The sequence below is a fragment of the Myotis daubentonii genome, chromosome 4 (genome assembly GCF_963259705.1).
Source record: "Myotis daubentonii chromosome 4, mMyoDau2.1, whole genome shotgun sequence".
Lineage (NCBI taxonomy): Eukaryota > Metazoa > Chordata > Mammalia > Chiroptera > Vespertilionidae > Myotis > Myotis daubentonii.
The window spans coordinates 84,426,769-84,498,857 of record NC_081843.1 but is presented as its reverse complement, the minus strand read 5'-3'; positions in this window follow the sequence as shown (position 1 = coordinate 84,498,857).

The following is a 72,089-nucleotide window of genomic DNA, read 5'->3' as shown; positions in this document are numbered from 1 at the left end:
TGGCTCTTCCACAAAATACTGGCTATTCCACAAAATACCGACTTCTGCGCATGGGCCACGAAGTTTCAAGCGCACTGTACGTGAGTGCCCGCATGTGGTATTTTGTGGAAGAGCCACACTCAAGGGGCCAAAGAGCCGCATGTGGCTCACGAGCCGCGGTTTGCATACCACGGCCCTAGGTGCTCTCATCAACCCCAGTGTTTAATTCCATGAATATTCTAATGAGTGACAAATTTACAACTATAGTACTTGCTTCTCAGAGATCCATATTTACATATCCAACCACCTATTTGATGTTCTTCTATTGAGTGTATCAGAAACATCTCAACATGTTTAACATTTTCAAAACAGAAACTTGGTCCCCAAACTTGCCTTGCCACCTCCCATGTACATACCTAGTACACCTGAAGCCAAAATCATAGGGTCATTCTCGATTCTCTACTTTCCTGCATTCTCAACATCCAGCCTATTTGCAAGTCCTACAGAGTCAACCTGAAAACTGTCATGAATCCTTCACCTCCACCACCAGGCCAGACCACCAACATCTCTCACCTGATCCACTTTAATATCTCCCAACTGGTCTCTCCACTTCCACTTTTGTTCCCCCTCAATTCAGTTCATTCTCCCCACAGTAGAAAAGTAAGTTATAATGTAAATCAGATCAACATTAAGCATAAATCAGATCATGTCATTCCCCCACATAAAACTTCTAGTGGCTTTCTATTGCAGCTGGAATGATATCTAGTTTCTGTACGCTGGACTATTGAGCCCGGCATAGCCTGGTCTCTGTCCATTCTCCCACCTCTTCTCAGGCCAGGCTCTCCCCTTGCTTGGTGATTTCTAACCACACTGATCTTCTTAGTTTCCCAAGCACACCCAACTCTTTCCCGATTCAGGTTCTTCGAATGTAGTGATTTTTCCTATACACTGTAGCGCTTCTCTCTTTTATTCTTTTGCATTTAAGTTTCAATGACATATGCTCTAGAGTTCTCTAATAATCCTACCTAAAGACAGTTTCTCCCATCCACTTCCATTACTTCCTACCTTAGCTCTTTCTTTTCTCCTTTATTAAACTTGCCATAATATTTAATTTTTTCATTTTCTGTTGAAAATTTTCTGATGAAACTTCTATTTCATCTGTGTCCTTCAGTAAAATGTGAGCATGAAGGCAAGAATGGACAATTAGGTTGTTCCCATTGCATTCTCACTGCTTAGCAGAATGGGAATGAATGAATAAATGAAAAACTGGATCTCAATACTACTTCAAGGGTTTGCATAATCCTTTCCCTCAAATTATAGTTCCAGTTTGATTTGAAGACTTCGGACACCCTTGAGACATCTATTCTTGTGGAAACTTCTAAATGCGGTCTTTGATATTTAGGCCACACTCCCGTACAGGCCATGCTCATAGGCACAAAAGTTAGATGCTCCAGGAAATACTGCAGTTGAAATGATGTATGTTTAATTTGACTTCTCCTTCCCAAATAGCACGCTGTAGCGATAACCATCAACCCAATATTTAATTAGGCCCAGGTCTCAGCTTCTTCAGAGCCCATCTTTTCACGATTGTTTGCTTCTAAAACAATTTGTATTCCTGACTTCCTTTTCTTGTTGCCATTTAGATAGCAGATTCAGCTCCTGTCCAGGTGGGTTGCTCTTCTTCCAACTGGCAGGGTGTTCTGTCTGTGCTGTGATGAAGCACCTTCAGGGAGAGGGCTGCCTGTCTTGTACCTGCCTGAGGAAATGAACCAAACACTGTGGTAGCTGAAAAGGATCTTGGAAATTCTCTTTGTTTTATAATGAGAAAATCAGAGAAGTGAATTGACTTGCCCAAAGTCACACAGCCTTGTAGTCAAAAGCCAGAATCAGAACTCAGGCCTCCAGAAACCCTGTCCAGTATACAGTGATGTAGAAATAATATTCAGCATATAGTATCTTTAGAAAAATGTTTCCATGTAAATATCATATAGACTGTAGAGTAAATAACCTATTTTGAAGAACAATGTAAATATTTTATAGGCTGTGGTTCAGCTGTCAAGTTTGAAATTAGATCTATGGTTCCTAAGCAATGCCGCACACATGTGGTATGATACAATACGCTGGGGACTGGGCAGCCATCCCTAAATTGTGCCTGCAGTTTCCTAGAGTGGCAGAATTCAGACACAGCCAGCTGCTTCCTACCCCTCATATTCCCACTGCACAGCTGCCAGGGGCGTGCAGCCGCAGGAAAGGGGGTTGAGCAAAGAAACTGCCATCCCTAGGGGGTTTGCAGCTTCCCCTGGGGAGTGGAGCTCTGGCCTCCTAAAAGACTCAGCCTAGAAAAAAATCAAAGATGGCCAGACCTGCCAGGCCACTCTGGGGTGCTGTGAGCACACTGCTGACCAGCCGAGCCACTTCCTCCGCTCAGTGTGAAGGTGAACGGAACCACACTGAGACACTAGGGAACAGGACCGTGTGCTTCGCCCTGTGGCTTAGAACTGCTTAGAAAGTTCTTACTCCACAATACATTTATTTTCCTATTCTTTCCCTAAGATCTTTCTTCCCCACTCCCACTGCACTGGCCATCTCTCTGTTAGTTATAATGTTGAGTGGCAGTGGCCAGTAGGCACAGAGAAGTTGACCTCCAAAAAAGAAACAGTACTTTATTGCCCTTAATAATTCTGTCCTCTAAAGGTAAAATCCTATATAATAAAAGCCTAATATGCTAAGTGTCCAGTCATCCATTCAACCAATCAAAGCATAATATACTAATGATATGGTAAGGCCACTCAACTGATTGCTATGATGTGCACTGACCACCAGGGGGAAGATGCTCCAACTTGTAGGTTAGCTTGCTGCTAGGGTCCGGCCAATTGGGACTGAGTGAGATGGGCCGACATGCCCTGGAGCCCTCCCATGGTCCCTCTCTGGCTGGCCATACTCCCATGTCCCTCCCCGGCCCTGATTGTGCACTGGTGAGGTCCCTCGACCTAGCCTGTGCCCTCTCGCAATCCGGGATCCCTTGCGGGATGTTGGAGAGCCAGTTTCAGCCTGATCCCGCAGGCATAAAAGGCTAATATGCAAATTTACCGAACAGTGGAACGACTGGTTGTTATGACATGCACTGACCACCAGCAAGCAGACACTCAATGCAGGAGCTGTCCCCTGGTGGTCAGTGCACTCCCACAGGGGGTGCGCCACTCAGCCAGAAGCCAGGCTCATGGCTGGCAAGCACAGTGGTGTGGCAAGAGCCTCTCATGCCTCCACGGCAGCGCTAAGGATGTCTAACTGCCAGCTTAGGCCCGCTCCCCAGGGTGAGTGGGCCTAAACCATCAGTCAGACATCCCCCGAGGGCTCCCAGACTGTGAGAGGGTGCAGGCCAGGCTGAGGGACCCCCTCCCCAAGTGCATAAATTTTGTGCACCAGGCCTCTAGTAAATATATAAAAGTAATAAGAAAAATTTCTAATAACTGACAACCAGGTGAGCCCTCCCCAAGTATTTAACACACTTCCCTCCTTGCACCCTCACATTAGCGCCTCATCTTTTTACCATCAAAAGGATGCTGCTGGGACCAGGGCCCTGCCCAGCTCCTGGCTCCATATCTCCTACTCTCAGCTAAATGTCTGGCTGTTCCATCAAGAAAGAGCAGCCCAGCCCTGGCTGTGAAACCAGCTGCTCCCTTCTCAGACTGCGAACTCCAGAGCAATAATCACTGAGCTTGGTGATACATTAGCCCATCTTGCTCTAACCGCAGGGAGTTGGCTCCTGCCCTATTGCTGAGACCAAGGTCCCCTCTGCTACCCCCACTCCAGAAACCAGGGCCCTGTCTTCATCTTCTCAGTCTGGGTTTTTCTTGATAACCAACCATCAGGAATAGACTTGGGAAATTTTAGAGGAATTTTAGAATCTTAAGCACTCAAATGTTACATAATTTCTTTACTTCTGAATTAGTCAGGTTTTCCAGAGAAATGGAACCAATAGGATTACATATAGACATATAAAAGGAGATTTATTCTAGAAATTGGTTCCTGTGATTATGAAGGCCAAGAAGTCCCACAATCTGCTGTCTGCAAGCTGGAGACCCAGGAGAGCTGGTGGTGTAATTCAGTTTGAGTCTAAAAGCCTGAGAACCAGGGAAGTCAACAGTGTGTCCCAGTCTGAGGCCAAAGGCCTGAGAACCAGGAGTGTCAATGCTGGAGGGCAGGAGAAGATTGATGACTCTGGTCAAGCAGGAGAGCAAACTCACCCTCCCTCTACCTATTTGTGCTACTCGGGCCCTTGATGGATTGGGTGCTGCCTACCTACATTATTAAGGGTGATCTTCTTTAACCAATTTATTGATTCAAATGCTAATTTGTTCCAAAAACATCCTTACAGACTGTTTCACCAGCTATGTGGACATCCCTTAGCCCAGTGAGACTGAAAAAATATCTTACCTAATAATAGACAAACATGTAAATTAACCATTCCTCCGCTATGCTCACCAGCCAATCAGGAGAGTATGCAAATTAACCCAACAAAGATGGTGGTTAATTTGCATACATATGGGATGAAGCGGCAGAGTGAAGACTGAAGGCTCCAGCCGGAGCAAAGGCCTGGGTCCCGGGTGCCAAAGGAAAATCGGCGCTGGCAGCCAAGGGAAGGGAAGGCCTATTGCATGAATCTCTTCATGCAATGGGCCTCTAGTAAATAAATAAACCATCACAGCTTCCTTCTCTTATTCCCCACCAAACGCAAAATTCAAAATTAAAAAATACTATGTCATAAAATAAACTTCTGGAAATGACAAAAAATCTATACCCATATTGATGTTAAAGTATCTTCTTCTTATACTAGTATTTTTTATCTTCCTTTGTTTTGCTGAGGCCAAGATTGGAGTCTAGCCTAATCAGTCCCCACTCCTTAATCTTCAGTATTATGCCTAAGCCCCTGAAACAAGGTCAATATGACAGTGATAGTATACACACATCCTGGCCTTCCCACCTATGATAGAGATGCAGCTATTCAAAAAGAATGCTTCTCTTCTGTAGTACACAATTGTAACTAGAAGGTGGCTTCTAGCCAAGGACCATATTTCTCATCTACCCTGGTGTCTAGCTGTGAACATGTAACTAGTTGTCCAAATAGAATATGTACAAACCCCCCACATACCCCTTACAGACAAAGGGTTTTCAAAAACAGGTGCACTTTCTCTGTTCTTTCTTCCTTTTTCCACTGGCTAGATGAAGATATGCTTGGGGAGTAGTGGATCTACATATGGAAGGAGTCCTGATCCCCCAATCTCCACATGTAGGAGAGCTGTCAGGTGATGACAAATACCCAGCTTGTTCTGTGATATGTATGATATGAACTTCTATTGTGTTGGAGTTTTTACATACTCAAAGGTGCATTTGTTACAGCATGCTAGCCTAGCCTCACACTGCCCAAACCTTCTCCTATTACTGGCCCTAGAACTCCCCTCCATTGCTTTGCTCCAAAGCAGTTGTTTCTCAGGGTGATGTGGAAGCAGTACCTGCCAGTTGTAAACTCATATTAGTGTATAGCTCCTTTCTTTTGCATAAGGAGTTCTCGAGTCTCTCTGCTCCTCACATTTTATGTTCTTTAATCTGAGATTCGAGAGAAAGAGGAGAGCTGTGCTCTTGCTGAGCAAAACTTGAATCTTGTTGCAAAAACTCAGAACCTGGAGCTTTAATTTAGTGTGGGAACATTGAGGGACCAAACTTGCAATGTCTTTCCCCTTCTCCCACCCCAAAGTGAGTGGGGAGGAAAAGACACTTCTCTTAAGGTGAGTAATTTACCTTCAGAGTTGTATGGCTCAACTGTGATGCATGGGATCTAGGCTGTGAGACACTGAGCAATGACACATGGTGAGGTCGCCTGAGCGGAGAGGCACTGAATGATTGCAGCCGTGTTGGGTAGAGGCTGCTAGCAAAAACAAGATCAAGCTAGTGCTGCATTTTGTTACCTAGACCATCTTCTGGACAACTTAGGAAGCAGAGGACCATTTGCTAAGGGACAAACTGATGTCACTTTATTCTAATGTTCAATAAAAGAAGAACTCCACCAAGAAGCAGACAATGAACAGACTATTTTGCCACTTTTCATCAAGCAATTTGGGTGATGTTTACAGCCCCTTAAGTATCATTCTTGCATTATGTTTATACTGTGGTAGCATCTGTAGAACCGGAAATGTGTTTCTAAATGTTAGATGCCATTTTAAGTAAAGTGTTGTTCATTAAATCTATTGTAGACAAAGTTTTGCCTGAACTTGTCTAGTTGTTATTGGGAGTTATCCATAATGTCCTCTACCTCTCCTGCTCTCAGCCTTTCATGCACATTACCTCATACACCTGACAGCTGGTAGTAGATGGGTGCATTTCATGATGGTGCCCAGACTTGGACTGTACGGCAGAGCTAGGCCACCTGGAGCTCCAAACAGGTGAGCTGCAGACTTCAAAATAGAAGCAAAATCTTTAGAATTTCCACAGGCCCCATACCTGCTTTTATCTCTGTCTTCGGGTGTATATGCCTGCTCTGCTATAAATGATGAATATTGCTTCTGGGGCGGCTGGTTTTCCTCAGTGTTCTGATCAATAGCTGTTGATCTCACACACACACTCACAAATCATAATTCCTTATGCAGAATGCTTTGTCTCAATCTCCTTCACATTTTACCATTGTCTTTGTCACCATGTCATCTATGCATAGCTTATATTACCAGATTTATAAGTGATTTGAGGATAAATGTTTGTGTTTAAAATGTGCAAGTCCTACTTCTTTACCAGACCAAATGCATGAAGTTTGTATTAAGCAGTGAGATATATGAATAACAATTGTGAAGAGCAAGAAGGAGAGACACAGTGGTTTAGGCCTCTAAATGTCTTTTGGGCGAGTCAGAAGTGCTGGTGAAGGGCTTCTCTATGAATATCATTTGCACAATGATTCCACAGTTGTCAAAACTTCCCATATTCCAATTTGGAAACAATAGCAATCACTAATATCCTATATTAGCCCTTTCTACATGCCAGACACCAGGCTAGGCTTTGACTGTATGTCACTAATCCCCAGAGAATCCCTAGAAGGGAGAGACTGCTACTGTTTTTGCTTTATAAATGGGGGTTTGGGGAACAGAGTGGTTAAGTAACAAGCCCGGTGTTGCACAGCTAGCAAGTGGCTGAGCTGGAATTCAAATTTAGGGACTTTGACTCCAGTACCTGTGTGCTCAACATCACTAAGACAACCTGCTATGCTGCCCTGTACCATTCTGAAAAACTCTAGTAATGTCTGCACCAGGCTTTTTAATTCATTTACAAAATTTACATTATTGAGTGATGAGTTGTAAGGCTGATAAAAAGATGAATTCCAATCATTTCAGATATTCAAAATGGCAGCTTTAGGAATAAGCAGGAAGTGGGAAGACGTGACCATGGTAAGTCCTACAGACTGCCCTCAGTGGGACCTGTCTACCCAGCCCCTCTCTCTCTCTGCTCCTGTTTACTTTAGGAGAAGCCTCTCAGCTTGAGAACCGCAGGTATCGGGGGACAAATATAAACTCTTTCAAGTTAGCCACAGAGTGGGTCTGTTTGAGGGCCAAGATCAGGTCTGTATCAGTTGCAGGCCAGTAACCCTGGAGAGTGGATTTACCCAACTGTGGTCACTTGGCTTTGAACAGGTATCCCATTCTCAGACCTAGATATTTAACCAAGGGGAGCAGATTCTCAACAAGATCATTCCTTATTGCACAGGCCAGAAAACTTTTCTATAAAGGGCCATCGTAGAGCAAAATCAGCCATAGACAACATGTAAAATATTAGCCTGGCTGGGTTCCAATAAAAATTTATTGATGGATACTATAATTTGAATATCATAGAATTTTCAGGTGTCCTGAGTTCTTCTTATACTTCTGATTTCTTTTCAACCATTTAAAAATGTAAAAACCCTTCTTAGCATGCTAGCCATACAAAACCATCCCAAGCTACCAGAATACCAGCAACTGATTGGGACACCCAGGAGTCTTGCTACGCAAACACTACACAGCTCTCTTAAGGGCCATCTCACTCACCCTGGGGCACAACACTTGGCACAGGAGGCTTGCTGGAGGAGCGGGGGGGGGGGGGGGGGGGGGGGAGTTTGCTGGCCACTCTTAGTGTGCTGCAGTGAGCGTCTCAATCAAGAGGGGACATACTGGAGTGAGGTGAGCAGGTTAGAGCTCCTGGTAAGAAGAAATACCCTTCCCCTCCAATTCTTATAGTCAGTATCCCTGACAGTAAGAATCACAGGGTTGCTCTTCCATCAGATTAGGTTTCCATGAATTGAAGATGATGTTAATGAGCATCTTAGCAAACACTCCCTGCACTGTTTGCCAAGAAATAATCCTCACCCTGACAATAATAATTAGCCAAAAAATGTTCTCTCTCTTTCCTTTTAAAAGACTGGTGTTTGAAACTGATGTGTGTTTTATGATTAGTTATCTTTTGCAAAAAAACAAAAAACAAAAAACAAAAAAAAAACAAAAAAACAAAAAAAGGTGGATGCCGGGGATCTACATGTTGATCTCAAGTTTTCGCTTATTGCCTCTGAGAATTTCAGCCCAAGTTTTCTCATGGAAAAGGGGGAGGCTTCCTGCTTCTCCTCTCTTAGTAAGTAGTGAGGAGATAAGATTCAAAAGCAATAAAGAGAGGCTAGTAACTCTGTTGGTGCCTGCTCATAGTCCCACCCTTACCAATTCAGGGCACGAAACTGTCTGACTTTCAACATCTCTTTGCCGGAGGGTTTTCCCTGGCAACCTGGCACTGAGCCATTTTGTCTGCCCATGTAGCCCACTGGAAATGCTGGAAAATCAAGGTCCCCTCCTCCCCCCACCCAGCAGTAGCCATCTCACTGACTAGCAGGGACTGATGTATAAATACCCCACTTCCTCGCCCCTTCAGTAAAATAATCCTCAGGCTTCATTGTAGAATAGTTATCAACATGATAACTATGTTCTTCGTTGGCTCCCAGGGTTATGTTTCCCTTGGGTGGTGGCTGGTTTGGAAACACCCTTTACTGGCTGCCTCCTTACTCCCTTCTTGGTGCCTCCTTATGACCCAATAAATTCCTTGTACTCAAATCCTTGAATCAATGTCTGTTTCTGGGAGGCCCAGTCTTAGACTCTAACAAACAAAAAAAAAAAATCCAGTCTACTTGGTGGGTGTGGCCAAGGGCAGTGGTTTCCTCGGTGCACTTCATAACATCTTGACATACCTGGGGAAGGAGGATCAAGCAAATTCCAAATGCATAGAAGACTTGCTCTGTGTTTTCCAGAGAAAAATGTATGTTCTTTGCAGAAACCATAAAGCCCGACACAGTCTGGGCCTCCGTTACCTCCTGACTTCACCTCCTACTGCTCTCCAGTGGACGGCCGCATTCCAGCCATTCTGTCGCTTTGCCATTCCTAGAAGATGCCTGGCACACGCCGGCTCAGGGCCTTTGCTCTTGCTGTTCTGCCTAGAACCTCTTCCCAGATATTATATGTCTAACCCCCTCACTCCTTCCAAAGGGCTTTGTGACCTTCCTGGAGTACCCATGTAACATTGCCACTGTCCTACCCCACTCCGAACACTTCCCAACCCCTGCTCTGCTTTATCATTTTCCGTAGTACTTACCACCTTCCAGCATGGCCTGCCTCAGGCCTTGTCTTGTGAAACTTCGTTGGTCAGTGAGAAAAGCTTGGATTCAGTGAGGTGACATTTGGTCCTTTTTTTATTTTTTTATTTTCACTAGTAATTCTATATTATTTTGGCTTCAGAATTTTGTTGGTCTGTTTAACTCAATATTTTTATATATAGAGAAATTACCTTGAAATTTTCCTGGGTCGGGGAGGGGAGCAGCTTTTACAGTAAAGTTTAGGCTCTAGTAGAACTATCAATTTTGATAACTGTGTTTAAGTCCCAGGCACTGACTAATGTGTACCCTTGAGCAAGTTACTGACTCTCAGTTTCTGCATCTGGGAAACGGAGGCATGGGTGTCCACTTTGTTATTGTAAAGATTAAATGAGCTAAGTTAGAGAAAGTGTGCCTAGCAAGTTGGCACATGGCAGGCACTCACTAAATAGTCGTTACTTTTATTGTTGTCCAGAATCATTTGTAGAGGTGGCCCTGGTCCTTGAAGCTTAACTATCTCTTTGAGGTTATCATGGGTTTCAGCAAAGAGTTCAAATCTCTTCTCAAATCCTAAAGGTCCTTGGCAAGGACCTTTGGGCATTCTTTTATTCTATAAAAGACTATATATTAATCAACAGTGGTTTCTCCCTATATAGCACAGTTCTTTTGTCCCAAAACTTTAGGAGGTTTTACAAGATCTTACCCAACGACAAGGAGAGAAGATCTCCCAGATACTCCTCTTCAAATGGAGAGAGTTGGTTCTCCCTAGTTAAAGCTACAGATAGAGAGTTTGCTTGGGCAATACCCTCACCTACAGCGGGCAGGGTGGGCCGCAGCACTTAGCAATACAAAGTAAAAGTGTAGATCAATGTCTTTGAAGAGGATACTCGAGAGAAGCTGGAAAGCCAACATGTGATCAATAACTCTTTAGCCAAGCTATGCATATAACATCTCAACTATCTCACAGCGTGAAGGTCATGACATCAGATACCATCTCTTTTTGCCCACTAGCTGGCTTACCTGCACTGAGGAGCTGCCCATTGTTTATAAACGCTGCAGTCGCTATGCCTGCCTGCTCCTTGGCTTTCTCAGGAGCCCACAGCTGTTCTGCTCGGCATGGGGTCGGGCCTTAGGCATCATTAAGGCATGTCTTCTCCCACACTGCTTATGCATTTCCCACTTAGCAGCAGCTCCAGAATTCTTGTTACCTACTGTCTGCACTTATATAACTTGCATGTATGTTGCGGCAGACCCTGCTTGAAACTATTAGACTGTGGCTACTTTCCAAATTGTGGTCATTTGTGACTTCCAGAGGTGAGCTGAAACTGTTTAATCAGCCAGCCATTACAAAGAGTGCAGCAGATGGAAAACTAAAGTCAGAAAACCTGTTTCAATCTCAATTGCCACTAACTCTGTGTGACTTCACCTTGTCATTACACATTCCTGATTCTAACATTCCACCTATGGATAGACCATTTTTCAATACTTGGTGCTACGGGAGATGTAGAAGAATAAGACAAGATACCTGTCCTCAAAAGCTTAAGATCTGGTTGAAGATACAAGATCAATATGCTTGTGATGAAAGGAATCGTGCAAAATCCAGTGTTAAAGTGTGTGGTATAGATACTCGTAGGCCTTCAGGTCCCAGCAGTGAAGTTCAAAGATCTTCCCTGGAGCTGCCAGGGAAGGTCCCCAAGAGGAGGACGGGCTGGATTTAGGTCTTAAAGATGCACCAGACTCTACATGACAAAGAACAGTAGGGTTGACATTCCAACTAAGGCACTCAGGACAAACTATGTGAGGACTAAGTATTTAGGGAACCCTAAGCACTGTGGAGAGCATTGAAAGCCAGAGAAAAGAGTTTATGTGACCAACTTAGAGGTCATATGAGGTCACAAAGCATTTACATAATGAGGAGTCAAACAGCTAGAAGGTAATTTATAGGCCATTAAATCAAGTAATTTCTGGCCTTTCACATCCACTCTTTCCTTACCAGCTCCTCCTCCAACCCCTCCCCCCACCCTCCCATAGAGCCAATGATTTGAAATAATGTATATTTACTTTGTAAAAATTCATTATTTTCATTCATGAGAAACAGAGTTGTCTACTAAGACTTCTGATAAACATGAGCTGACCCTGGATTTTTGCACCAAGCTATATAATTACAGCCAAAAATAAATCAACAGCATGCTTTAATGAGCCTATGTTCACTGAAGAATTATACAGCTTATGTTTCTGAAATACAATCAATGGTCCCAGATTGGGAATCAAGGATTTAAATGAAACTACTTATTTTGTAGATAAGAGAAGTGAAGACCAGATCCAGCCTCCCCCAAGACCTTTAAGAGATTTAGAACAAACCCAAGGATACAGGAACATGGGTGCCAGACCTGGTCCAAGGACTGTTGGCCCTAGTGGATGAAAGGGTGAGACTGCAGAGATACTGGGAAACCAAAGAAAAGCACTCATTAAGACAAAAGCAAGCATCTGCATCGGGATATGGTGAGGAACAAATGGATCCCAGGCATTTTGAAGAAAGAATCGAAAAGGACTTGATAACTAGAATTGTGAGATATATAGGAAGTTGTATTTGTTACAGTTCTTTGAAAACCACACAAACTAATGTTGGCTGTCAAAAGACAAAAAGCAAAAACAAACAAAACAAAACACCACCACAATAATGAAAGAGTATGGGCAGCTCAGAGAGCCTAAGAAAAAGCTGAAAAACCATGGGGATCCAAAGATCTAGATTGCAAAAATTGTGAGTTTCTTCAGGACCCTGTCACCAGGGAGACTCCAGGTGGCTGTTTCAATAATTTGTTGCTGTGCTCGAGATTCAAATTCCGGGTTTTCAGGCAGAGTAACTGAAACAATGATGGTGGTATTGGTCAAAGTCAGAGACCTGAGACAAATACAAGGTCTTTGACGAATCACTTTCCTTCCTAAGCCTGAAAATTCTAAAACTTCCAATTCTCAAGTGCTATGAGTTAATAAACTGGAGTTCTGTTCTTTAATATTTCCTGTCTCTCAATTAACCTAGTGTTTTAGGTTAGATTCTCCCAGAATCACCCTCTAAGACAAGGATTTGAGTGCAAGCGATTTGTTTGAGAGGTGATCCAGGAGGTACCAGTAAGAGAAGAAGGGAGATGAGTAAGTCAAGGCAACTGTGTCATGAACAAGTTGTCATTGTGATCATCAGGGGCTCAGCCCCACTGGGAATCTCTGGGAGACTGTAGAGAACCCGCCTCAGGGTAAGGAGGCTGAGCTATTAATCTACCAGCTTTCTTTGGTCACCAGTCAGGGTTGCTTCCAGGGGCAATAACTTATGGCCTGTTCCAGGTGAGCTGAGCGAGCTCCCAATCTGACAAGAATTGTAGGAGCTGGCAGTAGAAAGCCATTGGCATAAGGGGAGCAGTGGATGCCAAAGCTCTATGAGCAGAGCATCAATAGCAGCTACTATTCAAGTGTCCGCCTTGGCATCACAGCATGTTCACCTTGGAGCCATAATAATGTTCCTTCAGAAGAGCCAATCGGGACCTCAGTGAGAAGTTCACAAGCAATACTGCAGAGCTCAGAAAGAACTTAAGTCTGCGCCTGCCTTTCCTACCGAGTTCCTGCTCCACTTCATGGTCTCTCCATTGCTTCACTTCTGTGGCTTCTTGTTTGTTTCACTCCTGAAGCCACTGCTCCTTTTCTAAATGGCATTTTAACACCACTGCCCCAAGATAGCCAGGATGCTCCTCTCCCCTCTCTGCTGGAACGTGCAGAGTAGATGGGGGGGGGGGGAGGACAGTGTTAACAATTTAAATTAGAAGTATGAAAACAACACTGGGAAACTCCTTCTGAGGCTGTGCCTCTTGCTCAGTAGAAACATCACCCTCAGGAGAATCAATGCTCCTTTTGGTGAACAAGTGGTGGCAAAGGTTTCGCTCTGGTTTTGCATTCACTGCCTTTGGAAGGTCTCAGGTGGCATCCTGCCTCTGCTCTATGAATCTCAAACCAAAAGTGTGATAAGAATGTCATAATTGTGTCATGGCAGCTCCATGGGCTCATGGTTAACCCATTACCTGTCCTGAGGGGCCCACCAGTTCATATGTTCCACTGTCCCAGCCAGGCCCTGCCCTGCTACTCCTAAGATAGTTACTTGAGTTGCCATTTCAGTTCAGATTGTAATGGGGACACTATTACAGAATATTCTCTGGATGTGCCATATGTCTTAGGTATTGTTACTTAGTCACATTATTATGCATATTTTTACAATCCACTTATCTAGCTCAAATTGGGGAAGGTTGTCAGGTACATCCCTAAAGTTATTTCCCTCCTCATCTGTCTGTCTGTCTTTGCCTCGGTAAGTGACCTTTGATATGTAATTTATATCATTACATACATGAGACAAATCAAAACAAAATAGAACCAATATTTATATCTTCCATTTATTTAATACTCAACAAACAAGAATTTTAAAAGTGATGGAAACCATAGCGTAAAACATAATACGTACAGAACACAAAGGTGTTCTGATGTTTCCCCCTTGGCATCAAATCAAAGTCCTACTCATTAAATCATCAATATAAATAAAAAATAAACATCATAAAATATGTGCTCCCCTGGTCATCATGCTACCTGAGAGATCTGTATACTTCATGCTAAAGAACATCAGTTCTCAAAAGCAAATACCGGTGTACCTGGTGACCTTGTGCCTTCTTCTTTACTCACTCCAGAAATCCCACTAAATTGATGGGTAAGGGATTAAAAGTTGCAAAATTTACAAGGATTATATATGCTTCTACTAGACACAGCTAGTCTAGACCATAAGAGTCTGAGCATCTGCGAGCAATATTATCAACACCTGGGCAAGCCAGGATGCTCATTAGGCAGAGCAATGGAGGAAGAGACTTGTTTGCTTTGGAAACTCTTGCTTCCCAAGGACCCACCAAGCCAAGGGGAAGCTCCCCACAGCTGGGGGTGGCATTACCATGGTAATAAACATAGCCTTTGACACTGACCCCAATCTGTGGAAGAGCTGAGGTCATGAGCCCCTCTGGGTTCCTTTTTCCCTCTGGACGGGTTTTTCTTGGAGACTACTCAGAGCAGCCATGGCACTGCTTGTCACTATTCCTCATGGTGGCCCTAATCCATAGTCAGAGATACAACCACCACCATTTATTGAGGCCTTATTGAGCACCACAAGTTGGGCAGGTAAAATTGTGGTTCTCATCATTTTCACATCATCGCCTATACGGGAATTGATAATATCTTCACAGCACATTAGTATAAATGGGTGAGGCTGCCTGGGCTGGAGGTGACTAGCTTAGAGCTCCAGCTGCTCTAGGAAGAAACCCTGAGGGCTGAGGGGACATATCTCAACTCACCTTTATCCCTTTTACGGTATAAAAGTTAGTCCCGGCCCTGACAGATTGTTTCATTTACTCGCACAATAATACTTGGAGGTAAATATTATCTATTAGTTGTTTCACAAGTTCATATACTTAGTAAATGGTAAAGCCAGGATTTGAATCTGGTCTGTTTGATCCTATGCTATCTTTATTCTATCATGAATCAACCTGCTTCTCTGGCTGCTGACGCTGACTCTAGCAGCTCTGGAGATGTGGTTGGGGGATCTTGCTAAAATGGGAGAAGGCCAGGGTTTTGACGACCTGGCTGGCACCTGGGCCAGGCATCAACAAGGGACGTCCCTATGTGTTTTCACATATGGATATGAAATGATTAATCTTAGGGTCCTACCAGGAAGTCCGCAGAGAAAGGTAGGTTGACCATTTATAGGTGGCATCTGTCCAAAAGGGCTAGACATCAAGGTATAGGTAACAGGTCACCAAGGAAAGGCAAAGAAACCAGAATGAAGTGAGTGTCAAAGCAGCAGGTGAGAGGTGGGTACTGACATATCCCTGTGCCAGGGAATCTCAAACTTGAAGACAGAATCATTTGGATGGTTTGTTCAAACACAGAATTTCAGATTCGATAGAGTTGAGGCAAGGCTGATCATTTGTATTTCTAAGAAGTTTCCTAGAGATTCTGATGCCATTGGTCAGGGACCAATTGCCTTAGCCAAAAAGTAAATGTGGCTGCTTGTTATGGAGGGCTACAGTCTTGTCAGGGGCAGAGAGGGAACATATTAAAGGACAGAGATCTAAAGTGTTACAATTCTTTGTCCCCAGCCATTTACACTGCCCTCACAATGTACCTGAGTTAAGTTTAGAAGTCATTAGAGTGACTTTACTGAATTCAATGACTTCACTGAATACATTTAAGCAACATCTGCTGTCAGATGTCAACCAGTATCCCAGTGCCCCAGCACCCCACGCCTAGCTAAGGGGACTGAAAAAAAGTGTGTATTAATACAGCCACTGTACTGGTATGTTTAACCTTTGATGTTTTTGCCAATAATCCAGCATTCTTCTAGTTCCATCATTTTTTTAAAACCCAAAGCATAGAAATACAGTTTTCATTATAAACAAACAAACAAACAAACAAAAAATTGGTCTCTCCTCCATTCTTCCCCAATCAGCTAAGAAAGAATACTAGATAGTAAATCCTTTCATTTGAGTTCTGGGATTATTCATGTGATGACAACATTACAATGATGTAGGATCTTGAGTCTTTTAAGGGCACCTCTCCCTTAGCCATGATTTCTTTCTTTCTTGTATCCCAGGCACAGCTAACACAATTAACTGTGTGCCGATTGGTGGCCCCTGAGCTGTTTCAATCCCCATCTGGCTTCATTCCCTGTTGGATAGCTTGTCAAGGCAATCCGCCTCTGAATTGGAGTGCGCCTCTCTTCACTTACAGTCCTTCAGGGGGAAATTGAATTTCTTCCGGAACAGGTGTGTTGGTTGTTTAGAAGGATGCAGGTAAGGCACAGGCAATTGCACCTTTATCCCTGAACTTTAAAGAAGCCATAGATTTCAAAAGAAAATAAATCCTTTAATCCTTCTACAGCTATCCTCCCATTTACTAAATAACTGGCATTTAAAAGAAACCATTATTGAACATGCCTCCTGAGCCCTTCCATAAGTGTTAACAAGAACTTCTCCTAAGAGACAAGGGCTCCTGTCTTTCCAGAGTTAGGTCTCACTGTATTTAAGAAAAAGTCCTATTTAGTCAAAATAGGCAATTATTTTTATTACTTTTATATATCTGTTGACCAGAAGCAACTTTAAAATAATACCAAATTGCATCATAGGCAATTTCAGGCTCTTGCTAGAATACACGTTCCAAGGAAAGTGGTCCATGTGTATCTTGGAGAGACCACCTGGCAGCATCTGCCAGTTCCAGTGCGTAGCAGAGTGATGATGTGCAAGGGTCCCAATACCTGCCTCTGCCATAACCAGTTAGTAGGTACCAAGGGGAAAATTATATAATTAGCAAAAGTGACCAAAAGAAAAATACTTATGAGGAACCTAAAAAGAAAAGAGACCTACATCAAGAAAATTCAAAAAGTTTACTAAGAAATATAAGTGAAGGTTTTTATACAAGGATAAATATACATATAATGTTTCTAAGAGAAAAGACTAAACAGAATAAAAACACCTGGTATTTCCTCTTTAATATTGTGATTTATAATAAGAAATAAGTATTTGATCTTGTCCAGTTCCTGGCACAAAGCTCCTAAAACCCCTGAAATTTCCCAAGTGATAAGAGCAATAAAGGTGTCTTTTGTTAATCATAACAAGCCCCTTTCAACTATACCTGAGTTTATGCTAATGAGGTGATTTTTGGAAAGCCCCTAAGAATGGGGACTGGTATGCCAGGGGCACCAACCCTGTGATTAAAGGGTTAGAACTTTCAGTTCCACACCCCATACTCCAGGGAGGGGAGAAGAGCTAGACGTTGAGTTAATCACTAATAGTCAATGATCAAATCAATCATGCCTTTTAAAATGAAGCCTCCACAAAACCTCAAAAGGATGGGGTTCAGAGAGCTTCCAGGTTGGTGAACATAGGGAGGTGCTGAAAGGGTGGGGGACCCATGGAGGGTGGAAATTCTGCTCCCCTTTCCAACACAACTTGCTCTGTGTCTCTCCTCTATCTAGCTCAGTGGTTCTCAACCTTCCTAATGCCGCGACCCTTTCATATAGTTCCTCATGTTGTGGTGACCCCCAATTTCATTGTTACAAACTGAACATAATTAAAGCATAGTGATTAATCACAAAAACAATATGTAATTATATATGTGTTTTCCGATGATCTTAGGCGACCCCTATGAAAGGGTTGTTCGACCCCCAAAGGGGTCACAACCCACAGCTTGAGAACCGCTGAGCTGTTCCTGAGTGGCATCATTTTATAATAAATTGGTCATCTAGTAAGCAAACTATTTTCCTGAGTTCTGTGAGCCACTCTGCCAAATTAATCAAATCTGAGGAGGGAGTTATGGGAGCCTCGGGAGCCTCTGATTTATAGCCACTTGGTCAGAAACACAGGTGACAATCTAGACTTGTGATTAGCATCTGAAGTAGGAAAGGGAGGCAGTTTTGTGAACTGAGCCTTTAATCTGTGGGATCTGAAACTATCTCCAGGTACATAGTGTCAGAATTGAGTTCAATTGTAGGACATCCAGAATTGTTTGGTAGAGTGGAAAAACAAACAAACACCTGCACATTTAATGATCAGAGTACAGTATTAAGACTGGAGGAGAAAGACACAGAAGTATTTTTCCAAAACAAATGTATACATTTAATGCCATTCTAATAAAAATTGCAATGAGATTGATGAGTTCATTATTCAGAGTTCTCCAGAGAAACAGAACCAATAGCATAAATGAGAGAGAGAGAGAGAGAGAGAGAGAGAGAGAGAGAGAGAGAGAGAGAGAGATACATCTGAGGAGATTTATTATAGGAATTGGCTCACATGATTATGGAGGCCAAAAAGTATTGCAATCTGCCACCTACATACAGGCTGAAGACCCAAGAAAGCTGGTGGTATAATTCAGACTGAGTTTGAAGGCCTGAGAACCAGGGGCACTGATGTCCAAGAGCAAGAGAAAATAATTGTCTCAGCTCAAGCAAAAAGAACTAATTCTCCCTTCCTCTGTTTTTGATCCTACTGAGGCCCTCAGTGTACTGGAGGATGCCCACCCACACTGATGAAGTCAACCTTCTTTACCCAGTCTACAGATTCAAATGCTAGTCTCTTCTGGAAACACCCTCAGCAACACACTCAGAAATAGCATTTTCCAGCTATCTTGGCAACTATAGCTTAATCAAGTTGACACATAAAATTGGCCATCATAGTGGGGTTTGTGGGTTAGAGGATGTTGATAAAACCACACAAAAGTTCATTTAGAAAAATTGCTGAGAAAATTTGAGAGTGATACCTCTACCACATGTAATATCAAAGTTGTTAATGAAGCCATAAAAATAAAAACTCTGGGTGTCTTGATGTAAGAAACAACAGACAGAAGAATGAAATTGATTAAACAGCCCTAAAACTGAAGCCAATGTAGGTAGATTTTTTTGAACAAATGGTGTTATAAGAATTGGCTATTAAAAAAAATTTTCAAATGCTATCCTTAGTGATAGAAATGATACCCCCCCCAATCAATAAGAACAGTAATTTAGCTATAAACAAATTTAAAAATTTTACAAATCAAAAGTCACTCCTTACTACTGTGCCATGGTGCTCAAAATTTGCATGGAGAATCTAGAAGTCTTGCGTCGGAATGCAAAACCCGCAAGAGTCAAAGATGATATTCAGCAAATATGCGCCACATGGCACTTCTCATTCATAAATAGCAACTGCCAGAGACCCCTCCAGTGCCTGCCTTCCCTTTACCACCCACTCACCCACAGGATTCATCCTGACTCCCCCAAGAGGCAGCAACTAGAGGAGCGGCACCTGGCTGGAAAGAGCCACGAGGCTGTGAAGCCTCCACCTGTGTCCCTTCTGATCAGTGCCTGTGTCAAGTCAACTGTTACTGCTCCTGATAAAACATATGACAAGTTGAGCCATTATTAAGGTTTAGTTGATGTAGTAACTTCCCTGTTGGGCAGAAAGTAGGACCCTGAGAGCATAGGTGAAAAGCCAGATCCATTTTGATGGATGCATGGAGAAAAAAAACAAGGTCAGCCAGGAGACGACCAGCAGTAACTCAGACATCCAAAGGGCAACTAGTTTCTTATTTGTAGAGAAAGCCTGCAGAAAAGAAAAAGGAAGGGGGAAAGGAATATTGAAGATTCCTAAGACTAGACTTCAATTGTATAATTTTGCCAATGACTGACCAGGTACCTGGGTCAACTTTTCTCTTGCCTATTCTACCACTTCATGTTGGGTAAATTAAAGTTGCACCAAGCCAGGAAACCAAAGCCCTCCTGCAGGGTGTGAGTGAAACAGACAAGCACAAAGCGTGGAGTCTTCGTTGGCCACCCCAGCTCCTCTGGTTTGTGAGGGGAAGGGAGGAGGGGAAGGGAGGAGGGCAGGTAGCAGGTGCATAAGCACTAGGAACGCCGATGTATATCCTGCTTTGCACAAGGCAGGTCTGCACCCAGATAATTGTTCCAACTAAAATGCCAGTAGCACCCCAATGAGAAATACTGAGGAGGAAGTCCGATGCTATTTTACCTTTACAAATCTGGCTAGCTGAGGTTTGGCACCTTTTTGTTGTGGGGGTAGGGAAGGAGCATTTCTTTAATAAAAAATAATAGAGTTCAAAAAGTTTTTTTTTTAACTCAAAGCATTTTTTATAAAACTTTCTTTGGTATTAAAAGAAAAAGATTCTAATAATGACATTTTGTACCAAGAATCATTAGACCAAAATATCTGCCTGAAGCAAAATTTTATGGCCAAGTTATGAACCTGGAAACAGAGCCTTAACTATTGTGATAGGAACTGACTATAGTAATAAAAGTGAATTTGTTAAATAAAATATGTTTATAATTCACTGGGCTCAGAATCAGGTAGGTGAGAAGAAACCTCTAGTGAGTTGTTATGATTTTGCAAAATAGTAAAGAGCAGTTGGCTCTGTAGGCAGGTAAAGGAGAGCATGCCCTATTGTCATTATTACAGTATGCGGTTTCATTTATTCATGGGGTGCCAGGCATATGTGGCCCTGTTGAGCTGCTAAAACACAGTGGACAAAAGCAAGAACATGAAATGAAATCCAGGCCTTAAAGAGATTGCAATTGAAATGTGTGAGCAAGTCCAGTTGGCTGATGACAAGAAACATTGGGAAAACATTAATGCAATAAGCTTTTACAGATCCTGGTGGGTTTTTGCAACAATTTTCAAAGAGAAAAGGAAGGACAGGATATAGATTCATTTGGAAGTTATTCTGGGCGGCCAAGGTAATGTAAAAGAAAACAAGGCCTAGCCAAAAAGTAAGAATCTCATTGGGGCATAAAGACTAGAACCAAACAATGGAAGGAACAAGGTTTACTTGTGCAGAGGATAGAATTCAGAATTCTTTTTCTATAGGAGAAAAGCCATGGCTGGTGTATGAAAGAAGAAAAGGCAGCTCCAGCTTTTTCCACAAATGGATGACCTATATAATCATCTAAATGTGATTTGAGGATCAAACACAAGTAAAAGGCATAAGAAAGAGAATCAAAACTTAGGGAAGGTCATGCCTCCAAACAAGCCCAGATGTTTCTAGTTTCAACATATTTAAGATCTACACAGATTTATAAAGAGAAAGAATTATTAGCTGAATTATGTTCCCCCCAAATTCATATATTGAAGGTCTAACCCCTAGTACCCCAGAATACAACTGTATTTGGAGTTAGGGTATCTAAAGAGATGATTATTTTATTTATTTATTTTTTAAATATATTTTACTGATTTTTTACAGAGAGGAAGGGAGAAGGATAGAATTAGAAACATAGATGAGAGAGAAACATTGATCAGCTGCCTCCTGCACACTCCCTACTGGGGATGTGTCTGCAATCAAGGTACATGCCCTTGACCGGAATCGAACCTGGGACCCTTGAGTCCACAGGCCAACACTCTATCCACTGAGACAAACTGGTTAGGGCAAGAGATGATTAATTATAAATGAGTCCATTAGATCAAGCATGTCGAACTCGTGGCCCATGGGGTGCATGCAGCCCACAGTGAATATTATTGCGGCTCAGCCAATATAATAGTATGTAAGAAACATTTTAATAAAAATTTCATAACTTAATATTTACAATATCCTGTTATACATAATTATTAATAATGAACTACAATGTTCACTAATGACTGTTTACTATAATCGTGTTGCATTTGTTTCCCTTATGTGCCTTACGCACAAGCACACCATTTCTCTCCACTAATACTAGCAGCGAATATTTTAGCAGCTGATTGCGATGTTGTTAGCCCTGTACTGACTTGTTTGGTGTGCACGACAGGAAATATTTCATTTTCAGAGAACAAGAAAAATAGGTTTATTTGCATTACGCTTATTAATTTGTGCAGTTATTCAGTGTCTGGTAAGTTAATGTTCAAGAAAAAAATATTAATTTTTATTAAAATGTTCTATTATTTTATGTTAACGATTACTCATTTATTTCAGCCCTTTGTATTCAGCATGCCTCTATCGAAATAAACCTACGGTTCTATGGAAATTGAAGCTTTTGGTTTTTTTGCAGCCCACATAAACTTAAACCTTGTTTATTTGGCCCATGTTAGCCTTTGAGTTTGACATGCTTGCATTAGATGGTCTTTATTCCGATCTGACTAGTCACAAATAAGAAGAGGAAATGTGGATACGCAGAGACACCAGGGATTGTGTGCACAGAAAAAAGGCCATGTGAGGACAGAGTGAGAAGGTGGCATCTGCAAACCAAGGAGGGAGGCCTCACCAGACCTTCTGACATTTTGATCTCAGACTTCCAGACTCCAGAATTATGAGGAAATAAATTCCCACTGTTTAAGCCACCTAGTTGGTTGTATTTGTTATGGTAACCCATCAAACTAATAGAGGACAGAGAGAGAGAATAAAAGAAAATTTAAAATACAAAAACAAAAAAAGAGAAAGAGAAGAAGCTCATATAAAGAGTAGGGCTTAAAAATGACAGAAATAGACTTCCATGACCTTAGAAATCATCATTTACAGTAGAGAAAACTGAAGGCCAGAGAAAGCAAAATTAATGTGCTAAGTCACAAAATTAATGTGCTCATTACACTACCATTAGAACACAGGTATCCTGACAGTGATCGATCCTGAGCTGTCTCTTTACTCACCTTATCACCTTTCCCCCAGTATGGCCTTCATGGGTGCAGGGGTGCACAGCTGCCTCCACTCTGGGATCCCCCATTTACTCTTCTGCTATGACGGGGGCAATCTTTCTATAAACCAAATATCATCTTGCAACTCTCTCACTCACAACCACAACAGCCATCCTTTGTCCTCAAGTTCAAACTCTTCCCCAGGCTGACTCCTCTTCCTCTGTCTGAAAGTCATTATTTCAGGTCCCCAGGCACGGCTGTACTCTCTCTTCCATGCAAACCTCCGAGTACTGTCCTTCTGTCTGGAGCATTCCTGACCTTCCTTCGCCCCCAGCTCTTTGAATGGTAAGTGCCTGTCATTTTTCAAGTCTTGAGCTCTTCTTTAAAATCACTTCTTCCAAGAAGTGAATTAGCTGCCCTTTCTAAATTCTCTCCATAATTTCCCCACTTTAATGCTCATCATATTACATTGCAATTAACACTCCAATAGGCCATAAACTGGATAAAGGTGAAAAACAAGTTTGTCTTATGCTTAATAAATATAAGTTGAGGGAATTATGTATTATGTATGTTTTGGAGAGGTTTCATTTGCACTGCCTCAGATTTCGGCAGACATTTGTTAATCTGACTAGCCCATTATAGCCATATAAATGCTTAATGAATACTGAATAAATGAAAATGCACATAATACAATATGCACTATCAGGCTATAAAAAAAGGCCACATGTAGTAGCTGTTTCACATGTCACCAGCAATTTGTTCATCTGACCCATTTTATCCATCCTCACACAAAGAAACAGTAAGGCCACAAAGCGCGTAATGGGAGGATTCCTGGAGGTCATCGAGGAAATGGACCTGAGAAGGGGGTTGAAATCATCAAGAAAAAAATGGAAGAGCCTTTGGAAGCCTCTGGAACAGGTATTTCTAGTGCTGGCCTACCTCTGGCCATGTTAGCATCTGCCAACAGCATCCCCAGGGGGTTCGGGAGAAGGGAGGAGGAGCAGAAGTGGGCCTTTACTGAACAGCCTCCAAATCTAGCCAAAGCCCCAGACACTGAGAGGTTAGGTGACTTACCCAAGGTCATGAAGCTAACCAGGTGGGATGTAGGGGCTGGGATTTGAACCCAGGAAGTGTGGCTCTAGGGTCAGAGCTATTAACCACTACAGTGCATGGGAGGATGGATTTCCTGAATTCTTCAATTGGTGAGAAATGGTGTCCAAGACTTCCTCACTGGAGCCTGTGAGTTCTTGCCCCACCTTCTTGTACATGAGACAGACTAGAGGGGTCCAGTAGGCCTTTACAGAAGGAAAGATTTTTCTCTCTGCAGGTCTGGATTCGTACCAGTGGAATGTCACCAGGCAGAAAAGGCAGGTGGCAAATTTAAGCAATTAGAGAAAATCAGAACTCACAGTCTTGAGAATAATTAATGTTGTCTTCTAATCGCTTTCCATATTGCTTAGAAACTTTGCATATTGCTTACAAGAAATGTCATCTCTGCCTCACTGTTTCCAGAACCCAACTGTGAATAAAAGCACTTTTTTTTAGAACTCTGCAAAAGCATCGTTTAAAGGGTCTCTCCCTCAATTACCAGCCAAGTCCACACACTTGCCTGCAGATATGATACTCCCACACCCCCCACCTGCTAATGGTAGGCTGCCAGAATAATTAGATATCCTGGCAGATATAATAAAAGCCTAATATGGTAAGTGTCTGGTCGTCCATTCAACCAATCAAAGTGTAATATGCTAATGATATGCTAAGGCTGCTCAACTGCTCACTATGATGTGCCTGGCCACCAGGAGGCAGACAGTTGACCAGTCGACCAGTCGCTATGACATGCACTGACCATCAGGCAGCAGACGCTTCAACCCGTAGGTTCATTTGCTGCTGGGGTCTGGCTGATCAGGACTGAGCAAGATGGGCCAGACATGCCCTGGTGTCCTCCCATGATCCATCCTCAACTGGCAAACCTCCCGTGTTCCCTCCCCGGCCCTGCTAGTACACTGGTGAGGTCTCTTGGCCTGGCCTGCACTCTCTCGCAATCTGGGATCCCTCAGGGGATGTTGGAGAACCAGTTTTGGCCTGATCCCGCAGGCATAAAAGGCTAATATGCAAATTGACTGAACAGGAGAAAGTCCAGTCACTATGACATGCACTGACTACCAGGGGGCCAATGCACAACGCAGGAGCTGCCCCCTGATGGACAGTGTGCTCCCACAGTGGGAGCACTGCTCAGCCAGAAGCCAGGCTCATGGCTGGCAAGCGCAGCGGTGGTGGTGGGAGCCTATCCTGCCTCCACGGCCGTCAGACATCCCTCGAGGGCTCCCAGACTGCAAGAGGGCAAAGGCTGGGCTGAGGGATCCCCTGAGTGCATGAATTTCATGCACTGGGCCCCTAGTGTGGTTATAAGATGACAGATAAACTCCTGGCCCCTATTGCCCCATTGCTCCCTCATTGCCAGTTAGCACCTCAAGGACAGTGATGGGGGACCCAGAGAAGAATTCAACACCACAGAAAATACAGAAGAGCTTCATGGAAATGGTATCAGGTGGGGTATGGTGAACAATGAGAATAATATTCACAGATGAAGAAAGGCAGAGACTGCAGGCAGAGAAAACAGCAAAACAAAGGAAAAGAAGCAAGAGCATACAATAGAATCAAGACAGTCTCTTTAATAAATGGTGTTGGGAAAATTGGTCAGATAAATGCAAAAAACATGAAACTAGACCACCGACTTACACCATACACAAAAAGAAACTCAAAATGGATAAAGGACTTAAACATAAGAAGGGAAACCATAAAAATCTTAGAAGACTCCATAGGCAGCAAAATATCAGACATATGTCATAGCAATATCTTTACCAACACAGCTCCTAGGGCAATGGAAACTAAGGAGAAAATAAACAAATGGGACTACATCAAAATAAAAAGCTTCTGCACAGCAAGAGAAACAATCAACAAAACAACAAGAAAGCCCACTGCATGGGAGAACATATTTGCCAATGTTATCACTGATAAGTGTTTAATCTCCAACATTTACAGAGAATGCATACAACTTAACAAAAGGAAGATAAACAATCCAATCAAAAAATGGGCAAAGGACCTAAATAGACACTTTTCGAAAGAGGACATACAGAACGTCAAGAGACATATGAAAACATTAGAGGCCTGGTGCACAAAATTTGTGCACTGGGGGGGGGTGTCCCTCAGCCCAGCCTGCACCCTCTCCAATCTGCGACCCCTCAGGGGATGTCCTGTGGGATCGGGCCTAAACCAGCAGTCAGACATCCTTCTCATAATCTGGGGCTGCTCGCTCCCAACCGATCGCCTGCCTGCCTGCCTGATTGCCCCTAACTGCTTCTGCCTGCCAGCCTGATCACCCCTAACCACTCCCCTGCCAGCCTGATCAATGCCTAACTGCTCCCCTGCTGGCCCGATTGACCCCAGCTGCCCTCCCCCCCCCCATCCTGGTTGCCCCCAACTGCCCTCCCCTGCCAGCCTGATCACCCCCTAATTGTCTGTGCCTGCCTCATCACCCCTAACTGCCCTCCTCTGCCAGTCTGATCTTGCCCCCAACTGCCCTCTCCTGCCAGCCTGATCGCCCCTAAGGGCCTCTGCCTCGGCCCCCACCAAGATATCTTTGTCCGGAAGGAAGTCGGATGTTCGGAAGATGGCCAGTCAACCCAGTCTAATTAGCATATTACCCTTTTATTAGTATAGATGCTCAAAGTCACTAATCATCTAAGAGATCCAAATCAAAACAACAATGAGGTACCATATCACACCTGTCAGAATGGCTATCATCAACAAATCAATAAATGACAAGTGCTGGCAAGGATGTCTCCAAAGGAATCTTCGTGCACTGCTGGTGGGAATGCAGATTGGTGCAACCACTGTGGAAAACAGTATGGAGTTTCCTCAAAAAATTAAAAATGGAACTCCCATTTGACCCAGTAATCCCACTTCTAGGAATATATCCCAAGAAACAAGAAACACCAATCAGAAAGGACATATGCACCCCTATGTTCATAGCAGCACAATTTACCATAGCTAAGATTTTGAAACAGCCTAAGTGCCCATCAGCAGATGAGTGGATTAAAAACCTGTGGTACATCTACACAATAGAATACTACACTGCTATAAAAAAAAGAAGGAACTTTTACCATTTGCAACAGCATGGATGGACCTGGAGAGCATTATGCTAAGCAAAATAAGCCAGTTGGAGAAAGATAAATATCACATGATCTCACTCATTTGTGGAATATAATGAACAACATAAATTGATGAACAAAAATAGATCCAGGGACAAAGAAACACCAAACAGGCCGTCCAACCTCAGAGGGAAGGCAGAGGAAGGGGGAGGGCAGTAAGAGATCAACCAAAGGACTTGTATGCATGTATCCTATCTAATAATAGACAAACATGGTAATTGACCATACCTTTGCTACGCCTCCCATTGGCCAATCAGCAAGATATGCAAATTAACCGCCAACAAAGATGGTGGTTAATTTGTATACGTAGGTGCGAAGTGGCAGAGCGAAGACTGAAGGCGGCTCCGGCCGGAGCAGTGAAGGCTTGAAGGCGGCTCCGGCTGGAGCAGCAAAGGCTTGAAGGTGGCACCAGCCGGAGCGTAGGCCTGGGTCCCAGTGCCAGAGGAAAACCGGTGCCAGCTGCCAGGGGAAGGGAAGGCCTATTGCATGAATCTTTTCATGCAACAGGCCTCTAGTCTATATATATAAAACCCTAATATGCAAATAGACGAAACAGCGGAACAACCGAATAACCAGTCACTATAACATGCGCTGACCATCAGGGGGCACATGCAGAACATGGCAGGTGTCGAGCCTGGTGGGGTGGTGGAGAAGGTGAGAGGGTGAGCGGGGGCACCAGACAAAGACAGGGCACCAGTCACTGTCATTGGGGTAAGTTTCTGGTAGTTACTGAAAATTCTTTGCTCCCACATGCCGTGGTCCTGCCCGGCACTTGCACCTGCTGCTTGCACCCACTGCTGGCACCCAGTGCTGGCCCCAATAGCTTGGCACTGTCAGTGGGTGCCAGTGGCAGCTGCTGGCCCCAATTGCCCCTCAAGGCTTCTCCACCTCCCCCTGCTCCTGAGGGGCAATCGGGGCCAGCAGCCACCTCTCATACCCACTGCCAGTGCTGGAGCCGCCACTCGTATCAGCTTCCAGTGCCTGGCACTGGTCCCGATCACTCAGAGCCATCAGATGGTGTGAGTGGCAGCTGCCTGCCCCAATCGCCCCTGAGGGCTTCTCCACCTCCCCTTGCTCCTGAGGGTGATAAGGGCAGCAGCTACTGCTTGCACCTGCTGACAGTGCCAGCCCCACTTGCATCAGCTACTGGCATGGGCCCCAATTGCTCTGCACAGTCAGGGGGTGTGAGCAGGGCCAGCACTGTCAGCACTTGGGAGCAGCAGCATTGGAAGTGGGGCTGCCAGCAGGCAGGAGACCTGGGGCCAAGGGGGGAGGAACTGGGTGGGGGCACAATGGATGGGCCAAGACCCACCTCTGTGCCCACCGCAGCCTTGCAGCCCACAGTTCCTTTCAAGTTGCATGAATTTGTGCACTGGGCCCCTAGTATTGTCATAACCAATGGACACGGACTAGAGAGGTGGGGGCTTGCCCTAGAGGGTTGGGAGTGGCTGGGGAGGGGCCGAGGATGGGGGGTGGGGAGGAGGAGGAAACATATAACAATTTAAACAATAAAAAAAAGGAAAAAAAGAACAGAGGAAAAGAGGATAAATGCAGGGAATGGGTGAGGAAAAGACAGTTTGCTGTAGCTGTAGAAAAAAATATTATTTTTCTTTTTTTTAAATCTTGTTGTTTAGAGTATTACAGATGTCCCCCTTTTCCCCACTACTGTCCCCCTCCACCTAGTTCCCACCCCACCCCAGGCCTTCAGCACCCTATTGTCTGTGTCCACAGGTAATACATATATGCATATAAGTTCTTAGTTAATATCTTCCCACCCCACCCGCCTTCCTTCTGGCATCTGTCAGTCTTCCATGTTTTCATGCCTTTGATTCTATTTTTATTCATCAGTTTATTTTGTTCATTAGATTCCTTGTTTGTTTATTTTGATTTTTATATTCAGTTGTTGATAGCTATGTATTTATTGTCATTTTATTGTTCATATTTTTAATCTTTTTTTCTACTTCTTCTTCTTCCTCTTCTGGAGAGAGCACTGTCAAGGTTGCCTGGCGCTGTTTTGTGGTGAGCCTTTAAGGCCAAAGAAATGGGTTCAATTTGGAAGGCATTAGAGAATCATGGAAAGTTTTTCAAGAGAGATATGGCATAGAGTGTTAGGAACTGGAAGAAAACTTAGAGATGGCCCAAGCTCCTCATTTTATTGGAAAGGGAACAGAAAGGAGAGAGGATTGGCCAACAGCTAGTATATGCCAGGTCTCTTGACCACAGTCCAGTAGTTTTGACATCAGTCATCTCCTCTTTGTCAGTCCACAATTATGTCTGAATGTGTGGCACCTAAGTGGTATTATCCAGGGTGGCTTTCTGTTTGTTGTTCTTTGTTTATCATACTCCCACCCATACCCACTTCATGAATGGGACTTGTTCATATATTTAGGAGGAAGCTAGAAAACTACCCTATCTTGGTTGCTTAGCATGTCCCAGGCTCTAAGCTAAACACATTTTTTCTCTTTTAATCCTTATAATATCCCTATCATACCGGTAAATTATTATCACAGAGTATTTTGCCAAATGTGTCACAATCAAAAAGAGATGAGGCTAGCCAGATATGAAAACAAACTAAGTGTTCATCAAAAGATTAATGAATGAAGAAAGAAAATGTGTCTAACACATATAGAATGGAATATCACTCAACCTTTAAAAAGAAGATGATCTGGCCATTTGTGACAACGGAGATGAACCTGGAGCACATTGCACTAAGTAAAATAGGCCAGACACAGAAAGACAAATTGTGTACGATCTCACTTATATGTGGAATTTTAAAAAGTCAAACTCACAGAAGCCAAGAATTGAATTGTAGTTGTCAGGAATTGGGGGGAATATGGAGAAATATTGGTCAAAAGTTGCAAAGTTTTATTTATGCCTGATGAATAAGTTCTGGGTATTTAATGTACAGCATGATGGCTATAGTTAATAATACTGTGTTGTATACTTGAAATTTGCTAAGAGAAAATCCCAAGTGATTTTACCACAAAAAAGATAATTATGTGAGTTGAAGAATAATTAGCTTAATTGTGGTAATCATTTCACAATGTATATCAATACATCATGTTGTATTTATTTGTCAACTATACTTCAATAAAGTTGGGATGGATGGACAAATGGATAGGCAGGCAGACAGATAATTAGATAGATAGATAGATAGATAGATAGATAGATAGATAGATAGATAGATAGATAGAGAGATAGATAGATAAGATGATAGATAGATAGATAGATAGATAGATAGATAGATAGATAGATAGATAGATAGATAGATAGATGTTAGTGAGGAAAAAAAATAAAAAGATGTGAGACTAGGATTCCATCCTTGTTTTTCTTTCTTCCACAATGCCAAATGCATGTCCCACTTCAGCATGTGGTGATGCTCAGGGCCCCTTGAAAAACTCTGAAATAAAAATAGGTAGGTGTAATTCTACTTTCCTCACAACTGAACACCAGTCGTCTCCATCCTGATACCCTCTGACCAGAGTAGCCATGGCACGGTGTCCTTACAACTTCCCTCAGAGCATCACCCTGACGATGTGTGATCCTAACTCTGATCAGTATAATCAGCAAGCTTCTGTGCTCTGACTAGATACAATCTACCTCCCTGGTATTTCCCTGGGTATAGAGAAATCTTATCATATGTGCATCATAACTTGAGGGATATCAACCTCACATACTGGGCCAACCAAGAAAATTTGAGGGAGGGAGGAAGGGAAGCAGAGGAAGATAGAGAGAGTGGTGTTTTCTGCACCAGTCTATTCAATGGTCAAATATCCTAACAGGGGACTGAGGGAGGAGGGAGAAAATTGCCATCCTTTAGGCAGCCTCAGTCTTGGGTTGTTTTTCATAGTGAAAGCATATCACTGAGTGAAGTTCATTCTAGTATTTAAAAATATTGTTTTTATACAATATAGGGTGGAGCAAAAGTAGGTTTACAGTTGGTCATATGGAAAATAATACAATAATCTATATAAAACCCTAATATGCAAATCAACCAAACGGTGGAACAACCAGTCACTATGACATGCACTGACCACCAGGGGGCAGACGCTCAGTGCAGGAGCTGCCTCCAGCCCACAGGCCCTGATCGGCAGCAGTGGCAGGGGGAGGGGCTAGCAATCAGGCAGCACCAGGCCAACCAAGGCCAGTGAGAGCGGGGCTTCCCCTGCCCCTGATCACCCCTCAGCTCGGCCCTGATTGCTGGCCAGGCCTAGGGACCCTACCTGTGCACAAATTTCCTGCACCGGGCCTCTAATTAATAAGTAATACAATAAGAATAAACTCTGTTTCATGTACTTGCAACTGTAAATCTACTTTTGCCCAACCTGTATAATCCTTCAATTCCAGGAAACTTCAATGCTTCTGATGCTAAACAGAAGAAAGCACTGGCTATTCCAATGCTATAAGGAAACCAGTATGTTTTATACATCACTAATGCAGTACCTTCCTAAAGAATTTTCAAGAGTAATTTGCAGTGTATGACACATTTTCTTTGCATTCTGCCTTTAAAACCTAACCTCCAGTAAGATAGATATAAGTCCACTTTATGTTCAAATTGTTACAAAGAACTCCTTTCTGCTTCTTCTATCCCTCCACATAATCTTTCACTTTTGCTCTCAAAGTCCAAAGCCATGAGGTGTATATGGTGATAGGAAAGAGGGGTTGATGAAAAGGCTAGCCAGGGTTCAGGACATATGGGCTTTTTTAGTGGGATACTAAGTAATCTAGTAACATTCTTCATACATTCTTACCAACATTTTGTGAGCACCTGTTTATGAGCCAGACTCTGTGCTAGAAAATGAGTGTAGAATTGTGACTTGGCAACTCCAGTTATTACAGAAGGAAATACAAAGTACTTTGCTTTCTCTGCCTCATATAATGGGTACCATAGTCTCCATTAGCATTTCATCATAATACTCTCATCATGCAATTAAATTCACTTTAATATTAGGTGCATTAGAATCACTGGAAATATTACTTCAATGGCTTTACTTCAATAGTTTTAGAAAAAGAAACTAACCCTTGCATTCTTCACATACTCATTTGTTATGGACTGAATGTTTGTGTCCCCCCACAAAAAAATTTATGTGTTGAAGTCCTAATCACCAGCCCTCTCCTGTGTTGTGTCTTGGTGTGGTGTTTTTTTTTTAACTTTTCACCCATAGGAAGTATTAAACAAAAAGCATTGATGGCTTGTCTTTGTCTACCCAAATCACTGCCGGAACACCTGGTTCCCATAACATCACTCAGCCTCTCTTGCTTGATTTCTCACTGACAGCTCACCTGTCTTTAGAACAGTCTAGACCCCGCCTTCTGAGCATCCCCACACTCCTGTTTGTCTTCCCCCACACCACTGCTTTCTGTTTCCTCCCCCTGGAATGTTCTCCTGCCTGCATTCACCACAGTCCTATATTCACTATCAAGGCTCATCTCCACAGCTATGAACTTGTCCCCAGTCTCACAAAGCAGATGTGACTCCTTTCTCCTTCCTTTGAATTTCATTTGAACATCCCTTTGGGGATTTATCTCACTTCCCCTTCCATTGAGTTATGTTTGTTGTGGCTGAGCCTTCCTGCTAGACTGTGGGTTCTTTAAGACATGAAGGTGCAGCTCAGTCACTTTTTCCACTTCAGAATGACACCACACAATGCTCTGCCCTTAGTTGACAATGGAAGAGTCCTTGACTGATTTTATGTTTTTCTGAGTCATTTAAAAACAATCTCCAACCATACCTTTCCTTCTCGACTATTTGGAAGCATCATTCATTTGCTGTGAACATAGTACATGCATCCCATTGTGAGCCAGACAATCTCGACAAGAAAAGTCAGAATGTTTCATTTAAACATACAGATTCCCAAATTTCCCTGGCATGCTAAAACACCTGATAACACTGTACATTCCTCAAAGCGATCATCAGAAAGGGTAAATTCTCAGCTACCCTTTTTGGGTGGGGAATGCCCACTATAATCTCCACCGTCCACTGGGCCTCTTTTACTTAAGTCACCCACTGGGCCCTCCAAGTACTGGAATTTGCAAGCCTTGGTCTAGGTCATGTTTGGCCTTTGCCATTCTCAAAGAATCTACTATTGGATGTTACTCAGAACAAAAACTCTACACTTAAAGCCTTTCATGTCATGTTTTAAAAAATATCCTCCTCTGAACATTAACACTGAGAACCTTGAATGATTTCCTGATGTACTTCTTTCGGAAAAGGTGTCTCCAAGTACCTTTAGAAATTGTAAATTGACAGCACACAAAGGCAGCATGAAAGTCACTTCAATGAATATAAAAATAAAACAAAATTGTAACATGTGAAAATGTCAAATCCTCATTAAAATACTAGAAATGTTATTTAATAAAAGCATCTTGGAGATTCACACTGTTAAACTGAAATGCTGAGGAACTTTATGCACATATTTTAACATATAATCAAAAGAAAAAACTGAACTGGGAACAGTAAGGAAAATAATTTTGCCATATGTACCCCAAAATGTAGTAAATAAACAATGAGCAGAGATGTGTTTTTACAGTTTGAATACAACATCAGGTCCCTAGAGCCGTGCTACAAGTCAACAGTATGTATTGTACTGAGAAAAGGAACTCGCTTTATTAAGCATCAGGAGCAAAATCCTCCACAAATGTCTTCTCTAATAGAAATCACCTTCATTGCTAATTTGGAATCTGCAGCAATAGCCTTTTATTAAACTATTTACAAACAGCATTTCATACGTCAGAATACATAATCATAAATCAAGTCCAGGTTATTGCATTAGCCTCAAATAGACTCAGTTAGAGAACCTCAATGGAGATTTTTAAATGCCCTGCCTTCCAATTTACCCATAATACCTTGCAACACAACTTAATTTTGATATTGAGTCTTTCATAAAAGTTCTATCTTTACTAAGTCAAATAACAAAATTTAAATGAAAAACAAAACATGGTAAGGGGTGGAGGGGATTAATAGGATAGCCAAGGGACTTCAGTATATCTTCAAGTTTAAGTGAAAATAGGAGATATATGGAAAGTCAATGAAGATGTGAAACAGGAAAGTAGACTCTCATGTTTAAGCAACAGAGCAAGTGAATTTTTACCAGTTGTGGCCTACTGGCTTGAATAAACAGAACAGATATTTGGAAGAAGTTAACGATAGCATGAGGGAGTAGCAGGCAGGCATTCAAAACAAAATCAGTGCTATAATTGGAGTTTTCAGTGATCTTTGAAGGCATTTCTAACCCAGTGGTATAACCTCATGAACAAGGGCACAGGCTTTGGTGTCAGATTTCCTGGTGAAAAAGGACAAGTACTCTCTATCCCTCTGTTTCCTTACCTATAAATTGGAAATAACAGTGCCTACATCACACAGCTGTTATGGGGTTAAAGGAGTAGTGCATGGGACACACTTAGGAGGATTGTGGATACACTGTCATCTTTCATGTTGGCATCCAGGCAGATTGATATGGGGAAAAGTCCACATTGGTATTAAACTTCAGAACAAGTACACTCAATCTGTTGACTTATTTCATTTGAAATAAGAAACTTGTATTGAACCAAGTCATAAAACAAAAATCCAACATTTTTGAGCAAGGAAATAAAAAAGATCTTAAAATAAAAACAACTGAGTAAAGCACTTTAAGCCATACATAAACTGACCTATAACCACTGGACCAGAATAAAATCAGAAATGTCAAAATGTTTTCCACACTCAACGTAGAACAAATATTTAATTAGATTCAGTCCCTGGGAGAGAAATGATGAAATAGAGGCAAATAATTATGTGTACAAAGTCAAATGATTAATTTGTGGTTAGTGACAAACTGAGAGTCCAATTTTGTTGTTCAACTTTCCATGTTCCTAAGTGTTGTCCTCAGCCCCCATGACCTGGCCTTTCCATTCAGCCTTTGCCATAGCCGTTCTTATGTAGGGGTATTTTTACTTTTGCTCACAGTGGATTTGGTAGCAGCAGGGTATTGACTTGGACAAAGGAGGTCTCAGAAATAACAGGTCTGATGTGAAGGTGAAAACATCAGGCCAGGCTTATCAACACGTAACAGTAGTTTCTGATAACAAGAAACAAGAGGACTAACCAAATCTAACACCTATAGAGAGAGCAAAGATCATGACCAGTTATGAGTCAGAACTCAGGCCAGTAGACAAGAACCAGAGGGGAAGCAAAAGGAGCATCAAAAGTTCACGTTCAGAACTAGGCATCTGAAAATAGACTGGCCCATAATAGAAGGTCAATAAATGAATAAATAAATTAATGATTGTAAATAAATGAAAGGATCATGGAAATGCCTGGGAGAGACACAGTATTAAAAAGCTTTATTTTGTATTGCCATTAAGAATTAACTTCAGGAGAAATTAATATGGTGGTGTAGGCAAATGCCTGTACTCGCCGCCTCCCACAACCACAACTAAAATACAGAACAACCATCATCCAGAACTGCCGGAAAGCTCGCTGAATGGAAGTCCTACAACTAGAGAAGTAAAGAAGAAAGCACACTGAGACTGGTAAGAGGTGCGGAGGGGCGGAATGGGCTGGTCTGGCACCAAATGTGCCGCTTTTTTTAATTGTGAGGGAGATCATCTCTGCAGAGGCCTCCTGGAGGAGCAAGGGGATCCGAGTCCCAAACCAGACCCCCAGCCCAGCACCCCAGAGCTAGGGAAAAAAGTCCTTGAAACTATAGGCTGTAAAAACCAGTGATGATTGGAGCTCAGTGACACAGAGGCTGCTGGAGACCCAGCTGTTCCTCTTAAAAGGTTGGCACCACGAACTGAACTTACAAGGTCCTGCTTCCTCTGAGTTCCAGCACCAGGGCAAGGCTCTAGGGGACACATTTGTCTAGCATCAGGGCAGGAACTTGGGGGCAGCTTTTCCCAGACAGAGGTACTCAGAGGTACTCCCAGGATCATTGTTCCTGTGCTGGGACCTCCCCAGTTACAGGGCTGACTGGCAGCCATTTTTGTTTGTTCCATCATGGTGATTTCCTAAGACCCCCACCTCATCCAATTTACAACCTCATCCAAGATGCATACACCGGCTTTTGTATATGAATGGCCTGTCCTTGAAAATCTCAAACAAGCTGCAGTCCCAAACCTATCAATAAAAGGCCAAGACCTGACACCAGCACCAGCCTGCCTTGCTATATACAGCTGGGCCTCACCTGGGCACTTCTAAACCCAATACAAAGAGAAGGAATCTGCAGATCTCTCTGTAGCTTAAGCAGTGGCTGACATTGCACCTCCCTGGAGACCCAAGAGCCAGTGTACCCAGTGGTCAGTGTCAGACCATACCAGATTACAACTCTACCCATCCATAAGCGACACACTCAAGGGGCAGACTCAGTGAGCACCAAAGCCCCACTGAGGCAAGTCCTATTCCAGAGGGGTGTCTCCTGCATAGCAGTTCACCCACTATAGTCGCAGCTGATCTTCACAGCCAATTAGCCTAGAGATCAATTTTTTCCCAGTGACTCCAACAGCAATCAAGTCTCAACTACAACAAGATTGTGCTCACAGCCCACAAAGGGGTGCACCTAAAGTTCCTAGCTCAGGTGACTGGGGAGGCTGAGCCACTGGGCCCTATAGGAAACCTACTACACAAGGCCACTCTACCAACTCAAGGAGACATAGCAGCTCTACCCAATACATAGAAACAAACACAGGGAAGCAGCCAAAATGTGAGACAAAGAAACATGTCACAAATAAAAGAAATAGAAGAAAGCAAACTATTGGATATAGAGTTTAAAACCAGTTATAAGGTTACTCAAGAATCTTCTAGAAACCTCCAAGGGACTTAGTGAGACTTTCAAGGATCTTAGTGAGAATGCCAAACACATGGAAAAGGACCAGTCAGAAATTAAGCATACACTGAATGAAATAAAGAATAATATACAGGGATTCAACAGTAGAGGATTCTGAGAATCAAATCAATGATTTGAAATATGAGAAAGCAAAAGAACACCCAGCCAGAAGATCAAAAAGAAATAAGAACCCAAAAATATGAAGATAGTGTAAGGAGCCTCTGGGACAACTTCAAGCATACCAATATTCACTTTATCAGTGTGCCAGAAGAAGAGAGCAAGATATTGAAAATCTATTTTAAGAAATAATGACAGAAAACTTCCTCTACTTGGTAAAAGAAATAGACTTACAAGTCCAGGAAGCATAGAAAGTCCCAAACAAGAGGAACCCAAAGATGATCCCACCAAGACTCTTCGTAATTAAAATGCCAAGAGCTAATGACAAAGAGAGAATCTTAAAAAGCAGCAAGAGAAAAGCAGTTAGTTACCTAAAAGGGTAAAAATAAAAGCTAAAGAAGCTGCAAGAAAGGACATGAGAACCAGAAAATTACATCAGCTGATTTCTCAACAGAAACTATGCAGGCCAGAAGGGAGTGGCAAGAAATATTCAAAGAGATGAATAGCAAGGACCTACAACCAATATTACTCTATCCAGCAAAGCTATCATTAAGAAGTGAAGGTCAGATAAAGAGCTTCACAGCCAAGAAAAAGTTGAAGGAGTTCATCAACACCAAACCAGTATTATATGAAATGATGAAGGGTGTTCTTTAAGAAAAGGAAGAAGAAAACATAAAAAGATAAATGAACAACAAAATGGCAATAATACATACCTATCAACAATTGAATCTAAAAATCAAAATAAATGAATAAGAAATCTAATAAACAGAATAAACTGGTGAATAAAATAGAATCAGAGGCATGGAAATGGAACAGACTGACGAGTCTCAGAGAGAAGGGGGGTGGGGTGGGAAGAGATTAAACAACGATCTTATATGAATTACCTATGGGCACAGACAATTGGGTGGCAAAGGCATGGGGCGGGGCAGAAACTGGGTGGAGGGAGGCAATGGGGGGAAAAAGAGGGACATCTGTAATAATCTCAACAATAAAGATTTTTAAAAAAATTAACTCCAGTTAAAACCACAAAATTTCTCCAAGATATCCTAAAAGCATCTGATCCCAGTAATACTTTGCCTACAGCAGTGGACTTTAATGAATAGGTATATCGGGTATGTCATTTAAGAATTTGACAAAATTCTATTCAAAGCCCTGCATAGAATTTGAAAAATACTTCCACTCCAAGTGTGTCATTTTTATCTCGTTTCCCAAGAGTAAGTAAACTTTTAGTCCAGCCATTTATCTTGACATATACGCCCTAAGTGCTACCATATATCCCACAATTCCATTCAGGAAACAGAAACTCTATTCCATTTGTCAGCTGCCAGGACCAGTTTTCAGGGAAAATGATAAAGTAATCAATGGCCCATTAAAGTATAACATGGTATCCCTTTATCTGCCTTATGTTCCTTCACAGTTGTTTATAAAGGTCTTTGCATCTCACTTATCAGGAAAATCTGTATGTTAACTTTTCCCCCTGGCAAAGCAAAAGCTTGAAGTCTGTGTCTAAGGAGCTCTCAGCGCCCTACATAAAATAAACTCTGGCTGCTATTAATGCCATGAAGATAATGTGTAGGTAGAACACTGAAAGGAGGGGGAATGATTTCACTTTGATTTGAGTGGATATTAAAGTTTCTTTTGCACTTGATAGAAGAACTTGACAGGTTTGTAAAATCTTAGTACAAACTTATCTTTTCTAATAAAAGCCCCACTTTGTGAATATTAGCTTTAAAAGGGGATCCTGGAAAACCAAAGAGTGGGACAGGTACAAGGTGCATGCCTGGGGGAAGGAGGAAGAATGCAGGAGGGAAAACCTTGACAGCAAGGACCCTTTTTGCCCCTTCCTGAGAGACACAGTAAGGAGCCCCCTTTAAGACTCGAGGGAGCAATTAGTGTGACTGGCTAAGGAGAGGCCAGTGTCAGTGCATCTTGCTTGCTTCATTAAGGCATAATGAGAAAACAAAACAAATTGTTGCTTATAAAACTTAAACAGCTTCTTTTCCTTTTTAAGTGCGCTTTTATGCACCACCTCTAAGCAGGTCTTCATAACTCCACCTCCAAGGACAGTTCCTACTAAGTCTCACAGAAGTTCACTATATTGCTACACTATTATTCTCCAGGGTTGAAATTCTCTGGGGTCTACCTCATTTCATTCTGGCCTTGTTTAGGAAAAATCAGGGAGAGAAGGGAAAGGAAAAAGAAAGGTGATAATTTTGTAATAGATTTGAGTTGATCTTTACTGAGAAAAGAAACAAGACTGTATAAAAGAAATAATGTCATCCATCCATATCTCAGTCTGTCACTATTCCTCACCCAGGTTTTCCTTAGAATGATAGGTGGTGCTCCAGTGCTCTTTAGTGGACGAGCTCCTCATTTCTCCATTGGCTGCAAGTATTGGTTGCTGATCGCCCCCTAACAATTGCCTTTGACCACGGTGTCATGACCCCTCCCAGGGAGCAACCATAGCCAGTGACTGGTTGATGCAGGGATACAAAGGCCTTCCCACCTCCGGTGTGCCCGGTAGGATCAACTAAGCCTCAGGTGCGATGCCAATCTTCCACCAATCCTGACTTCATCACTTCCCTACAGGAAGCACTCAGAGTCTGTTTCCAGAGACCCCATCTAAGACATGTTTGGAAGCACATCATATAAATTACAAGAGAGAAAATACACTGGCCATGTACTCTATTTCCACCAGCCATTGGCCAGAAAGTAATGATGTCAAGAGGTGATTCTTAAAGGAATGCTTCTAAGCAGCAGATTTGCATTTGGACAAAATGGACTTGATCCTTTCCCCATGGACAAGAATAGATGACAAAAGAAAAGAAGCTATCAAAACAAGGGCACAACTGCTACCTAGAAATAGTTTACGATTTCTCCCATTGCTATGCAATTGGGATGTTCTCTCATTAAATATAGAATAATATATAGTCCCTCATTGAATCCAAACAATTTCAGTAATGTTATAACCCTCAGCATGAGTAGTTTATGTAAAGCAGTGGGTCGCTGCGATTCAACGACTGTCTCGGGGCCTGGTAAAACTGTGTGGTGTTATTTGGATGATTGTGTCCAGGAATAATTGTTTCATTCATATTGAATATCAGGAAGGCTTCAGGAATTAAATAATTCATATTGAATTAAGTTAAATAATCTGGCCAACAAACCTAATGAATCATGAACTGCACTCTGATTGGTGGAGAAGACACATTAGCCCCCAGAGAGTAGCTGCTTTCTCTGCATAACTGCCCAGGCATGCTACAGATAAATTTGCAATTTGGCCAATAGAGTTTCAAAAACTGAACTGAGTATACAAGATAGATACTGAAGTCCCCAGAGTCTGAGCTGACCAGTGTAGAGTTGGTGGTGAATACTAAAAAATTATTACAGAAACAATTTCAAGTTAACCCTCAAATTTATGAAATCAATGCAAGTTATGCAGCTTGAGAAATTAACCGTGCTATTCATCGTAAGATCGCTAATTAATGTTAGGGAGAAATGTGTCTTTAAAGCAATAAACTTAAGACAGGAATGCTTGGCATAAGAACAGACATATAGAGGAATGGAACAGAACAGAGAACCCAGAAATTGATCCAAGACATTATGCTCAATTAATATTTGACAAAGGAGGCAAGAGCATACAATGGAATCAAGACAGTCTCTTCAATAAATGGTGCTGGGAAAATTGGTCAGATGCATGTAAAAAAATGAAACTAGAGCATCAACTTACACCATACACAAAAAGAAACTCAAAATGGATAACGGAATTAAATGTAAGATGGGAAACCATAAAAATCTTAGAAGAATCTATAGGCAGCAAAATAGCAGACATATGTCATAGCAATATCTTTACCGACACAGCTCCTAGGGCAATGGAAACTGAAGAGAAAATACACAAATGGGACTACATCAAAATAAAAAGCTTCTGCACAGCAAAAGAAACTATCAATGAAAAACAAGAAAGCCCACTGCATGGGAGAACATATTTGCCAATATTATATCCGAGAAGGGCCTAATCTCCAAAATTTACAGGAAACTCATACATTTTAACAAATAGAAGATAAACAATCCAATCCAGAAATGGGCAAAGGACTTAAATAGACACTTTTCAAAAGAGGACATTCAGAAAGCCAAGAGACATGTGAAAACATGCTCAAAGTCACTAATCACCCGAAAGATGCAAATCAAAACAACAATGAGGTATCATCTCACACCTGTCAGAATGGCTATCATCAACAAATCAACAAATGACAAGTGCTGACGAGGATGTGGAGAAAAAGGAAGCCTCGTTCACTGCTGGTGGAAATGCAGGCTGGTGCAACCACTGTGGAAAACAGTATGGAGTTTCCTCAAAAAATTAAAAATGGAACTCCCATTTGACCTAGTAATCCCACTTCTGGGAATATATCCCAAGGAATCAGAAACACCAATCAGAAAGGACATTGCATCCCTGTGTTCATAGCAGCAAATGTACAATAGTTAAGATTTGGAAACAGCCTCAATGCCCATCAGCCAATGAGTGGGTTAAAAAACTGTGGTACGTCTACACAATAGAATACTATGCTGCTGTAAAAAAGAAGGAATTCTTATATTTGCAACCACATGGATGAACCTAGAGAGCATTATTCTAAGCGAAATAAGTCAGTCGGAGACAGATAAATATCACATGATCTCACTCATTTGTGGAATATAATGAACAACTGATGAAAAAACATAGATATAGAGACAGAGAAGTATCAAGCAGAATGTCAAACTTCAGTGGGAAGCCAGTGGGGAGGAGGGTAAGAGATCAACCAAAGTACTTATATGCATGCATATAAGCATAACCAATAGACACAGGCAGTAGGGGGGTGAGGGCATGTGCTGGGGGTGAGGATGGACGTGAGGAGGTCAATAGGGGGAAAAGGAGACATGTAATACTATATGTAATACTTTAAACAAAAAAATCAAAGATGGATTAAAAATAATAAAATAGGATGCCAGATTGGTTTTTGCCAAAATATTGAGCATCTATAAAAATAAAAGAAATAGTCAAGAAGAATAGAAAAATTTCTATGACATACACATATGTAAAATCACCTTTTATGTGCTGTAGCCACTGAAATAGTAAATACAGGGTTAGCATATTATTTTTCTCTGGGGATTGTGAAGAATATCATGCAAAAGCTAAAGAATAAATGAAAAAGATGACTAAGTATTTGACATGTTTTCCATAAAGACAGTAAATTTAAGAGTTTACATGAGCTCTGCCTGATGGCCAGGTGGGATGTTTGCAAGGTTTGTCCTCCTGAATCTTTTTATTTCTCCTTGGAGGCTGTTTTCTTCTAGGAAAATAGTCATGGCCTTGAAAGTCCTGCGCGGTCAGTGGCTATGAGGAGAAGGATGACTTTCTTGGCACCAATACCCAGGACCCATAGAGCAGTGCTCTCCCTTCTTTTTCATTCTATATTTTTTTTCTAGAGAGTTGAAATCATGATTAAAACAACCAAGCATAAGATTTGCTAATCACTATGTTTATTAAATAAATACATAACTTGAACAAAGTTTTAAGGCGCAAAGAGACCTGAGTGTCTTTCTAATCTTTAATAGTAGCAGTCATTAGATTTTCTAAAGCTGATCTTTTTCTTAAGGGTAGAATATAACTTTCCAAATTATTCCCAGACATTTTCACAGTCTAGACTTTAGGCTTTGAGATCACCTTATTATTATTTTTTTGTATTGTTCTCCTTTTTAAAAAATTTTTATTGTTAAAAGTATTACATATGTCCCTTTTTTTCCCCATTGACCCCTTCTAGCCCACCCCTACCGCAGGCCTTCAGTTTTTTTTAACTGTTGGTTGTTGTTGTTGTTTTCCTTTCTTTAACAGAAGCCTTTTCCTGCCTCCTTACCATCTGGTAGAGAAGAATGACTACAATCACCTTTTCAAATATCTAGCCCAAAGCCCTTGATATTTCATTTTTAAGAGTATCCACATCTGTTTTCAGCACACATTTTTTTCTCATATCATAGAGAGGATATGTGTCAGGATAATAAGAAGCTGGGAAAATTCCTGGGCAAGTGGAATGGAGAAACTGAGACAAGAAAATTAAGCAAGGCCAGTTTGGGCAGCTTGCAGCCAGTCAGTGAATCACAAGACCTATCTTCCCCAACCAAGGACACTTGAAAGCAAATGGTTTATACCTCTCCTCCCTAACCAGAGAATACATAGCTTAAAACACCCTGACCTGGAGAAATAGAGAACAAAGACCCAATTAATACCATTTGTGCCAGCTAAACCCAAGGACAGATAAAGTCTGGGAGACATAGAACAAAACCCCAAAAGCATTTGGATGGTATCACTTGGGGATGTTAGGCAGGAAAGTAACTGCTAGGGAAGGAAAGGAGGGAAGGAGGAAAGAAGGGGGAGTTTATCTCACCCACTAAACAAAGAAATCAGCTGTCTTAGGATTTACCAAACAAGAAGACCAGATGTATGTACAAACATTCTGAGATAAGCCACAACAATGTAGAAGGGGACTTTGAAACCTAGTCTATTAAACATAATATCAAGCAGGGGAGCTTTGAAACCTATAGGGGGGGAGTATAAAACCCTTGAACTCCATTGGATGAGGCACTCAGACTAGCTGAGTTGCCCGCTTGTGCTTTATGCCAAGTGTATTCTTAATAAATTTGCTTGCTTTCCTTCAATGCTGTTTTTTGTCACTTGTCTGAATTCCTTCTTGGGAGATTGACAAGAGCCAAGGAGTAGGGAGCCCCCCTCCCACGTAGAGGGCTCTCCAGTAACAGATGCACTTATCAGAAGTTGGGTTTTACAGTAACATTGCCACAGGGGAATAAAACTGAAGTTGTTTCTGAAAAGTCACACTTAAGAAACAAAAAAAGCAATTGAGGTTATTTACTTAGAAATGTATTTTAATAAGTATTAGTAATTTTATAAACTATAATGCTACATAGTACAGACTCAGGAAGTTTTGTAATTACCAGTATCACATGGGCAGAGAGAAAAAAACTTCATCTGACAGGACTGCAAAAAGAAAAAACTATCCAGTGACAGTTGAGTTGGATAGCTCTTTCTCCTTATTTCACTTTGTTTTGTTTTGTTTTGTTTTGTTTTGACACATTCTGGCATCTTTCTAGACAACCTTAGAAGAGGTGATGACCTTGCATTCGATACTAGTAATAGTAGTGCAAAAAATCACAGAGCTAGTGAACGGCAGCAGTTGCATCTGAATGTAGACATTACCTTTTGGTTGGGAAAAAATTAATGTAATTTACTTTTTAAAAATGTGTTTCAACATTTAAATGTTTGGATTTGACTCTACTAAAAGACCAAGAGGCCCATACTTTTCCAAAATGCTCCTTAGGGGAGTACCATGCCTGGTGAGAATTGCTGGTTTATCCTTTGCTGGTAAAGCATCGTAAAAATAAAAGCTAAAGAAGCTGCAAGAAAGGACATGAGAACCAGAAAATTACATCAGAAACAAATACTACCCAGTGGGAAAATGTTCACTTCAGGGACCTTGCAGCGGAAAAGGTATTCTGCAGCCCAGTGAGCAGGAGGGCTCATGAGTTTTCCCATGCTGCTGGAACGTTTACAAAATGAGCAGTCTTCAAACCTAACTCCACAAAATGCAACTGTGGTATTTACAAACTCACAAAGTGTTAAAGATACAAGGAAACTTATAGATCATTTACTTCAATCTCTTTGTTTTATCAATGAGGAAATGGAGCCCACTAAGGCTAAGCGAGAAGCCCAAGTCTCCCTGTTCACTAGCCCTCATCTTAGCAGCATGAACACACCTGAATCAGGGTTCAGGTTTTGTTTGGTTTATTTCATTTTTACATTGAGAAATCAATTGCCTTCTGCAGACTTAATGTAGTTAAGTTGATTATCAGTTTAGTTTCATTTTTCATTGACAAAGTTCTCATAGTTACCCCCATTTTTATATTATATGTAAATCTTAGCTAGCCCTCACAATGGTCTATACAGTGACTAGTAGAGATAGTGGTCTTAAAATAGTTAGCATTTTTTTCAGATGGCAATGTTTTGCCCAAAGAGTTGGTTTCTTACTTTGAAACACACCTTGGGAGGAGAAAGAGGCTGAAGGCCTTCTTTGAGGGCACAGAGTTGCACCACATTTCAAAGACAAGTGCTTAGGTACAATCCACAAATTAAAAACAGTTATTTGCACACTACTGCCATGAGTATACACACATTTTAAATGTATTAAAATATTTTGTATTTCACAATAACATCTTTTGTTTGTTTGTTTATTTGTTTTAATCCTTACCTCCTCAGGTGAGGATTAAAACATCAATATGTTTTTACTGATTTTAGAGAGAGAGAAAGGGAGAGAAAGAAAGAAACATCGATGTGCAAGAGAAACATGCACCCTGATCGGGGATGGAACCTGCAACCTTTTGGTGTATAGACAACTCCAACTGACTGAGGCACCCAGCCAGGGCACAATAACACCTTTTAATTGTTATTCATTTTTAATGTTCCTCTTTTATTTGTTGTGATTTTATCTTTTTTATGAAAAAAAAGTTTTATGGCCAATTAGTTATGTGACAAAATGCTTATAGCAAAGATGTCTGTAACAAAGATGCTTAAGGTGAAAATACCGGACATGCTCTTCTAGACTGCAATGTTTTCTTCTAGTTGTATGCTTTCACGTGGAAAGGGTGGAGAGCTCTCTGGAGCCTCTTTATAGGGGCACTGATCCCATTAGAGCCCTCATGATCTAATTACCTCCATAAGGCCCCAGCTTCTAATGCCATCACATTGAGGGTTAGGATTTCAACATATGAATTTTGGAGGGACACAAACATTCTGGTCCACAGCACTGTATTTTATCTGCATACTATTATTGAAGTGAAGCTCTGTGTTCGTGTTTTTAAACAGCTTATTCTTATCTAAAAAATCATGGTACTTTTATATCAGTGAAGCATACCAAAATCGGGATGATAGTTCTTGAGAATAAATGATCTGCTAATAGGGTATTTCAAATACGTTAGCTAAGTTAGCTACACAGAGAAATTCCATTAAACAAAATGCAGAGAACTACTAAAATAGAAGAATCTACCTGTTAATTATCCTATATAATAAAAGGCTAATATGCAAATAGACTGAATGGCAGAACAACTAGAACAACCAAATAACCGAACGGGTCACTATGATGTGCACTGACCACCAGGGGGCATGTGCGGAACATGGTGGGTGTTGGCCGCGATGGGATGGTGGAGCAGGTGAGCAGGGGCACCAGACCAAGGCGGAGCACCAGTCGCTGTCATTGGGGTCAGCCTCTGGTGGTTACTGAAAATTCTTTGTGGCACTCACACCTTGAGGGCTTCTCCACCTCCCCCTTCTCCTAAGGGGCGATTGGAGCAGCAGCCGCCACTCACACCTGTTGACGGCACTGACCCCGCTCACACCCGCTGCTGGCACCAGTCCCAATTGCTCCGTGCTGTCAGTGGGTGCGAGCGGGCCGGCACTGTCAGTGCATGGGAGCAGCAGCAGCGGGAGCAGGGCTGCCAGCAGACAGGGGACCAAGGGCCAAGATGGGAGGGGCCAGGCGGGGGCTTGGAGGATGGGCCGAGACCTGCTCCTGTGCCTACTGCAGCCTCTCGGCCCACAGTTCCTTTCAAGGTGCACGAATTTGTGCACTAGGCCCCTAGTAGATTATATTTTGTTAAACAAAATATAAATTTCCATGGAAAAATATTTTCTCCTCCTACATACTTTTTACACCCTCCCACATCCTTTTTTATGCTACAGCAGATATAGTTTAATACTATAAAATGTTATAATTGATTAATAAATCCTTAACAATGTTATTAAACTACCATTTATTTACTGCTTACCAAGTACCAGGCATGCTCCTATATGCACTTTATTTACTAGTGGTATTTTCACAGACCTAGCTAGTTCCAAATATTGTCCTGAGTTTGACCACATCATTAGAAATCTTGGGTTAGTTCTGAGGTTCATGTATGCCCAAATTCTAAGGGATGTCAAATTTCCTGGTGGACCCAATCCACATTGCTCATCAGTCCCTCAGCAAAGAGCCACACTGCTAGGGTAGATGGTTGATGATGCCTGTCCTCCAATGCTCATGCTCCAGGAATAGCTGTGGAGCAACACTATGTATGAAATGATTCCAAAACTGTGACTTCATTTCTACCAAAAATTATGTAACTTAAAAAATAAAAAATCTGTGACCTCTCAGGCTCAGGACATTTCTGCACTGGGAAGTGACTACCAGGTGCCACCAGCTTAATCCACACATCTCTGGTTTAAATTGATATTCCCATACTTCCAGAAATAAAAGCACTGTGTTCTATTTTTTCCCTTAAGTTTCAAATTCAATTTGTCCAATAGCATAGCTCATCAGTAAGGATATGCATGGAATCCCAAAGCTTTGGTTTCCTAGAGCCCTTCAAAAAAAATAGGCCTCCCCAACCTGCTTCTGGCCACACTAAGGAACGTAAGTGTCTACACTTGGCTTCTACTTCCATATAACCCATAAACTGTCAGTGATTAGCATCATGAACCTGAGAATAGTGAACGTTATTTACCTCTTCGTTCATGTCACGCAGCAAGCTTGAACCTTCCCTGCCCACACGCCTGATTTCCCTCATGGAAGAGGCTCAGGAAACCTATCTCCTCTTTAGTCTTGAATAAACTGGGGATTTTTTCTGTGCTATTTATTATGTGACCAGAGGACCCAGTTCTTTCAAATTTATACTCAATTTTTTAAATTTTCTTATAGAAACCCTCACAATACTGTGTGTTAATCAATGTGGTAATTTTTCCCTAACAACGTCAGGTCAGTCGCTTTGCCCCACTGGCACCAGGGACTCCCCCATTAGTGTAGCACTGCTGCTAGTTTGGAGTCAAACAGAAATAAGATTGATTTCCAGCTTCTCCATTTATTACTTTGGTTACCTTGGGAAAATGACTTTTTATCTGTATGTGACTCAGTTTTCTCACCATAAAAGGGAATTGTAATTTCTACTCTGTTAGGTTACCAGGAAGATTAAGTAAATTATTCATGCTTAATAAAGGTTTGTTGCAAATAATTTTTTAGGGCTAACTAATGTTTTTAAGGGTTTGTTAATTGTGGGTTACATAGGTGTCTGAGGTTGGGAGGAAAGGGGTGTGGTTGTAGATATGTGTGTCATTTATTGGGTTTCAAGCATCCATTCCCCCTTCCTAATACCACCTGGACTCTCTTTTGTAGAATTGCTTCCTTAGTATTGTGTGGGATGACGGTGGATTGCTAAATCCAGTTGCTAGTCTCCCACTCAGAATCAAAAGAGGCCAGAGCCTGCCTCTCCCTGGCCCAGAAAGCCAGAGATTGGGCTGATGATGAAAGTCACCAAACAGACGCTCTACTGGAGGAATTGAATTCTGAGCATAGGTGAAAGAGATGGCTAAACTTACCTATTTCTCATGGTAATAAATTTTCTCCTGGTGCAACTACAACTATAGGCTTCCTATTTATGTCCAGGATACATAGTTGAATCCACACCATCAAAAAACAAAAAGGAGGAGAAACTAAGATGGCCACATAGGGAAACACCGAAATTGCTGCCTCCTAAAACAACTTCAAAACACAATAAACAGACAAAACGGACATCATCCAGAACTTACAGGAAGGCTGGCGGAGTGGAAATTCTACAACTAAAAGGAAAGAGAAAAGCACATTGAGGGTCAGGAGCTGCGGAAGTAAAGTGCAAAGGTACGGAGGCTCGAGAGTGCGCGGAAAGGGGCTGGTACCTGAGGACCCGGCTGTCTTTTTGAATCGGGAGGGAATCACAAGCTCCTGACTGCTCTGAACTCTGGTTCCGGGAAGTCTCTGGGGACCCAGGACTCATACGGGGAGAAACTGGACTGTCTGGCAGTGGGCAGATCTCAGAATTCGAGGGCAGCTTTCTCTCAGAGGTGCTTGCAGCAATTAAATTATCAGGACACTGAGACGCGCATGGCCCCTTAGGGCAGGGCTGAGAATCCGCCATAGTTCCTTGCTCCGCCCTTTGATTCCCTGAGACCCCGCCCCACCCAGGCTGCGGCAGAGGCTTTTGCATATGAATGCCCTGGCCCTTTGCAGCCTGAGAATTACCTAACAAACTGTAGCTGGGCCACAGACCAGAACTTCCAAGAGAAGGCCCAAGGTCCCACAGCAGCTTGCATTGCTTCACAGCTGGGCCTCGTCAGGGCACCTCCAAACTCCAAAAAAGGAAGGGGAATCTGCAGTTCTCTTCATAGCTCCTGCTGGGTAACCTCCAAGAGCCAGTGTACCCAGTGGTCAGAGGGGGACCATCCAGATTACAACTCCTCAGATCCATAAGGGACACACTCAGGGGGCAGACTCAGTGAGCACCAAAGCCCCACTGAAGCAAGTCTTGCCCCAGAAGGGTGTCTTCAGCACAGAAGTTCTCCCACTGCAGACACAGCCGATTCTCACTGCCAATTGGCCTGGAGGTCAATTCCTCCCAGTGATCCTACAACAATCAAGGCATAACTACAACAAGACTGTGCACAAAGCCCACAAGAGGGTGCACCAAGAGTGTCCACCTCAGGTAACGGGGGAGGCTGAGCCACTGGGCCCTACAGGACACCTAACACACAAAACCACTCTACCAACACAAGGAAGCATAAAAAATTTGGAGACAAAGAAACAGGTGACAAATGACAGAAACGGAGGAAAGCAAATGACTGGATATAGAGTTCAAAACCACGTTTATAAGGTTTTTCAAGAATTTTATGGAAACCACCAATAAATTTAGTGAGACCCTCAAGAAATCTAGTGAGACCCTTGAGGATATGAAAAAGGACCAACTAGAAATTAAGCATACACTGACTGAAATAAAGAATAATATACAGAGATCCAACAGCAGATAAGAGGATCCCAAGAATCAAGTCAAAGATTTGAAATACAAAGAAACAAAAAATACCCAACCGGAAAAGAAAAATGATTCCAAAAATATGAAGATAGTGTAAGGAGCCTCTGGGACAACTTCAAGCGTACCAACATCAGAATTATAGGGGTGCCAGAAGAAGAGAGAGGGCAAGATATTGAAAACCTATTTGAAGAAATAATGACAGAAAACTTCCCCTACCTGATGAAAGAAATAGACGTACAAGTCCAGGAAGCGCAGAGAACCCCAAACAAAAGGAATCCAAAGAGGACCACACCAAAACACATCATCATTAAAATGCCAAGAGCAACAGACAAAGAGAGAATCTTAAAAGCAGCAAGAGAAAAAAAGTCAGTTACCTACAAGGGAGTACCCATACGACTGTCAGCTGATTTCTCAACAGAAACCATGCAAGCCAGAAGAGAGTGGCAAGAAATATTCAAAGTGATGAATAGCAAGAACCTACAACCAAGATTACTTTATCCAGCAAAGCTATCATTCAGAATGGAAGGTCAGATAAAGACCTTCACAGATAAGAAAAAGCTAAAGGAGTTCATTACCACCAAACCAGAATTATATGAAATGCTGAAAGGTATTCTTTAAGAAGAGGAAGAAGAAAAAGGAACTCTTACCATTTGCCACAGCATGGATGGAACTGGAGAGTGGATAAATACCACAGGATCTCATTTGTGGAATATAATGAACAACATAGACTGATGAACAGGGACTGATCCAGAGATGGAGAGGCATTGATTGGACTGTTGGGCCTTGGAGGGAAGGTAGGGGAGGGTGGGGGTAAGGGGGAAAGATCAACCAAAGGACTTATATGCAAGCATATAGGCCTAACCAATGGACACGGACAACGGGGGGGGGGGGTGAGGGCATGAGCGGGGGGGGGGGGGGTAGGGGGTAACATGGGGATAAGGACACATAAGTAATATCTTAATCAATAAAAAATATATTTAAAAAAACAAAAAAGGAATTATTGTGCTTAGGACTGCCTGAGCTATCTTTGAAACAATCATTGTGGCAAGAGAGATGGGATTGTCTTTATTAATTCTGACTAATCAGGGCCCTTCTCTGAAGCTGGTGGCAGAGTATGTATCACCCAAGTCACAAGACTATTCATAATGGTGAAGAGATAGAATTATCACTGGGGAACTCCCACAATGTCTACTATGGTACATCTTTGGCTGTCCAACGTGCACAAAGACTGTCCTTCCCATACAAACTCCTTTTAAAGTGCTCATGAAACACTGCCACTCCTTTCCCCTCAAACGATCCAAAACCTTATCCAGTTAACACCTTAAGTTCCCAGGTCACACATCTGTAAATGATGTGCCATCTATTCCATCAGTCCAGATGTGACTCCAAAGGGTGCACAGACCTTAGGCTGAATGATGTTGTCCCTCCTTAACACATGCAATAGAAAGTGGTAGAGAACAACAAGAACTCACCTCTTTGCGGGGAGAGATAAATACAAGTGATCACTAGCTCACAGCACATATTGAATCCTAAAAGGACTCCCTGCTTGGACAGTAAAGACAGTGCTGAGGTCACCTAATCTTGACACCCCCAGATCTGCCATCCAAGAGGAGCTCCCTTGAACCTCATCTCCTACAACCATAGCAAAAACTGGCATAAGGGACAATATCCATTTGGAACTCTATGCCATTTTAGCAGTATATTTCGTATTGGTTCTATTTCTGGGGCCTGTGGAAGACCTAAAAACAGTCACAGCTGTTGTTAGTCAAGTTTGGGATTTCTGTGGTAATACAGGTCTCTTAAAAACTTAGCAGGCTTCTGTCTTTTTGCTCTCTATCATTTCTATGGATCTTTAGCCAAACGCAGAGGTCTTACTTTAAGTCTGGGAAACATCTCCTGATACCAACCCTCTGGGTTCTGCCAATTGCCCTAGACAAGACTGAAATGGCACTAGCCACTGCAGAGTCATAATGACCTTTAAAGAACCCGAAATGATGCAGACCGCAGATGTCAAGGGCCAGGAGCCACACTTGACCATTTTACCTATTTCAGCTTTATCCATTGCTTTTGTTTCTTTACAGTGATAGCCAATGGACTGGAGTACATGGAATATAAGTAGGATGGAAACCCAGATGAAAGGGAAAGGTAGAATAAGAGGCTGAGAATTTCTCCTCCATCAGCCAATTTGTGGGCACATCTTAGTCACTGCAGTTTATTTATTTTTCTATCGTGTACATGGGTGTTTGGGAAATGCCTTCTGTAGGAATGTGGCCAAATAAAGTGGTTAATTAAAATGACTTTAGTTCAAATACACCCACAAATTTACAAGGCTAACATTCAAGAATCCTCCAATCTTTGAAAAAATTGCTCTTCTGAAGAACCAAGTAAGTTTTCTATATATTCAATGTTTTCTCCTTGAGTCTCTAGAGAGACCTCAGGAAGTCAGGCATGGATGTTTTTAAAATGTTATTAATATCAGGTGCTTGGGATGAGCAAGCAATGGGTCCACTGATCATTTGAGGGACTGTGTATTCTAAATGTTAATATTACTTGGGAAGATTACTTTGTGGAGGTCATAAAAAAGAGAACAAATCACAGTTTGCCTTTTGGAGAAAGGAGGATAAAGGAAGATATGTCTTGTGTATCTGTAATTAATGGGGTTTACAAATGACTCAATCTGCTTCCCACCTGAGTCCAGGGCTTGGGGAGCAAAGTGATAAATGGCCAAGTGGACGATTTTAGCCAAAGGTAACTCTGCAGCACAACACAGAGGCTTATTATTACTTTTTTTTTTAATCTGCAAAGAATTTAACATATATCTGGCTTTCAGTAGGACTTCTCAGTGGATGAGAGGAGGAGGTCCTGAACAATGAGCATATCCATTACTTTCTTATCATTAAAGCTCTAGGCATCATTCCCTGGTGATGAAGTGCCTCTGCCATGATTAAGACTGTAGAATTATTAAACCACCTTGAGTCACAAAGATGACGTAGAAATGTGCCTATGGAGAGCTGTCCAGCCAGGTGTTCTCAGAGGAAGAGCTATCCAGCCATGCACACACTTACCCAGCATGACCTCCAGAGAACAAGCATTACTTCCTCCTGCTTTCACTTTCTTATCCATTTGTTTTCCAAAATGCTTTTCTTATATTTTTAACCTAGTTCTCATGTTTCATGAGACACAGAGAGTTAAAAGACACGCATGGTTCTGTAAGACAATCACTGATCACTCTTCCAGTACTGACACCCTCATTACCCAAAAAAAATGTTTACAATATTTATTCTTGATCTTTCCATTTTAGACATTATCTATTCACTTCCCACTCTCTCTCACTGCCTCCCTCCTCCCACTCACCCATGAGCCTTCTCCATCTCCCAACATTCCCATCAGAGCTGTAGAGCTACAGCATAATTTTGGTTGCAACAATTTTAACGTTGACGTTATAACTATAAAACTTCTGGGCCTTGATTTCTTTCCTTGCATAACTTTCTGACCTCAAGGGAATTAATAGCGGTGTGTGTGTGTGTGTGTGTGTGTGTGTGTGTGTGTGTGTGTGTGTGGTGTGTGTGTGTGTGCTCAGATTTTTAGGAAGTTACCACTGAATTAACCCCAAACTCTCCCTAGGAATATAAATCACTCCCAGAATATTCAAACATGGCATATAGTCAGTCTCTCAATTTCATCTTCTTGGAAACATCTCTTTTAGCACCTCCTGATCTAGTCCAGTCCTCAATTTTTGTCCTCTACCCCTAGTGCCTAGTTTTCCTTTGGAGATTTCTCTTGCCTCTTAGATTGTTCTTGTTTCCTAGGTCCCATTTCTTCTGTCTTGGTTTACTGTCTCGTTTTAGTGTCATGCCATCTTGGGTGACTTTCTAAAAAATTAATGCATAAGAGGAAACCTGAGGCCTTGCACATTCCAAAATGCTTTTAGCCTAAAATGCCTTCACCTTTGATCAGTGGTTTACCTAAGTATATAATATTATGGTTGAAATAATTTTTCCCTCGGAATTTTGAAGGTATTCCTTCATTTCCTACTAGTTTCCAATGTAAATTTTGAGAATTCTGATGCCAATCAGATCCTTGATCTTTTGTAAATAGATTGTTTTCTTTCCTTAAAAACTTTGATCTAATCTCTTATTGTTGGTGTTCTAAATTTTTGCACATGCTTTATTTGGGTCTTGGTCTGGGCACTAGATGTATTCTTTAGATCTGAAAAAATATGTACTTTAATTCTTAGAAATTTTGAAAATCATTTTACTTTGTTCTTTCTTTTTCAAATTTCTGGTATTGAGATTTGAGCATCCTGAAATGATCCTCTAATTCTCTTTAACTTCTCTCCAATCTTTCTTACATTTTTTAATACTTCTGAAAGATTTACTCAGTTTTATCTTTTAACCTTCTACTGAGTTTTTGTTTCTTCTAATATATATTTTATTTCCAGGAGCTCTTTTTTTTTCTCTGATTTTTTCCTGTTTTTTTATGCCATGTTATTCTTGTTTCAGAGGTACAGTATCTTTTTTATTTCTCTGAAGAGATTATATGTTTTTCAGGTTTGCAGGTCTATGCATGGTCTCTGTTTCCTACACATTGCTTTTTTTTAGTGGTTTTGGCCTCTGTCTTTCACTTTATAGACAGTCTTCCAATGTCTTGTGCTCCTTATCTATCCTTTTACAGGTACAGTGGAGCACTAAAGAGCTGCTTGGAGGCACAGGGAATGCATAAGTCCTGTCAGCAGGAGGCTTTGTCCTGCATAGGCTGACCTGGCTGTGCATTTTTTCATGAGCCCCCTATGTAAGTCTCTTTAGGGATTTTCTCCTGGGCTGCTCAGATTCCCAGGAGAACAATCTTCCAGAGTGAAAATTTTCTCTTTTTTTTTTCAGTTTACAACCTCTGATCTATATAAAAGTGTCTAGCACCAAGTCAGGCACATAGAAGAAACACAACCATTAGATCCAGTATATTTTCACGTTGCCTTGGTGCAGTTTTGAAGTTGGTTCCATCAGGTACTGATGTTAAGAACCCAAGAATTAGAAGCTCCTCCAGACACCATAGAAGTGGGAAGATTTCTTCCCTGTGAAGCAGGAATTCTCAATAAAGTAGTTTCACCTTTGGGGTTGAATTCTGCAATATCAGCAATAAAAATTCAAAGTTGTGTCAAATTTTGAATATATTCTATAGTGTCACATGTGTTATTTATTTTATGAACATGATCTATATCCTATGCCTTTCTCTCCACTTGTTATTTTTGAATCACCCCTTTCCCTTTTGGTTTTTACTGTGAAGGTCTTTTTGTATTTGTCTCCTTCTTCCATCTATGGGCTTGTGACTTCTATTTGTAAAACTCTCTGGCCTTCTTTAAGAAAAACACCATTGATAAACTTAATAAGGCCCTGGAAAAGACTGGTGAGACCGCCGATAAATGTAGTGAGATCCTCAAGAAATCTAATGAGACCCTCGATGTTGTGATAAAGGACCAACTAGAAATTAAGCATACACTGACTGAAATAAAGAACATTATACAGACTCCCAACAGCAGACTAGAGGATCGCAAGAATCAAGTCAAAGATTTGAAATACAAAGAAACAAAAAATACCCAACCGGAAAAGCAAAATGAAAAAAAGAATCCAAAAATACGAAGATAGTGTAAGGAGCCTCTGGGACAGCTTCAAGCATACCAACATCCAAATTATAGGGGTGCCAGAAGAAGAGAGAGAGCAAGATATTGAAAACCTCTTTGAAGAAATAATGACAGAAAACTTCCCCTACCTGGTGAAAGAAATAGACTTACAAGTCCAGGAAGGGAAGAGAACCCCAAACAAAAGGAACCCAAAGAGGACCACACCAAGACACATCATAATTAAAATGCCAAGAGCAAAAGACAAAGAGAGAATCCTAAAAGCAGCAAGAGAAAGAAAATCAGTTACCTACAAGGGAGTACCCATACGACTGTCAGCCGATTTCTCAACAGAAACTTTGCAGGCCAGAAGGGAGTGGCAAGAAATATTCAAAGTGATGAATAGCAAGAACCTACAACCAAGACTACTCTATCCAGCAAAGCTATCATTCAGAAGTGAAGGCCAGATAAAGAGCTTCACAGATAAGAAAAAGGTAAAGGAGTTCATCACCATCAAACCAGTATTATATGTAATGCTGAAAGGTATCCTTTAAGAAGAGGAAGAAGAAGAAAAAGTTAAAGATACAAATTATGAACAACAAATACACATCTATCAACAAGTGAATCTAAAAATCAAGGGAATAAATAATCTGATGAACAGTATGAACTAGCGATTGTAATAGAATCAGGGACATAGAAAGGGAATGAACTGACTATTCTTGGGGGTGGGGAAAGGGGTGTGGGGTGAGGGAAGAGATTGGACAATAATCGTGCACCTATGGATGAGGACAGTGGGTGGGGAGTGAGGGCGGAGGGTGGGGTGGGAACTGGGTGGAGGAGAGTTATGGTGGGAAAAAAGAGCAACTAATGTAATAATCTGAACAATAAAGATTTAATTTAAAAAAAAAGAACAAAAAAAGAAAGAAAAGAAAAACACCATTGGGGGATAGGGGGTAAGTGGGAATAAGGACACATATGTAATAACTTAATCAATAAAGAAATAAAAAGAGAAAGAAAAACACCATTGAGAAAGTGTTGTGACTAGTAAATGACCAGTGACACAAAAAAATGTGGCTGAAAAAATGCTGATTCATTTAACAGATGTATACAGCTATTACAGATCCAGAAGATTCCAATAGCCTCAAGACTTCAGGAGCTGATCTTACTTTTCAGAGTCAGTATGAATATTGGGATAAAAAATTCGCTGAGTAAGCTAGCAAGTCCCTGAAGCCCTCGCCATAAATTAGGTTAATACTGTTTTAAGGGAAATGGCCCAGCAAGATGACACCCAAAATTAGACTCTCTATAATAAACCAAAGGCCATTCATTATTCTAAATACTCTTAATGTTGAGTGAAATCTAAGAATTTATTAATCAGGATCATTATTATTTTTTAAATGTCCCATCCCTCCATCACTAGGAAGCTAACTAGAGCTTAAAATTATATGCCTGGGTACAAAGTTTGTGTACCCTTAATGACTGTACTTAAATGTCATAATTATATTGTCCTACCTGCTCTCATTATCTAGCTAATGACCTTACCACTCCATTGAAGTTCCTAATGTCTGTCTCTACTAGGCCTAGTCTGATTTCTTTGCCTAAAAGTTCAAAGGACTTGTTCTTTCAACAATATGTCACACAAGATACATTCAGCCATTCAACAAACATTCACTCAACAAACATTTATTGAGCACTTCCATGCCTCTAACACTGTGAGAGGTACCAGAGCTACAAAAGTGAGCAAAAAAAAAAGACCTAAGTGCCACTTTTATGGACCTTATCGTCTAGGGAAATGTGGGCATTAATCAAATACTCACAAAACTAAATGTATCATTATAAAAAATATATAGTTGTTCAAGGGCACATCATTAGGGAAACTGTGCTAGGTTAGGAGAATATCATAAAGGAAAAATTTGAAAGGTCATTGGAAGGAGATGTAGGTGGACACTAGGCAAAGGGAAAGGAAGAAGACCAGATAAAAAAGAAATGGCTCAGTACAAAGAACAATCTGTGCCGGAAGCAAGTATGCACTTTTGAGGAACAGAAGAAAGGGCAATAAGGCTAGAACACAGAGCCAGGGAAAAAGTTGAGGCACAACTGCAGTGGTGGTCAGATGGTCATCACCAAGGAGGGCTTTGGAAGGCAAAAAAGGACTTCGGTCCTAATCCAAGAGACTATGGGAAGTCATTGAATTGTTTTTCACAGGGAATGGTGCAACATTAAAACATTACATCTCGCAAAGGTCCCTCTGGCTCACTGAGGAGAGCAGATTGAAGAGTGAACGCAGAGACTAGTTAGTGAGCTACTGCTGTGGTCGAGAAAATAGCGATAAATGATAATGGGAGCTGGGACCAGTGTGATGGCCATGATGGAGTCGATGTAAGGAGAGAAAGGGAGATGACATCTTCATTTTTGTATTGTAGAACTGGATAGGCACTGGTGTCATTTACTAAGGTAGGAAATACTAGAAGAGGACATTTTGGTTTGGACAGGCTGAGTTTCAAGTATCTTTGAGTCATTCAGAGTAGATTTTGATATATGGGTCTAGAACTCACAGGATGCATTTGGGACATGGATAGAAATTGGAGAAACATAGTATCATGGTCAAGAAAGAGACTGGTTAATCCAATGTTTCTCTAGGCATATGAAATACCTACATTAGAATTCCCTGAAACTCTTTGATTAAAATGCAGATTTGAAGAGCCATCTCCAAACTATGGAATCAGAGTTGATGGGAGTAGAACCCAAATCTTTATTTTTGAACAAGTGCCCCAAATGATTTCTCAAGTATCTATATTTGCAATCCATTGACCTAGAGACAGAGCTGCCCTGAGGAGCTCCATTTACTGCCTCAGTAGAAGAGGGGGAGCCTGCAAAGAGGTACTTCCATGTGTTTCATTCTCCTTTACTTATTAAAAACAATAAAAAAATAAAGCTTGGGTTTCCATTTAGAGCTGATTAACTTTCTAGATTAATCTCACAATTCACATAAAATTAAAACTCCAGCTTCCCAAGGTCCACAGGAAAGTCAGCTCCAACTCAGCTAACTCATGCTGGTTACCGTAGCATGGGCCCTTGTTCTTTGTCTCATGGGCTCCCTTCCCTCTCTCTCCTGAGTACTGACCTTCTGACTCTTCCCTTTCCCTAGAAAGATAACATTTCTAGTGAGCAAAATGTCACATTACCTTTGCTGAACAGGACATTTCAAATAAAATATTAGCAATAACAATTACCTCTAAGCCACTAATCCCTCAGAAGCTACTTTAAACCACCAAAGGATTTAAGGCAATTCCTTGAAAATATCTCAGGCTTAATAGATTATGGTGCTGGGCGATGAAATATATTGGCTCATGTTGCCTTAACTTGAATTATGTGGCATTTTCACCTATAAAAAAATTCATGACACAAACTGCTTCAGCAACTATTTAATGTAAAAATCAGGTTATAGAAATATATATAATAATGACTATGATAATAATAATGATGGTGATTATTGTGATGATCCTGCAGCACATATCACACTGTGGGTATGGCTACTTCTATAACCAGGGTATTATTGGCAAGAGAAACCAGTAGAAAACAAAACAACTACCCAAATGCTCATTTCGTCACATTTACCAGAGAATTCTGAAAGAATACTTTTCCCTGGCAGTGCAGGAAGAGCATGGATTAGAACAAATGTTCTTAACTCTGAGCTTTTGTCACTCAAGCTGGTTTTCTTTGCCACAGCTGAGTTTCTGAAGACAGGCCATACCACATGCAAACAACAAGCTTTCGGGGGGGGAGGGGGGGAGAGAGTAGTATGTAAGATCCTCACTCTTAGAATTACTTTTGTGTATTTATTTTTAACTAATTTAGCAAATATGCAGTGCATGCTTCCCATTACCAGGAACTGTGCTGGGAGCTGCAAATTGAAAGAGAAACAAGATACAGTACCTGATCTCAAGGAGCTCACATTCTAGAACAGTGGTTCTCAATCTGTGGGTCGCGACCCCTTTGGGGGTCGAACCACCCTTACACAGGGGTCGCCTAAGACCATCAGGAAACACATATATAATTACATATTGTTTTTGTGATTAATCACTATGCTTTAATTATGTTCAATTTGTAACAATGAAATTGGGGGTCACCACAACATGAGGAACTGTATTAAAGGGTCGGGCGTGGCATTAGGAAGGTTGAGGACCACTGTTCTAGAAGGATAGACAAGGGAGCAGAACCTATCAGTGCAACAGTCAGGGCTATGAAAAATATAAGGAGAGGAGCATGAGAGCAGATAGGAGGGGCACCTAACCCATTCTGGGAAGGTCAGGAAAGGCTTCCCAGGAAAGTGAAATATGGACCTGGGTTTCTCAATCTCATCCCTTATTGACATTTGGAAACAGACAATTCTTTGTTGTGGGGGTCTTTCATGTGAGGGTCATTGTAGGATATTTAGCAGCAACCCTGGCCTCTACTCACTAGATGTCAATAATATCCCCACCCAACTGTGACAATACAAATGTCTCCATGGCCAAATGTCCTCTGGGGGACAACATCACCCCCAGTGGGAAACCACTGACCTATACTAAGACTACAGAGAAATAGAATTTGTTAGGAAAACTAACTTAGAGAGAAAGACATTAGGGATGCCTGCCAAGCAGAACCAAGACCATATACAAGAACCCAGAAGCAGAGGGTGTCATTAGACTGTAGAGATAGGAGAAGCTCACCAGGGCTGTACCGGAAAGACTCAGGGAGGAACAGAAAAAGATGGAGCTGGAGGGGAGGGAGGCCTGTCCTGCTACTGGGTTTGACTTTATCTTCACACCAGTGATGAGTTCCAAGTAATGGGCTGTAAGGAGGGTTAATGTGTTGTCAGAGGTGAGGGAGAGAGATGTCAAGCAGTCACTTCAGTTTTTATTTGATCAATACTGTGGACAGTTGATGAGATGGTGACTATAGGAGAAGGTGCAGAAGCTGGATGGACAGAGAAGTTAACCAGCTCAGTCTGGACTGTTGGTTTTGAGAGTCTATAGTCATCCAAGTGGAGTTGCCAAATACAGGTTTGTTGTGTGTTTGTTGTGCAGTGTGTTACAGGGAAGGGGTGCCAGAAGACACAACATATAAAGTATGGGTGAATGAGACTGCCCAGAGACAGTGTGTGCAGAGTGAGGGGAAAATAGGGCTCAGGACACTATTCTGAGAAGTATAACCATTTAAAAGGTAAGTCCAGACATAGCGTCTAAGGCCCAAAGGAACCTGGAACCAAACTAAAGTTAGTCAAGTTTGCCACTGGCTTCTAGAGTCTCCTTTTCCAACACATGCCATCCCCATGAACACATCATCATGTATTTCCTCCCTGTCCCTAGTACATTTATGCCTTTTCCTCCCCTGGTCCTTCCTCCCTACAATATGCTCTCCATTCTCCCTAAATTAGGAAGCACAAACAAAGCTTTTTTTTAACTTATTCCAGATAGGCATATTTTTAAAGAAACAAAGCCAAAGAAATACTTATTTGTGAAATTTCAAGTTCCTAGAAAAAATATATTCTGGCCAGTTTTTACTGTGTAACAACATTGATATCTCCCTGGCTCACAACAAGTATTTATTTTGTTTGCCACTGGGTCTTCAGGCCAGTTCTGCTTCTGAATGCCAGCTGGGTTTAGATCTCTTCTGCAAGTCTCTCACTCTCCTGTATCAGCAGCAAGAGGACTTGTTCTCAATGTGAATCGCCAGAGTGCAAGACAGCAAGCGATATAATGCTAGAACACGTAAGGGTTCTGCTTCAGAGGCACAGCCACCACAAATCAATGGCCAAGCCCAACATCAATGCAACAGAAAATACACTTGCCCTAGTCGGTATGTTCAGTGGTTGGAGCATCAGTCTGTGCACCAAAGGATCACAGGTTCGCTTCCCAGCCAAGGCATGTACCTGGGCTGCAGATTCAATCCCCAGCCCCTGTCAGGGCACATGCAAGAGTCAACCAATCAATGTGTCTCTCTCACATCAATATTCTCTCTCTCTCTCTCTCTCTCTCTCTCTCTCTCTCTCTCTCTCTCTCCCCCTCTCCTTCTCTCCCCCCCCCCCCCACTCTCTCTAGGAAAATCAATGGGAAAAATACCCTCAGGTGAGGATGAACAAACAAAAAGAGAAAATACACTTTGCCTACAGAGGAAGACACAGTAAGGTTACATGGCAAAGGGCTCAGATGGGTCTTAAAAACAGGGAACATAATGCATTCTACCAAACAAATTGAGTATCGTGGTCATTATTCCCCCTTTTCATGGGTCTTTCCTGGTCACACTGGGCTATGGTCATTCATGAGTTTGTTAGCTTTGCTTCGATCTACAAGCACAGGGTGTGTACTGCTGGTCAAAGGTGGGCGCCTGGCAGAGAAAGCGTGGATGAATTAGGGCAGACCCTTCTGTGCAGCAGGTAGCCCACCCAACAGCCATATTCTAGGCTGTAACAAGTCAGTAGTGTTTATCGCCTTTGAGTTTGAGCAGCCTATGTAAATGGCATGGTAATAAATACATTGTTAGAAATGGCCATTAAACTCAGTTCTGCCTTTTTTAGAAATGAATAAACCAACGTGAATAAAGTGAAGATATTTGCCCAAAGACCCCCTAGTCAGTCAGTGAGAAGGCAGTACCCTTGCCCAGACCTCCCAGCCCCCCTCCATCATGCCCACTGAGTCAGGCATAAACAGTGGCACATTTATGAGCTTAGACTTTTAAAACAGGCTGAAGGCATTGTGAACCCAGATCCACATCCTCTTGCAGAGGTACTTCTGTAATCTCTTGATCATGGCTCACCTAATGTTTATTTTCTTGGCAGCATAACATACAAATGAGTATCTCCTGCCACCAATTCTCCCAGGAGAAACCGAACCCAGCCCCTTGTGTCTCATCACTCACAGTGTAGTAAGAAACAGGGGAGATGGTTCAGCTACTTTATATCCTTACATGACAGATGGCCAGCGCGCATCTTTCCTTGTGTAAAAATGTCACTGCGGCTACAGATATAGTTGGTGGCTGAAACTGGAAAATGATGCAGATTAGCTTTAACCTGGGAGGACTGACAGGAACTCGAGTGAAACACCCTGTCCCACATTCCAGGAGCAATTGGTCTCCAGTCCTGACAAGCAATTGACAAGCAATGAAAGGAATATCTGGAGTACTTCCGGGTGGCTGATATTCAACTTACTGTGATTGTTATGTATCCTAAAGAAACGGGCTTGAAGGCACTGCAACTTTTGTAGCTTTATATATAAAACAGATTGGCGAGATTATGAAAAAAAAATCACAATAACCAAAGGATAGTCACTGTCCCTTAATCTTTGCTAATAAAAAAATTTTTAAATATAAATACAGGCCCTAGGACTTTCCCTTTCCCGCTAATATAAAAGTATATGCATTTGTCTTTTCACATACTAAGTGATATATTTTGAGTGGCAATAATGAGTGAGAATAAAGATCAGTTTTTATTCTATATAAAAGAAACATTACATAGATCTTGGCATTCCCTGGGAAAGTTTAATACCAGGATCCAGATGGGGGGGAAAGGGAGAGGAATAAAACCAACTAACATTTTTTCTGCCTTATTTTCCAAACCCCTATCCTTTAGCCATTTTCAGAGTTATTTATAAATAATAATAATTCGCATTGATAATAATGTCATTCAGCATTAACATCCTAAAGACAAGGTTTACTCACTTTATGCAGATAATTTATAGGGAAATTCTACTTCTGGGTGATACTTAGTGCTTTGGCAGTGTTATTTCATTATTTTCACTCACATTTATTGCTTCTAAGAGTAACTTGAAATATGAAGAAGAATATTAAATAAATTGCTTCTAAAGAGAAAATTGAAATATGAGTATGGTTATTATCAAAGAAAGCATAACAAATAGTCCAAGTTTTAAAAATGGGCAAAGAAAAGTACAGAGAGGAAGCAGTAAATAGGTAACTAAACAACAAGAAAATGTTTAAGCTCAGTAGGAAAGGCTATAGGGTATGGGGAGAATACGTCTATTTGGGAGCAGTAGAAACATGACCATACGCAATACTGATGTGGGAGCACTCCAACGCACTGCTGGGAAGGCTTCTAGAGACCAAGAGGCAGAGCTGGTTCAACCCATGCAGTCTAACCCTAAAGCCACACTCATGACTAGAGTGGGATGGAAAGACTGGGAAGATACTTTGGAATTAAGGTTAGTAGAATTGTGATAGATCAAGTGAGGGTGATGAAGAAGGAGAGGTAATTACAGAGTAAGGAAGCAGAGTCTGCAGTGACTCCCAGATTCATGATTCTGATCACAGAGTGGAAGGTGGTGTCATTAGGCAAGAAGGGAAATACAGCTTCTAATTTCCAAAGGCTTTCAAGTATCCCAATAAAGAAAACTACAAGGAAAAAAGCAAACTTTTAGAATGCTACCATAACTTGGCACGTGCATTTGTATTGCTTACTCATTTAGAAAGACTGCTGACAGCTATTTTAAATTTTCTCCCTCCCCAATACATTTTTTGTTATCCTGTTTCCCAATAATAATTATTCCCCATTACTTGGCTTTGGAGTAGATAGTTTCAGATATCCACAATGATAAGGCAGCTCTCTCCCTCCTATGAAACTGGCCTACACCAGACATTTCTAGATGACCAATGGAAATATCACATGAGTGTTTACGAGGAGGCAGGCAGGAACAAGGATGTGAGAGTAGAAAAAAATCTGCTCCCATCAAATGGAGCCAACGGCTTATCTCTCTAAGCAGCAGGTTTCCTCTTCAGTAAAACAGGAATCTCCATACATACCCCATAGAGAGTGATGAGGGAGAACAGTGCAGCAGAAAAGCATCCTCCATGTGCTTCATTCTGGGGTCAGAGATGACCTCTGCCGAGAGGTGAAACCAATGGTTCCTGTGTGCTGTGTCATGTCTATGAACCTTAAAGCTCCCAGTGCTCTGCCAAATCTTAATCCGGGTATAAAATTGCCTTTTGCTACAACTTCCCATCTGAGCTGACAATTCAGACAGTTAACTACCTGGTGGAGCATTTTGCTGAGTGGGTTGTGTTGCAAAATGAAGAACTGGGAACAATTTTGCTGCACATTAGACTAGGTAGGAAGGAAAGCAAAAGGGCAAGTTAGCACCAAAGGGAAGATCATGCCCTGAAATATGTAAAAGCATGGCTCCATGGATGGAGGTATATATATATATATATATATATATATATATATATATAAAGTTCATTTGCAAAATTTGAAAGAATCTACAGAAATGAATAATATTTTGTCAATGTCTGTTTTCAAACTGATGACCGTTCTGGTCCAGGCACATGAAGCAATGGAATCGCAAACATCAAGAATTATTTTGTTCAGTATTTGTGCGCCCTCAATTCATAAACTGTTGCCAGTTTTGTATAGTAAACTTTATTCTTATGTATTCCCATAAAAAAAATCTAGTGGATAAATTTTCTTTGTTCAAAGCTTAGTCTGGCTTTACCCATGATTTCAAATCAGTTAAAGGAGTGAAAATTAAGTGAGTTATCAGTTCTAAACTGTGTACACATTATTTTGGGGATATATAATCATCAGAGCACTTCTACTCAAAGAGTAACATTCTGCTCAGGGGAAACCTTTCAAATTAAAAGTATAAACTTTGGGTACTTTATAAACCTTGAGAAACATGATTATATAGTAGTAATGGCTACATTTTAATTATTAGCAAGTTATTCCATTTCACTTTGAGTCTTTAAACTTGTCAACTGTGTTGTTGAAAGTATTACAGATGTCTCCTTTTTTTCCCCATTGATCTTCTCCACCCCGCCCCTACCTCCCAACCTCCCACCCCCCGGCCTTCACCACACTATTGTCTGTGTCATGAGTTATGCATATATGCATGTAAGTTCTTTGGTTAATCTCTTCCTGCCACCTGCCAAGGTTTTCATATTTTTTGAAAAATTGGAAAACTCAGCAAAGCAGGAGGACAGGCTTGATTTCCAGTTCTATTCATGGCTTATGAAACTCAAAAAAGCTATTCAACTCTCATGTAACTCAATAGCTCAATTTGCAAAATAATAATAATAAAACTATGTTCTCTTGATTTAATGAGAGAATGTCCATAACTGTAAGCCCCTTATAGCAAAATGGGAAAATATAAAAAGCAAAATTTTGATTGTTATCATTGGAACTGGGGTCTTTATTACAGACTTGTATAAAATACGAAAGTAATAATCTCATGTTATTAGGTTATGTGAACAAAAGACTAGACATAGAGGGTCAAAATGAGCCATTTCCCACCTGTCAGGCACACTAAGAAGTTCAATTAGAATATGGCCTATAGACTAGGACTATAAGGGTGCTGACCTTTTTAAGCAGTTATCACACAGAGCACAGAATGTGATGCAGCTTCCATTCTGACTGGATAATTATATGAAATTTAACATCTCTCACTGTTTCCATGATTGAAGAGATTTGCTAGAATTTTCCAGGCCATAATTTCGACCTAACACAAACATTGGAGTTGCATGTTTTACTGCACTTTTGGGGACCATTTCTAGGCTGAGTATTTACCAAGAAACATTGGGAAGTGTCTGGTCTTGCAGATCCCAGAGGAGATTAGAGCGTTCTTTCCTGACTTCCTCACCTCAGAACACTATTGCATTTCATATTGATTAATATTAGCAATATCTTATTAATACAACTTTGTTTTCCATTATGCTTCTACCCAAAGGGTCAAACACACTATATCAGTGAGTCTCATAACAGCTAGGAGAGAGAGAAACTATACTCTTGATTTATTTAAATAAAGAAAATGAGGCAGTAGAAAACAAGTTCCTTGTGTATGCTCTTTACGTATTGATAAACATCATCGTGCTGGTTCTTTATGAAGTAGAAGGAGTTTCATAGTAAGAGAAGGATGCTGGAATAGCATTCTGGAAACTTGGTTCCTCACTCTGGCTCAGCCACAAGCTGGTCAGGTTCCTGAGGGCACCAAGCCAGACAGACTCATATGAAAGCTACAGACAGACCAAAAATGTGATGCCCCTTCAAACCTAGACCCTTCAAATACTTGTATAAAATTTAGGGGGAAGGCTGAGCACTAGGTATATAAAAGAGAGAGAGGAAAAATGCATATATCCTAGTTATCAAAACAAGAATGTGCAGTTTCTTGGTTCTACCCTCCTCAAAAGCAGTTTTGTGACCCTGACCTCCCAAGGGTAGATAGGAGAGGGGGTGGGAAATAAATGGAAAGATATAATGTCACACACTTCCCCCAACCTTTAGTTAGTCAGTTGGTCTCCAGAGGGTAGTTGTACATCATCCACTGGGTTGATCCCTTCCTAGTGCAGCAAGAAGAGAAGTGGGTGATTCCCTTCTGAAAACCAAGGAAAGGAGAGAAACGCTAAGCAAATGACTCAAATCACTCAATGCCTGGGCTTGACCATACAGGAACTCTTCCACTATACTGAGGACTATTGAGCATCTCCACCTGAAACCACTGGGATGCAGAGCACCTGAAGCAGCTGGAGTATTTACAAAAAAAATGTTGAAGAGTAAATGCCAGCATTCCCACAATTAGGCACAGAAAAAATACACGAGTTTCCCCTGGGTAGTGTGGACACTGCGGAAGACACCCGAGCCTAAGCCATTTAAATGGTATCCCTCAATACTGAAAAAAACTTTAAAATGGGCCATGTGGTATATAGTCTCCAATCATTCCTCCCATCTCCTTAAGCACCTCCCATCAACAGGTGAAGTCTATTGTCTTACTCTTTGAATCTGAGCTGGCTGATGACTTGCTCAGACAAAGAGAATGTGTTATTTTACATTGAAGTGAACTAGAAAAATAACAACAAACAAAGTCTAAAATGAGTAGAAGGAAGGAAATAATAAAGATCAGAAAAGAAATAAATAAAATAGAGTCTAAAAAAAATACAAAAGATCAATGAAACCAAGAGCTGGTTCTTTGAAAAGATAAACAAGATTGACAAACCTTTAACCAAACTCATCAAGAAACAAAGAGAGAGGACCCAAGTAAATAAAAAATAAAAAAGGAGAAGTAACAACTGACGTCAACGAAATGCAAAGGATTGTAAGAAAATATATTACAGACAACTATATGCCAATAAATTGGACAATATGGACAAAATGGATAAATTCCTAGAAACATACAATCTTCCAAAACTGAATCAGGAAGAATCAGAGAATCTGGACAGGTAGATTATACCTAGTGAAATTGAATCAGTAATAGAAAACACTCCCAACAAACAGAAGTCCTGGACCAGGTGGCTTCACAGGTGAATTTTATCAAACATTCAAAGAAGAACTAATACCTATCCTCCTCAAGTTATTCCAAAAAATTCAAGAGGAGGGAAGATTCCCAGCTCATTTTATGAAGCCAGCATTATCCTAATTCCAAAACCAAATAAAGACACTACAAAGAAAGAAAAATATAGGCCAATATCCCTGATGAGTATAGATGCTAAAATCTTCCTTTTCAAAAATATAATTTGTATTTTTTATTTTTCAAGTTATCTTTTGTGCCTTTTAAGAGCACATAACATGTTTTTATGTAGATTCTTAATACATTTCTTATTTGTTGCTATGCTAATGAAGTCTCCCTTTATTTCTTCTAATTGATATTGTTTATACATATAAAGGGTATTTTTCTACCTTAGTTGTGTACCTACTGACATTTCTCATTTTTTCAAGTTAGAGTACAATGTAGAAATATAAATTAAGTTGAATCGGGAATCTTTCTCATGCATTTTCCAGTTTTCAATTATGACTTCACCTCATCTGGTTCTATCTCTGGGCATGAGAAAACACACTCTTGCATTTCATCCTAACCTTTACTGGGCTTGTTTTTTTTTTTCTTTCTTTATTGATTAAAGTATTACATATGTGTCCTTATCTCCCTATTGTCCCCCACCCCCTGCTCATGCCCTCATCCCCTGATGTCTGTGTCCATTGGTTATGCTTATATGCATGCATACAAGTCCTTTACTGAGCTTATTTTGAAGTGGCTTATGGACCAAATTTTTTGCTATACAGCGGAGGAGACCTCACTATGGTTTCTTCTATTTGCCACCCATTCTTTCTCATTTCCTGACTCTTCCTTTCTTTGCATTGATATTAAAATCTTCCAGGTTACTCACAGCTTAAATGGTTTTATCTTGGAATTTTAACCTACTACAGCTCCCTTCATTGTCCCCAAATGTCTCATGTCTAGGTTTGCTCTCTGCCAATTCCAGAAAATGGCTTAGGTTGCCTTTGTTCTGGCTGCCAGAACCCATGTTTCCTGCACCTGCCAGGGAAAGAGAAACCACAATGACTGCCTCCTTGTTTACCTGCGGGTCCTCCCATGACTAGTCCCTCCCCACCCCCAAGAAGGAAGATATCTCATAATTGCCTTTTAAGTTCATCATTGGGCTCCCTTCCTTCCTCCAGAAAGATGCCTTGGGATCACATCCCTTGTTCAGAATCCAATTTTTAAAATAATAAAAACATAACTGGGTTTTAAAATAGACTTAAGACAGCAAAGTCTAACATATGTATGTGCTAGAAGTGGTTACATATGTTATAATTTTTGAGAAAAAACAGAAAGCTTATCCATCCTCAACAGAACATTTCCTATTATTACCCCAAATCCTAAAATTCTGCCATTATTTGTGCACTCTGTTGTGTTGGCATTACCTCCCCTCTGAAGACACTGTATTCCAACAGGGGTTACCTATTGAGTTCCCAAAGATCATAGTATGAATGAGTTTATCAGATCCTTTCTTCTTTTGCCAAGAGCGATCAGAATAGTTTCAAAGTATAGTACAAGACTGTATTAGCTACCTATTATTTATCAATTGCTGCATAATAAATTACCTCAAACCCTGGCAGCTTAAAACAGCACACATTTTTCTCACAGTTTCTGTGGGTTCAGAATTTGGCATAGCTGGGTCCTCTTATAGGTTTTCTTATAGGTTGAATCAGGGTCTTGACTGGGATGTAGTTATCTCAAGAGTTAGACGGGGAAGGACCCACTTCCAAGTTCATGTTGTTGGCTAGATTCAGTTCCTCACAGGTTGGTGGACTGCGGGCCTTAGTTCCTCCCTGGCTGTTGGCCAGAGACCACATTTGGTTTCTTACTACAGTGGGCCTCTCCAGCGTGGCAGCTTGCTTCATCACAGCTGCAAGATGAATGGGCAGTGGAAAGATGCTGCCTGTCTGGAAGTCACTGTCTTTGAAACCTAATCATGAAAGTGATACCCATCACTTTTCAGGGATTACACAGACATGAACAACAGGCAGTGGGAGTCAGCAGGGGCCACCTTGAAGTCAGCCTCCTCATTTACCTGCAGGTCCTCCCAGGGTCCACACAGGGACAGTATGGATCCACTCAGTGCTCACCTGCTCACCATGAAGCTAGAGAGGCAGAGATCCCAGGTGTGCGCAATTCCTAATTGGCTGTGAGGAAACCTGACTTAGAGACAATCCACAGGCCTCCCTTTATTTGACACATGCCCACTCTTCCCTCATTGACTAACAGGTAGTAACATGGCAAAGCTGTTGCTTTCTTTTCTTCTATTATCTCTGTCCTTTCTTTGGTGTAGGTGCTAATAAGCAGCAAAGTCTCTCTAAAATTTAGGAGTCAAGGCCAATAAGGGAGCAAAGGGGCTAAGTAATTTATTTATTTCATCAGCAGCCCTTGGATAATCTACATTGACTAACATGTAATTCCTTTTTTTAAAAAATGAGAGCCGAGCAGACACCTCAAGCCTACTCAGAGAAATAACATTGTAAGAAAATACATCCTAATATATAATAAGCCAGGAGTTGTCATGACTGAAACAACCAAATGGACAACTGAACAGCAGGCTGCGTGGGCGACCAGGCCGGCAAGGGGGGGGGCAGTGAGGTATGACCACACGACTGAACAGCAGGCTGCATGGGGCAACCAGGTTGGCAGGGGAGCATTGAGGGGCGACCAGGCCGGCAGGGGGGACAGTTAGGGGTGACCAGGCCAGCACAGGGGGCAGTTAGGGGCAACCAGGCTGGCGGGGGGGGGGGGCATTTGGGGGTGATCAGGCCAACATGGGGGGCAGTTGGGGGTAACCAGGCTGGCAAGGGGGGTTGGGGTGACCAGGCCAGCAGGGGGGGCAGTTGGGGGCAACCAGGCTAGAAGGGGGGGAAGTTAGGGGTGACTAGGCTGGCAGCAGGGGGCAGTTAGGGGTGACCAAGCAGGCAGGGGGGGGGGACAGTTAGGGGAGACCAGGCTGCTGGGGGGGGGGGCGGCAGTTAGGGGCGATCAGGCCAGCAAGCAGAGGCAGTAAGGGGCAATCAGGACAGCAGGCAGGTGAGCAGTTAGGAGCCAGTGGTCCAGGATTGTGACAGGGAAGTCTGACTGCTAGTTTAGGCCCAGGATTGGGCCTAAACCGGCAGTTGGACATCCCCTGAGGGGTCCCAGATTGGAGGGGATGCAGGCTGGGCTGAGGGGACCCCCCATGCATGAATTTCATGCACCAGGCCTCTAGTAGATAATAATTTGCTAAGCTATTTATTACATGCCTGGCTACAAAGGACACAGACTATTTAATATGGAAAAGCAGAATGAAAACTTTACATCAAACTTCATTCTAGCCACAAATAATGTCATATTCCAGATGTTCTCTAAGCTTTTATCATCCCAGATAATACACACATCAGAAAAATAAAAAATTTTGAATTGAAATGGTTTCTAGCCCTTTAACAATTTTAATCACATGTTTTCTTTAGAGTACAAAAGCTATACCTCAGATGGAGGCAGAAAAAAGAATATATTTATTATATTTGTACTTCCATCCATATAATTTTTTGTTTTCTTTGTGAATGATGTAACCTTCTAAAGATTCCTTATTTTCCTCTACATGTGTTATGACAAGACTAGAAATAGAGTATTAGTTAATTCATTTCCCCTAAAAAGCACAGAACTCTCACACACTTTCTTGTTGAAGACCAATAGTATCTTCAATTTTCAGATGAAAGGAGAGACCTAGTGTCACCCAGTGAGGGAGGCAGAGGGCAGAAATTCTGACTCAGAGTCCTGGATGCAAGGCCTGGGCAGAGAGGCTGGTGGGCTAAACTAGACAACATAGATAAACCATCAGTAAAGGTGGGATTTGTATCTGACAGCAACAACTGTGTTGGGGGTGGAAATCGGGCCCACATATTTCCTGTTTCTCCTATTTGCAGCTTCTGATCACCTCTCCTGCATATTTAATGCTTGGAAAACTTGAAACCAGCTCAAACCTTCTAGTACCAGACCTTCCTTTTTTCCCCAAGCAGGAAGAGTGTCTGTTCACCCTTCCACTCCCTCTCAGCTGAAGTGTGGCTCCACCTTTTCCTCCAATGGATATATTTGCCCCACAACCTGATCTCTAGAAGATATATTATTATTCTAAATAAAGTTACCACCAACCTATTCCAATTCCATGAAACCCCACCCCACTCTGAGCCAAATCACACAAAAAGTTTATTGGAAAACAGTAGGCACTCTTGCTTGCACATTCAGAAAAAAATGAGGGAGGGGGGCAATGTGTTTTAAAACATCCAATTTGGGCACTGCTTAGTGTGTAATCTCATCTAAATGGTTCTCAATTTAACATATGACAGGATGGAAATTCAGGATTCTTTTCATTTCCCAA